This window comes from Prionailurus viverrinus, chromosome A2 (genome assembly GCF_022837055.1).
Source record: "Prionailurus viverrinus isolate Anna chromosome A2, UM_Priviv_1.0, whole genome shotgun sequence".
Taxonomy (NCBI): Eukaryota; Metazoa; Chordata; class Mammalia; order Carnivora; family Felidae; genus Prionailurus; species Prionailurus viverrinus.
The window spans coordinates 59,384,468-59,456,556 of NC_062562.1; the positions used below are offsets into that span (position 1 = coordinate 59,384,468).

The window sequence follows — 72,089 nt, forward strand, 5'->3', positions numbered from 1 at the left end:
TCTTAAAACTAACATCTTTTTTCACTAAGTTAGAAGTTTTTGAAAACCTATGCAGGGCTTATGTTAAAGTGGCATATATTTAACTCTGTCATACAACATGTGGAGAAACTATGTTTCAACTAACATCTCATTTCACAAAGTCATGTGTATGGAAACATATGCGACATCTACACACAAAGTTCCATATACTCAACTCTGGGAAACAACACAGTGGGGAAACCATCTTTCAACTAGAATCTGGTTTCACTAAGTTAGATCTCTTTGAAAACTATGTGGGGCCTATATGGAAAGTGTCATATACTCAACTCTGAAACAACAGTGTGGGGAAACCATCTTTCAACTAACATCTGGTTTCTCTAAGTAAGAAGTGTTTCAAAACCTATGCAGGGCTATGAGGAAAGTGTCATGTACTCAACTTTGTGAAACAACACTGTGGAGAAACCTTCTTTCAACTAACATCTCGTTTCATAAAGTTAGACGTGTTTGAATACCTGTGTGCAGCCTATGCAGAAAGTACCATATACTCAACTCTGTCAAACAGACTTTGGGGGAACCATCTTTCAAATAGTATCTTGTTTCAATAAGTTAGAGGTGTTTGAAAATGCATGTGGTGCCTACACCAAGGTGCCATATACACAACTCTGTGAAAGAACACTGTGGGGAAACTCTCTTTGAACTAACATCTCGTTTGACTAAGTTATGTGTTTGAAAACCTATGCAGGGCTTATGCACAAGGTGCCATATACTCATCTCTGTCAAACAGCACATTTGGTAAACCATCGTTCAACCAATATTTTCTTTCACTGAGAAGTGTTTGAAAACCTATGCAGCAAATATGTGGAAAGTGACATATACTCCACTCTGTGATACAACACTGTGGGGAACCATCTTTCCAACTAACATCTTATTTCGCTGTTAGAAGTGTTGAAATCCTAGACCTAGAAAGTATAACGAAAGCACCATTTATGCAACTTTGTGAAACATCATTGTAGAGATACCATCTCTCAACTAACATCTGGTTCAACTAAGTCGGAAGTGTTTGAAAACCCATGCAGGGCCTATGCGGAAAATGCCATATACTCACCTCTGTCAGACAGCACTTTGTGGAAACCATTTTCACCTAACACACCAAACTAACATCTTCTTTCACCTACACCACAAAATAACCAACATGTAGCTAACACACACTAAGATCTAGGCACCAAACACACACCAGACACATACCATTATAGACAAGAAAGAGCACATGATCCTTACACACTTCCTGTGTAACGCATTAGCTCCCAACATATAACACACTTATGAATCAAACCACAACATACCTAAAGTACCACACAGTCACACTTATGTAAAACTCTCATGTGGTCTTTCCTGCTTATAAATCACATAAAGACACACACCACATGTACACAACCCACAGTAATTTACATGTAAATACACAACACACATACATCACATACATAAAACACAAATAACATACATAAACACACCACCCACCTAACAAACACAACCCCTACACATTCCACACATACCAAATCCTGAACTGTACACACACACACACACACACACACACACGCACTACAGATACTACAAATTCAAAATCCACATATGCACAACCCACACGACATGTGTGCCACATATCACACCCACAACACATACACAATCATATAGTCAGCAAACACACCCCCCCTTCACCACACAAGAATTACACATAAATCATATAAATACCACACATTTTTATAGACATTTCACATATAGACCACAAATACAGCACACATATATTCTATGTACACATACAACACACATGCCACCAAAGTGATGTTTCACATATTCACCAGATACAAACTACACACACCACACAGAACACACACACCACACATCACACTCACATCACACACAGACCCACACACACCAAACTTACATAAACCAACAAGCATATATATGACAAACACACACACAGTACCAAAATCAGACATTTACACACACTCACAAACACCAAACACTACTCACACACCACGCATATCACAAACACACATCAAACATACACTAATCACACATATGTCAAACAAAAACACAACACAAATCTTACACACAGACATAGGACACACCACACCTACTGCACACACACCTCATACTCACAACACACATGTAAAACAGACTGACATACGCTATAGATATAGAGCACACATATGACATATATACACCTTGGATACACAATATGGAAATCACAATTTCATTGCACACACAGCACACACACTCCATATGCATCGCACTTAGGAAACATAATTTACAAACACATCACACGCACACAACAGACACATTACATATACACCATAAACACCACACTGAGAACAGTGTCACCAAACAATGACACATCGACCCAAACACACATACACACACACCACACATGCACCACACATATAACACCTACACCACACACACCACACATACCATTCAAATGTACCACACCAACGAACACACCACAGATTCATGGTATATGCTCCCCACACACCACATGTTCATCACAGATAAATCACACATCCAGCACATATTCACCAAGCACACTATATATATACATGTAACACACACAATGCCCCAATCAACATTCACCAGAAACATGCACATATACACACACACACAACAGAGAACTCGTATAATGCACATACACTGGTCAGCCTACACCCTGAATATATAACACATACACACGAAGCACCACATATTTATAAAACACACATATGATATAAACGATGCACAGACAACATATATACATATACTCCAGACATCCCACAAGCACCACTCACACACTACACAAATATCACACACACATCACACATAGAACAACCACCAAACTCACTTATTCCAAACACATGCATAGCACATGCACACGACACTTCTACATCACCCACACCATACCTACACCATCACACCACACATTGACCTCACACATGGTACACAAAGAACACACAGTGAAATCAAACTGACTTACACCACCATACATCATAGATACACCCAACACATATACCATCCAATACATGCCAAATAAATGCCACAGACAACATATACATATTTTCCCTGCACCCGTCACATTCACCACACATACAGCACCCAGAATTCACAAATACACACTGCGCACACCACAGATACAAAACCTAGACATCACACACAGCCTCACACCACACAAATACCATTCCCATACACACATATACCACACTCACACACATACACCAGACATTCACAGCTCATACACTATGTACAGCAGAGAAACACAACACATATACCTTATGCACACACCATACCCATAACATCCATGATATACCATGTACACACCATGCATATGACACACAAGCCAGACATACCCAGAAATGCTACACTTACAGCACACACATAGCCCACATACACTGCACAGATACCACATGCAAAACTCCACATGTACAACCCATGCATCCCACACACATACCAACACACACAGCATGCTATACCCCTCACACAGGACACATATGCCCCCTACACCCCTCAAATATATGACACGCACACTACACAATGCCACAAATACACCACAGAGACAGCACACAAACAAGGCATATGTTAAACAAATATACATTATATACACAGAAGAGACTCAAAACGCATACACCACATATACCACACATACCACCAATACCACAGATAAAGACACATACACCATTTTCATGCATATACTACACACACATGCAGAGACTGCTTGTCTACAACACACGTACTTCACACGTAACACACACACACTACACATATTATAAACATATATGTCACCATGACACAAATACCACAAAATAACCACATAAGTCACCCCCCACACACACAAAGACCATACATACAATCTCTACGGCAAAATCACACCACAGACACACAACGTATGTTCCCACATGCACACAACAGGAACACCACTCACATAACACAGATACCACACACAGGGAAAGAAAGCACCTAAGCCAAACATCAAACATGCAACACACATGCCAAACATTCACCACGCACATGCCACACATACTACACACACAGAATACATGACACAGATGAATGCATATGACACAGAATACATATGACACAGCAAACAACACACATACAACACAGACATATGCCATGTATACACAAGTATACCTCCCACACACCCCGTGTATACCACACCCATGCCAAATATACTTGACACACAACATAGCCACTCCCATTTTACACCACACATACCACACGCTTATATGTACCACATACAGAAAACATATTTCACTAACATACCTTGCACACACAACTCCACGCATCTACATCACAAAGACACCACAACTTAGACATGTGTGTTTAAACACACATACCATACATATGTCAATCACTGACACACAAATAACACACACATACACACACTGCACAAACCCACTTACGTTGCATTTACTCCACATATAAACCACGTTCACAACTCATATATATCAAACAGTTCCCATACATCACGCCGTAACTCACTAAGATCTATACATACAGCGCACTCATTGAATACCACAGATAATCCACACACAATATATATACAAACCCTACACCTACACTACAGACACACTGCACATATTCAACACACACACACACTCAAATACACCACACAAATACCACTCACAGGAACACATACTTCACATTCACACACACCCATCACACCACACCTTATTCAACACACACACACATACACACACCCAAATACACCACACAAATACCACTCACAGGAACACGTATTTCACACTCACACATACAAAATCACACCTTCACCACAAATACACCACACATATACCTCACACATGCTCAGCACATGCACACCATACACAATACATATTTCATATACACATACCAGACTTCATTTATTTTCCATACATACAACACACACAGAAAACACATGCACCATACACACAAAACACACCCCACTTACATCCCACAGATACACTATTCTTTCACAGCAATACACACACAACACATATACTCCACCGAAGCACCATATAGACACCACACACACAAAACGTACATCACAATTTCAAGACACACACTACCCATACCTCCCATGCACCACACCTACAACACTCATATTTCACAGATCCCACACACAAGACTCAGCATTTACACCACAAAACATATTCACAAAGTCACAGCACATACATTATACACATCACAAACACACACCACACAAACACCAAACATTAGGACACCTATAGCAATATACACACACAACATTCATATGCCACACACACTACACCTACAGCATTACCACACATATAACATGCGTGTACAACCACAATACACACAGGACATATGCCACACACCACATATATACCACACATACAAACAGTATATATGTCATATGATAACCACCCATATGGTACACACAAACTACACAGACACCACATTCACAGCACAGATACACTGCACACACAAATATCACACATATGACAAATACACAATAAAAAAACCTTACAGATACATAGACATATTCTATATCTATGCCACACATACCACATGCACCACTCACATAAACCACAAAGAAAAACCCTTTACACCGAGGCCAAACACACACTACAAATACACAACACATACATTACACATATACCACAAATATACCACACACACATAGCATACACTCAGCAACACACACCACACACATAAGTACCAATACCACAGACACACCACACATGCAAAGATTCACACACACACACCACAAACAACCACACATACACCACACATGTGACCCACAAACCAAATATGTCACAAACAGTTCACATACACCACACCACGTACACACCACAATACACCAAAATATACAAAATACACATGTCACTCAGACACCACACATATTGCACACATATCTCACATACATCACGCCTAAGACATGCATGTATTCCTTACATACACTATTCCCTCAACACACAAAAACACATAACTACAAACTCACCACACACACACCACACACAACACACAGACCTTTGCGCACACATTACTCAATCACTTCAAACAAGGATTGCATATACCACACTCAACGCACACAACAATCACCAACCGCACACATACCAAACACACACCACATATACATATAAACCAAATCACCCAACATAAAACACACAACAGATACCCATCACACACACTAAACAGGCACCACAAACACACCACACAATATCAAAGACAAACACACACCACACAAACAAGTGTAACACAGATTTACACCATGTATGCACAATGGATAAACCACACATAGCACACATATACACCATCCACGTGACAAATATACACCATGCACACTTAACCTATTCACCCCAATTTCACCACACTCACCAATGCACACCACAACACACTGCACATAAATCACACCTAATCCACGCATACAAAAGATATATCTCACACAGAAACGGCAGACACACACCACACAACTGTCACATGTAGGCCATACACACCAATGCCCACATATCAAAAAACTAAGCTACAGTAAAAGTTCACAGACACACCAAAAACATACCACACATGGAAACTCGGCACACACATCACGAACACACTATATATACACAACACATATAACCACTTGTTAACCATACATATGACATGCATACCACACACATCACACACATGTGACTTATAAGCCAAAACACATGCACACATATACCATAAACATTAAACATATGTATATCCCACATTACACACAAACCAAACATGGAACCAACTGCAAACATAGACCACATACAGAATTTATATAACCTGTATTTAATATTTGTAACACACATAAACCAAACCGACAACACATATATAGCACATATGGACATATGCCACACACACACCATAGTTAGAACACATCATATCACATTTATACCACACACACCATATACATCATTGCAATGCACACTCAACACAAACGCACACACACACATTGCACATATACACTATACTTAACCCACACGTATACAACATATCTACTTCACACGTGCACACCACATACAAACCACACATATGCCACACACACAAACTTCACACACCAAAACAACAGACACAGCACACAAATTACACAACACACCACACATATTCTACACATCAAAACACACTACCCCTACCATACACATATTACCTATACATCACACACACAACACACTTCATTCACCTATGCCACACTAACGCACATCAAACACATATCACACAAACACATACTTACCACTTATACCACATGTAAACACCACACATAAGAAACACAATATGCCCACATATGCTGCAAGCACAATCAGATACATGACACATACACCTCACACACCACACAGATAAGCAACACAGATGCCATATGCACAAACTCCGCACATGCTTCATACACATCCCATATATACCACAACTCACACCACCACACTTACTCCCACACATCACAGACATAACACACCTATCCTACACTGCATACATACCACACTGATACCACACAAACACACACCAAACAGACACCATGCACACCACAAGACACTTCAAAACCCACACCTACACCACTTCCACTCCATCCCACCACCCATATGCTGCATTCCACCACAAATATATATTACACACATCACAAAAAACACAAAGATCGCACATATACCACACACTGCACATAAACTACACACACACCACATGTACACAACACCCACACCACTCATATCCTGTACATAAAAGATGCATACACAGCATGTCATATCACTTATCCTCAACACACAAAGTATATGCACAAGAAACACAATACACATAAATACACACACATGATACATACACAACACCACACTGCCCATACACCACAAATACACCACATGCACACAGCACACACCACAGACACTCCCACATGCACCTGCACATTCACATGCGCACACACACACATTACATGCACTGCTCAAACCATACATGTCACACGGAAACACACATACACCACACCCACACCAGACATATACCTCACATATATAACACACACGTGCACACACACACACACACACCACATTCATGCCACACATACCTCACATTTCAAACTTCCATCACATATAAACCGTACATATAGTACACACTCTCATACACACAAGTACTGAACACACAGGCATACCATACATATTTTAGAAACACACCGATATATACCACAGGCATAACTACACAAAATAGCACACACTCACCCATCGTGACACAGATACACCACAAATATAGCACATATACAACACATGTCCCACATATATACCATTCATGAGATATGTAACTGACAAAAAACAAATACACACAAATGCACACAAGAAAATCTACAAAACAAATAACACCACACATATCCACACACAAAATACATAAGACATACACACCACATGTGCATACACAGCACAAACACCAAAAAACACCACACACAGCATATGTGCCACACAAATACCACATAAACACAACTCTACATGGAGAACAAACGCATCAGAGATATACCACCATCACAACTCACATGCCATACATATAGCTCACATGAACACACATAAACCTCCTACATAGCACTGAGACACCACACACACTCCACACACACCACACACACTACATATGCCACACACATCATAACCACTATAAACAGATACCACACACACCACACACATAACAATACACCAACACACCACACCTATACCAAACAAGAGATATCACAGACATACATCACACAATAACCACACATATGGGACACTCGCTCCACAAGTAAAACACACAATAACCTTACCAAATCCATACCACACACTGCTCATGTTGCACATATACCTCAACACACCACACACGTCACATACACACCACACCTATAATTCACCCACACATTCCACATACCCACAACACAAAAAGAGCTCTTACACCACGCATACACTGCACACACACCACATAGTCTGCCTCTGTAGAATGCACACCACAAATATACCAAATACACACTGCATCTACACCACAACATGCCACATATATACCACACATGCAGCACATATCACACCTTCACTACATGTACAGTACACATATGCCATAAACAAACACACACTTTACACACCTCAAGTACAGCACCCTTACACCATACAGAGATAACACAAACACACCACACATTCATCACACAATAACCAGGTACTTACAACATACACACACACACGTATACACACACCACAATAACCACATATTTATGTAGATCCACAGACATACACTACACATGCCGCATATACACAATGGACACAGACACACCACACAAACACTACAAACACACCAACACTATTACAGACACACACACTACATAGATATACCACGTTCTCAACACACATAAAGTACACAAACACACCACGCATATACCACACACACACTGTGTACGTACTACAGACACCCCATACAACACATGCACATTGCATGCATACCACACATAAGCACTCATTCCAATCAGATACACACACCACATTCTCAGACACACACCACACATAGACACACACCAAACATACAGCATGACCTCACGTATATCCTGCAAACAGCACCCACACCACACAGAAAGCACACACAGGGTACATACACCACATGCAACTACACATACCACACTTCCATGAGAAAAATGTACCACGCACATTTATCACATGCAAATCACACAAAACACATACAGCACTGCTGCACCACCCATATACCCCCAGACACCACCCATATACCCTTCACAGACCACACCTAGAAAGCACACACACACCAAGCACGTACATGGCACATGCACTACACACCCCCCACCCATAAAATAATCCACACAACACAATCCACACTCGACAAATACACTACACATTCACACACCACTTACATACACATCAGAAATACAACACCTACAACATACAAACCACAGATTATACATACCACACACACAACACAAACCAGAAACACCAGAAACAACCCCACAAAACACATTTCAAATACATACCATGGTGACAACCACCATTATCATGAATATGCCACATTCAGTGTACACACACTACAAAGAATGCACATAGACCAAATGTACACCACATTATAACACACACAAGAGATATATACTATACATTCCATACACAGACCACATGTTTACCACAGACACAACCTACACATATAGCAGACACAGACAATATGTATATTACACAAACACAAAGACTGCCACAAAACACAGCCCTCAGACACCACAGACACACTACACATATTCCACACACATAAATACACCACACAAACACCACTGACACACCACGCATATGTAAAACTCACACAGAGGATACATACCCCAAACACAACATTATTCATACACAACACATGTATCACACGTATGCACTACAAATACACACAGAATTATTATGATGCACACACCACATATCTGTCCCAAACACAATCTGAACTCACACACCAAGTAACACTGCACATACAGCACACACACACTGCACACACACACACCACACATCAACAACATGCCCATATGCAACACATGCAACACTCATACTGCATATATAACACACATACCTCACACGTAAGCCATACAAACACAAGCCAAGCATACAATGCACCCACACCACATACAAAACCTTTTTACCACACACACCACAAATACATTACAAATACAAGACACATATTCCAAGGACACACACAACACACACAAAAGACATGCAACCTTTATACCACTCATACCACACAGACCACAATTTCAACACATAGGTATGACACATCTACCACACATACACACATGTAACTCACATGAACCAACCTTACCAGATACCACACACACCACATATACCACATACACATACCACACATAAACCACACATGACATAAAAATCTCTCGCCACACACAACACACATATTCCACACAAACTCCCACATCTGTTTGCCACCACAAACAACATATAACCACATGGACACCACATGGACACCAGGCATATATTACCCCATGCACCACACACAGCACACAAAATGTACATACACCACACACATCACACTGATAACACTACATATAGAAGACACACAAAATACCACACATACAGTGTACCCATGTGTATACCACACACAAATCATAGACCAGCTATTAACCAAAAATACACTGCACACCAACAGTATGCACACACATCATATACACCACAAAGACCGTACATGTCTCACATACCATACACACTACATACATATATCACACACACGCCACACACATACCTAATACATGACACACATTTGATACTCAAACACTACACACACATGACAGGGAAACCACACATATATGTCACAAATACCACACATACCACACTAAATCCACACTCAAATCACACACACACACCAAGCCATACAGCTCATGAAAATAATGAACTCAGTACACAAACCACCCCCACACAAACACAAGCACTAATAACACAATAATACACATACATCACACATACACTCTACACCCACACACCAAATAAACACCACACCCATCACACAATACCAAGCAAACACACATACAAAATATACACCACACACAACATTCATTTCTCACACTCACACCACACATGCAGCACACACACCAAAGACACAGACCACACACCCAGCATGCCACAAATTTACCACCAACACACACAAAACATACTTGACAGACTCCTCACATATAACATTTCCACAAACACCACAAGTGAAAACAAAGGAATATGTAACACACATACCACATATATACCAAATACATACAACACATGCCACACACACACATAGAACATTCAACTCACAAAGTCCCGACATACACTGCACTCACAGCCTATTGCACAACACCACACCATATACACACCTAGGAAAGGTATACCACACACTAACCACAGATATACCCACACACCAAACATACACCACACACAGACATCAAACACTATATATACATCACATAACACAGATATAACACACATACAATACATGCAACCACACAACACATAAATTACACACAAACACCACACATGTATCACACATACCACAATACACAAATACACAACACGCAAACACATTTATGAAAAATACACCACATACGACCACACGTATGCTACACTCAAGAACTTATAACACATACATGCACACCCTGACATACCACACACCTTGCACATCGCATTAGCCACATTAATACTACATACACACCTACATCACACATACACCATGTACACATACATACATTACACACACCACATATACACCGCACAGTCACCATGCATATGCCACAAACTTATCCAAAAGAGATCACACATGCCCCCCACACCCACAGTTATAACCCTCCCACAGTATCTCACACTCAACACATATACAGCACACAATCCCCATATCATCTCCCGTATACCACAGAGACACATTCCACATACACACCACGCACTCCAAACCTACACCACATATACAGAAGACAGATGCCCCCTCCTCTACACATAAACTACACAGACATCGCACACAATGCACATATAGACACAAATGTGACTACACCACACCTACACCAAACACACGACAACAGATAGTACAAACACATACCTCTCATGGCACAAGAATACCACAAAAACACTTCCCCCATTCACCACATACACAGCACATACACATCACACAGATATCTTCCACACACTATTTACTACACATAATACACATACCACACACATACATATACACCCTACACACATATACCACACAAACACTCCATATATACACCACATCCATGCCAAATATGTAACACACAAAACACGTATACTACACAGACACCACATAAACAATAAACCTAATAAACACACCATGATAATCCATATGTACGTGACATACAGACACCATGCACACTACACACACCACACATATACACAAACTCCAGCCGTATGCCACACCACAAAACCACACATGTACCACATACAAAACACATATGTCATACGAAGACCACACACGAACATACATTATATGTGGAGCATAGACACATGATATATATAGTACAGTCGCAACACATATACCACACAGCACACAGAAAGACACATACCAACTACAAACCACCGACACAACATACACACACCACGCTCACCACAAAAATACCATACACAGACACAAACCACATATACAACATATGTGCCATCCATACAGAACAGAATTGCACTGAACCAAAACCACTCCAAATGTATACCACACACACCACAACCTGTACTCCTCAAAACACCCACTAGACATCACCCACGCCTTGTGGTTTACTGCCTGAAACAACACTGCTCAAGTGTCTTTCATGTAGCCTTTCACATACATCTCACAGTTTGTTGAAACATTATTAGTGTGTGTTAGAAGAGTTATCATGGCAACCGTGTAGCCTCATTCCTTGAACATAGCTAGTATCACTAGCAAATCATTCTAAATACCCCAGAAAGCAACATGAAGACTGACAGAACCAAGTCCACAGCTACAGGGAGAGAAGAATCCACATCAAAGAAGGTAGGAAGCACAGAGAGAGAGGGGGAGAAATATATCAAGCGTGCTGCAGAGGAGAGGGAGCCCTCATTGAGGAAAGAGGTGGAGGGAGAGGAGCACAAAGGGAAACACGCAAGGTGAATCTTTCCCCAAAGACACATGGAAATATGTTCAACATCACTCATCATCAGGGAAATACAAATCAATACTACAATGAGATATCACCACACATCTGTCAGAAGGGCTAAATTTCACAACACAAGGAACAACTGGTGTTGGCAAGGATGTGGAGAACGGGAAACCCTCTGACACTGTGGGTGGGAATGCAAACTGGTGCAGAAAATCTGGAAAACAGGACACAGTTTTATCAAATATTAAGAATAGGACAGCCCTGGGGCACCTGGGTGTCATGGTCAGTTAGGCCACTGACGCTTGATAGCCACTCAAGTCATGATCTCCCAGTCATGGCAATGAGCTCACTGGGCTCTGCACTGGCAGCATGGAGTGCACTTGGGATTCTCTTTCCATCTCTGCCCTTCCCCATCTCTCACTCTCTCACTTTTTCCCTCTCAAATAAATTAATTAAAAAATTGCTTACCCTTTAACACTTAGAGTTGCCCTATAAGGTATTTACCCAATGAGGTATTACCCAATTGCGCTATGAGGTATTTACCCAAAGGATACAAAAATAAGAATTCAATGTTTTTAGCAGTGTTCAGTGTTTTTAGCAGCACAATGAAAAATAGCCAATTATGAAAAGGGCTCAAACGTCCTTTGGCTGAAGAATGAATGGAGATGTGGTGTATATAAAGCAGCCATGAAAGAGAATGAAAATTTCCTTTGCAATGATTTGGACGGAGCTCGAAGATATTATGCTAAGTGAAATAAGTCAGTCAGAGAAAGCTTATACCGGACGATTTCACTCCTATGGTAAGAAACAAAACAAATAATCATGGTGGAAAAAAGAGAGTGGCAAAACAAGAACATACTCTTAACTATAGAAAACAAACTGAGAGTTACCTGAGGAAACATGGGTGGGGGGATTGGGTTATATAAGAGATGGGAATGAAAGAGTACACTTTATGTTGTGCACCGGGCATTGTGTGGAAGGGTGAAACAACCGAAATTTACACCTGAAACTATTATTCCACTTTAACTAACTGGAATTTAAATAAAAACTTTAAAAAACATTCTATATTAGCCATAGGGAAAGGCCCCGTGTTTAAGTGCCCAAAGAATGACTGTGCTTCAAGTGACATTCTTGTCCTTCATACATATAGAGTATAACACTTTCCTCACCACCTCTCTGTGTAGACACTTTTGCTTTACTGCCGAAAAGTACACTTGGCTGCAAGAGGGTCTTAGAAAGCTTCTTGAGGATATGTAGTCAGAAGTATTCTTAAACTCTTGTGTAGAAGCACCAGGAAATGCCCTAGTGTTATGTGCCTAAAAAGTACAGTGTGATGCACTGTCTGTCCCCTCCACTAACTGAGATCCCTCGTTTGTAGGTGAGTTTCCAAGCCATTTCTGACCCAATGCAGGGCTCCCAGAGCCTGATGTCCAAGAGGACAACAACCGCCCCCATGCCCCTGCTCCCCTGGGGCTGGGCAGACAACAGTATCATAGGATTGGGAGCCACGGGGACCCCTGCCGCTAATAGATGGAGCTACCCTCATTCAGAACAGTCTGTGAAAATACACCATGCTCCATGGCATGATCAGCACACAAAAAGGCTTTTGAATAGTGCCCCAAGTTTGCACATTGAAGCACAAGGAAGCACATTCTTCATATTGAAGAGCCACTGGTGACCCTCTCTACCAATATGATGCGATAACCCACCAGAATTCAAAGTTCTGCTCTACTTCCTAAGGGATAATGTGGGCCTCTAGCTCACAGGGCCACAAAGGGCATCCTTTGGAACACTCCTATAGCCAAAGACCCCAAAAGTTCTTTTGATTCCTATGCTGGCCAGATTGTGAATAAATTGTGCTTGCCAGGTTCTTCTAAACATGAAGAACACTGGCTCTCGTTTTGTATCCAGTTTCAGAAAATCGCTTTATCATCCATCAAGCTTCATCTTGGTGTCCATAAAAACTCCGTCTTTTAGAGTATTATATCGTGCTGCAGATGTCCAATGGGGACCAGCCCTTGAAACTGTGTGACAGGGGGAGCCAGAGTCTCTGACCTTGTGGTTCCAAGACTACACGGACATCCAGAGCCCTAGGGCATCAGAAGGGGTCCAGTCGAGAGCTGTGCATGGGGAGTCTCGGGCAGACATATAGGCCAGGAGCTGGCTCCCTTGCTAGGCCTCAGGAAAATGAAGATAAACATATCCATTCCCCATTGATCACATTCCCATTGGGAGTATCGAATGCCCTTTGGTCATGGCTGCAGCCATCTCCTCAGCTTCCCTGTGTTTCTGACTGCCTCTTGATTCATACTTAGGAGACATGGAGCTGACACTCACTCAGCAGACACCCAAGGACGGGCATCTGGTTCCCACTCCATGCCATGCTCAGTTATAGCCATCAGCATCGGATATCCCAAAGGAGAGTACTCCTCATACCAATGAGCTTGGTGGTTGTCTATTTGTAGCAAGGGTTGGGGAGAGTGGAGCCAGATCGCCTCTTTGGTCTGCCTGATTGAGGTGTCTTCCTTCTGAAAAGCAGACAGTTCACACAAGAGCAGGAGGTTCCAGAAGCTGGTCTGCACAGAAAGAGCCCTTTACAGGAATAGGGTACTGCCTCTCTCCACACTTTGGAACCAGAGCTGGGAACACCTCCCAGCTACAGCACTCTCAGAGTTCACTCCATGCAATTGCGTGAAAAGTGTCAAAAGCCATCCAAGTCCCAGGGCTATCTAGGTCCTTCTGAAGGAATAAGGCAGGCCTGGTGTTGACAGGGCTCCCAGATGGAGACTCTAGAGGGTGTTTTTGCCTTAGCCCTCTGGTGTTCTTCTTCTTACAGCCAGGTTGCCAGGAACAGGGCATGGGCCTTCCATCCCCATAGACTTCCTCGTCCACACTCTGAAGAGCTCTGACCCACCTTATTCACCTTGACACATCTTGGATCTCTTGTAGAAACATGGTTCTTCTTGCAATCCATTCAGAATAAGTGTCTTAAAAAGTTCTATCTTCTGTCTTCCACCTGGGAGTGTGGTGGAGTCCTTGGGACTGAGGGTGAAATTTTGCCACAAATCTATTTCTTCATTAATACACTGGGTTTCAGAAGTGTGTGGCCATACTGAGGCTGAGGGAATTTGAAGGCGTCCCAGCAGAGGATGTTTGGTGAGTAGGCTAGGCCAGAGATTTGGACAGGGAGCTGGCTTCTTTTTGGGCCAAGGGCAAATGAAGCAAGACATCTGTCCAAGTGAATCCCCATTCGCACTGGAAATGTCAAGTTATGGCCCACCTGGCACCAACTTCATCTCCCTTGCTGTGTGTCTGAGAGAGAAATGTTTTACTTTTCTCCTTTAGGAGCCATGGAGTCATCACTAACTCAGCTCGTACCCTTGCCTAGGCCGCAACTTCCCACTCTGTTCCTGTGCTCAGGGAGAGCTATCAGGCTCTGCTCCACCAAAGGAAAGAAGGCCTTGAGTCCCGGCGTACTTGGTGCTTGGACTGCTCTGTTATGGAGGGTAAAGGAGAGCCAGCTTGCCTCACTGACCTGGATGACTGAGGTGCCTTTATCATTAGAAGCACACAGTTTGAACTAAGTCCTTGTTGCAGATTCCTAAGCAAGAGCTCTCAGAACCCCATAGCTACAGCTCAAACACTGCTGCCTCCCTCAACTGATGGGAAATGTGGCATGGATAGACCAAGCCAGAAATCCCTGCCTCCTAAAGAGAGAAGGCGGGCTTCCTGCTGACAGACCTCCCAGGTGTAGTTCTTCAGAGGATGCCTTTGGCCTAATCCCACAGGCCTTTCTCATTCTGGATACAACCTGGTTGATAGGAGACTGCGAGTGGTACTTCATTCTCAACTTTCTCCAAATCCCATGTGTGGTGAAGAAGTCTGGCAGTGTGTGTCTTCATTGCCCCTCCTGAACTTTTTTAATGAAAGGTTTTTGGCATGGACACTATTCTGGTAGAGTGCTCCAGAGTAATATCCTCTTATTTCAGCTTGGGGGTTTAATGGTGTGTCTGTGATGGTGATAGGGATTTTGCATTGGGCCCTTCTCAATCCAGTTTCAGAATATGGCCCTGCCCATACCCAAGGTCTGTGAACGTGCCCAGAGAGAGTGCTTGTGAGTAGGCTAAGCTTGAAATTGGGAGTGGATAGCACTTCCTGTCGGCATCAAGGGGGAGAGAAGGTCAGGATCTCTTTCCTCAGTTTCTCCCGTGCCCATTTGAATGCACAGCTTTGACTCACCCTGGAGTCATTTTCTCTCATTGTTGCTTTTCTAACTTGTTCTCATTCACACATGGAGACTCTGTGTCTGTTCCCTACAGCAACCGAGATTCCCCGATTTGGAGGTGAGCATCCAAGACTTTCCTGACCTGATGCATGGGTCTCAGAGTCTGATTTCCCAGAGGACATCTACTCCCCCTGTCCCTGAACCTTTGGTGGTGAGCAGATTACAGTGTCGTGGGAATGGGTAGCTATCTGGACTCCCATCGCTTACAGAATGAGCTACTTTCAATCAAAAGAACAGTCTGGCAAGTGCAGCATGTTCCACGACCTGGACATCCAAGGACCTAGGGTATCAGAAGGGGTCCAGCCAAGAGCTGTGTGTCGGGAGGCTGGGCCAAATGTATTAGTGGGGAGATGTCCCCCTTGCTCATCCTAGAGGAAATGAAGATAAACATCTCCATTCCACACTGATTGCATTCCCACTGGATGGAATATTGAATGCCCTTTGATCCTTGCTGTAGCAATATCCTCTCCATTTCTGTATTTCTGACTGACCATTCACCTTTAGGAGTCTTGGAGCTGGCACTCATTCAGCAGGCACCCTTGAATGGGTGTGGGGTTCCCACTCAGTTCCATGCTCAGTTATAGCCATCAGCATCTGATAAATATCCCAAAGTAGAATGGGGATCCATACCCTGACCTTGATGCTTGGCTGTTTGTAGCAAGGGTGGGGGGAACAGTCAGCTCGCCTCTGCTCTGCCTGATTGATATGTCTTCCTTCTGAAAAGCAGACAGTTCACACAGGAGCTGGTGTCTCCAGAAGCTGGTCCACACAGCAAGAGCCTCTTACAGTAAGAGGGTACAAATGCCCCACTCCACACTTTGGAGCCACAGCTGGGGAATCCTCCAAGCTATAGCACTGTCACTGCTGACTCCATTCAATGTTGCAAAAAGCAACAAAAGCCAACCAAGGCCCAGGGTGCCCTAGGTCCTTCTGAAGGAAGGTGGGCCTGGTGCTGTCACAGCTCCCAGATGGAGACACTAGATGGTGCTTTTGCACAAGCTCTCTGGTGTTTCTTATAGCCAGGTTGCCAGGAGCTGGTGCAGGGCACTGTCTTCATAGAATTCCCCTTCCAAGGTCTGAAGAGCTCTGGCCCTTCTCATGCACCTTGAATCATTGTTGCTGTCTTGTAGAAACAAGGTTTTTCCCACAGTGTGTTCAGAATCAATGTCCCAAGAGTCCTATCTTCTTCCACCTGGGAGTCTGGGCCAGTTCTGGGCCATTCCTCTCCTGGGAGAGTTTTTTCCACAGGGCCCCTTCTTCATTAAATCACTGGGTTTCAGAAGTATGTGTCCATTCTGAGGCCCAGGGCATTCGAAGGGACTCAGCAATGGATGTTTGGTGTGTATGCTGGACAGAGACTTGGGCAGGGAATTGGCCTCCTTCTGGCTGAGGGAAAATGAAGAGAAAAACTCTCCAAAGGGATCCCCATTCCCACTTGAAATGGTGAGTTTGGCTCACCTGGAGCAAATTTCCTTCCCCTTGCTGTGTTGTTGAGAATGTATTCTTTTCTTTTAGGTGCCATGGAGCCATCACTGACCTGGCAGAAATGGGTGGGCTGCAATCTCCCGTTCTGCTCCTGTACTCAGGGAGAACTATGAGGCTCTGCTCTACCAAAGGAAAGAAGGACTTGAGTTCCTGGGTGCTTGGTGCTTGGCCTGCTCTGCTAAGGAGGGTGAAGGGGATCCAGCTTTCCTCACTGATCTGCATGACTGAGTCAGCATTAGAAGAGCCTTTGCCAGGAATGATGGAACCAAGTCTTTGTTGCAGATTCCTGAGCAACAGCCCTCAGAACCCCATAGCTACAGCTCAAACACTGCTGCCTCCTTCAACTGATGGGAAACATGGCATGGATAAACCAGAAACCCCTGGCTCCTAAAGAAAGAAGGCAGGCTTCTTGCTGACAGGGATCCCAGGTGTAATCCTCCACAGTTCTCCCTTAGCCTAAGCCCACAGGCCTTTCTTATTCTGAATACAACCTGATTGATAGGAGACTGTGTTGAATACTTCATTCTCTAGTGTCTCCAAATCATGTGTGATGATGAACTCTGGCAGCGTGTGACTCCATTGCCACCCCTGAGCCCTTTTGATGAAAGTTTGCATGGAAAATATTCTGAGACAGTATCTCAGAGTAATATCCTCTTCTTTCAGCATGGTGGTGTTTTAGTGTTGGTGATAGAAGTGTTGCATTAGGCTATTCTCAATATGGTTCCATAATGATGTGGCCCTCTCCAAACCCAGGGCATGTGCAGGTGCCAAGGGAGAATGCCTTGTGGGTAGGCTAAGGCGGAGTGGGGGTAGATCCTACCTTCTGTGGACAAGGGAAAGGCAAGGTCGTGGTCTCTTTCCTTGGTTTCCCCCATGCCAATTTGAATGAACACCTTTGACTCCCCTTATTGTCATTCCTCTCCTATTTCTGCTTTCCTAATTTGGTCTCAGTTCACACACAGAGACCTTGTGTCTGTCCCCTATACCAACCAAGGGGTCTGGAGTGGAGGTGAGTTTCCAAGCTGTCCTGAGACAATGTGGGGCTCACAGGGTCTGATACCCCAGAGGACACCAACCCCCGCTGTCCCTGAGCCCTTGGTGCTGGGCAGGCAACTGTATCTTGGGAATGGATAGTCTCATGTACCTGCCCCTAATGGATGGAGCTACCGTCATTCGGAAGAACAAAGAGATCCATGACTGGATCAGCACACAAAAAGTCTTTTGAATATACACTGAGCCAAACCCTCATTCTCACCTCTTGATCGTCACATGGAAACTTCTTCATATCTCAGAATCTCTGCTGCCCCTCTCAATGGATAGGACATGCAGAAGCACACCATAATACAAAGTTCCTGTCTCTTTCCTAAGGAAGAATGTGGACCTCTTCCTCAGAGGGCTCCAATAAGCATCCTTTGGAGCACCCCTCTAGCGAAAGGCCACAAAAGTCCCTGTGAATCCTGAGCAAACCAGCTTGTGAATATATTGTGCTATTCAGGTTCTTCTAAACAGGGAGAACTCTGGCCCTGATTTTATCCAGTTTCATGACATTGCTGTATCATCCATTACAGTTCATCTTGTGGGTACAAATTTAGTCTTTGAGAGTACTATTTCTAGCTTGCTGATGCCCAAAGGGGAAAGTCTTTATGAGTCTGGGGAAGGTGGAGACAAAGGAGCCTAGACTTTTTGGTTTCAGAACTGCATGTATATGCAGAGCCCTAGGACATAAACCTCCCCCCAACACAACTGAGAGCTGTTTTGGGGGAAGCTGGGCCAGATGTATTAGCTGGGAGCTGGCTTCCTTGCTGGGTTTAGTGGAAATGAAGATAAACATCTCCCATCCATATGGATTGCATTCCCTTAGGATGGAATTATTGAACACATTTGGTCCTGGCTGAAGCCATTCCCGTGTTTCTGTCTCTTCATTCACCCTTAGGAGCCATGGAGCTGGCACTCGGGCATCCAGTGATGGGTGTGGGTTTCAAACTTGGTCCCCTGATAAATAACAGCCAAGGACATCAGATATTCCAAAGGAGAATAGGCCTCCAATTCCTGATCTTGGTGCTTGGCTGTTGGAATTGAGGGGTGGGGGGTGGGGGGAGAGGAGCCAGCTCACCACATTGTTCTGCCTAAGGTGTTTTCCTTCTGAATAGCAGACAATTCACACTGGAGCAGTAAACTCCAGAAGCTGGTCAGCACAGAAAAGCCCTATACATGAAGGGGGCACCAATACCCCTTTGCACACCTTAGAGCCATAGCTGGGCTAGGGCACTGTCACTTCCTACCCCATTTCATGATGGGAAAAGCAAGAAAAGCAGACCAAGTCCCAGGGCTCTCGAGGTCCTTCTGAAGGAAGAAGGCAGGCTTGTAGCTGACAGGGCTCCCAGATGGAAACACTAGCGGGCGCCTTTTCCTAAGTGCTCTGGTGTGTCTTCTTCTACGGGCTAGATTGCCAGTAGCTTGTTTTGGGCACTCCATTCTCCATAGATTTCCCAACCCAAGGTCTGCAGAACTCCGGCCCTCCTTTTCCACTTTGACACACCTTTGTTCTCTTGAAACAATTTTCTTCCAATGATCTGTCACAATCAGCGTCTCAAAGAGTCTTATCCTCTGCCTTCCACCTGGAAGTCTGGTTCAGTCCTTGTGACTGGGTTAGAGGTTGTACTATGGGGCTCCTTCTTCATTAATTCACTGGGTTTCAGAAGTAAGCAGCCATTCAAAGGCCCGCGGCATTTGAAGGGACTAAGCAGCAGATGTTTGGATCACATAGTCTGTCCCTGAGCTCTTGGTACTGGACAGGCTACAGTATCATGGGAAAGGATAGACACATGGACTCGCCGCCCTAATGGATGGAACTACCCTCTTTCAAAACAGTCTGTGAATGTGCAACACACTCTAACACATGATCACTGCACAAAATGCCTTTTGAGTAAATAGTACACCAAGACCTCATTCCCACCCCTTCATCGTCACATGGAAGCACATTCTTCATATCTCAGAGCCACTGCTGTCACTCTCGACACGATTGGCAGAAGCACACCAGAAGTTAATGTTCCCTTCTACTATTTGAGGGAGAAAGTGGGCTTCTTCTTCACAGTGTTTCAGTGGGGATCCTTTGGAGCACTCCTATAGCCAAAGACCCCAAATTGTTCTTGTGATTCCTGAGCCAGCCAGCTTGTGAATATATCGTGCTAGTCATGTTCTTCTAAACATGATCCAATTCTCATCCTTTATGAAGAACTGTGGCCCTCGGTTTGTCCAATTTCTTGACATTGCTTTTTTATGCATCAACTTTCATCCCAGGGTCCATACATAATCAGTCCTTCAGAGTACCATCTCTGAGTTGCAGATGTCCAATGGGGAGCAGCCTTTGTGACTGTGGGATGTGTGGAGGCAAAGTAGCTCTGGCATTTTTGTTTCAGGACTACATGGACACCCAGAGATCTAGGGCATTGGGAAGGGTCCAGCCAAGAGGTGTGTGTGGAGGCTGGGCCTGATGTAGTAGTGACAAGCTGGCCTTTTTGCTGGGCCTAAGGGAAATGAAGATAAGCATCTCCATTCCACACTGATCACATTCCCATTGGATGGAAATTTTGAACACACTTCTGTCATGGCTGCTGTCATTCCTTCTCTCTTCCTGTGTTTCTGACTGCTTCTTCATTCACACTTAGGATCCACTGAGCTGGCACTCACTCAGTAGGCACACATGGAGGGGCATCGGTTTCCCACTGGGTCCCGTGCTCCGTAACAGCCATGAGGATCAGATATCCCAAAGGAAAATAGCCCTCTTTTTCCTGAGCTTGGTACATGGGTGATGTTGGCAAGAGGTTGGAGAGCCAGCTTGCCTCCATGTACTGCTTGATTGAGTTGCCTTCCCTCTGAAAAGCAGACAGTTCATGAAGGAGCAGTAAGCTTCAGAATTTGCTCACCCAGAAAGAGCCCTTTACCTTCAGATGGCACCAGTGTCCCTCTCCACACTATGGAACCAGAGCTGGGGTCATCTCCTAGCTACTGCACTGTCACTGCTTACTCCATTCCGTTGGGAAAAGCAAGAAAAGCAGACCAAGTCCCAGGGCTCTACAGGTGTTTCTGAAGGAGGAAGTCAGGCCTGTTGGTGAGAGGGCTGCCAGACGGAGGCTCTAGGACACTATTGCCTAAGCCCTCTGTTCTACTTTCCACAGTCAGCCAGTTTGCCAGGAACTGGTGCCAGCACCCCCTTCTCCATAGAAATCCCTTTTCAAGCACTGGATAGGTCTTTCTCTTCTTATCCAAAGTGACACATCTTTGCTCTCTTGTAGAAATAAAGTTCTTACCGCAATCCATTCAGAATCAGCATCTCAAGAGTCCTATCCTCTGCCTTCTGCCTTCCTTATCTGGGAGCCTGATCCAGTCCTTGTGACTGGGGAGAAGTTTTGCCACAGGGCTCCTTCTTTGTTACTTCACTGTGTCTCAGAAGTAAGCAGCCATTCATAGGCCCAGAGAGTTTGAAAGGACTCAGCAGCAGATGTTTGGTGTGTAGGGTGGGCCAGACATTTAAGCAGGGAGCTGGCCTCCTTCTGGGCCGAGGACAAAAGGAGCAAGACATTTCTTTCCAAGTAGATCCCCTATACCACTGGAATTATCGAGCTTTGTCCCATCTGGCACCCATTTCCATCCCTTGCTGTATTTCTGACAATGTAGCTTTTTTCCCATAGGAGCCATGAAGCCATCAATCACTCAGCTCACAGCCCTGGGTAGGCCGCAAACTCCCACTCTGCTTCTGTGCTCAGTTATGGCTATCAGCCTTGGCTCTACCAAAGGAAAGAAGGCCTTGGGTCCCTGGGTGCTTGGTGCTTGGCCTGCTGTGCTATGGAGGGTGAAGGGGAGCCAGCGTGCCTCACTGACCTGGATGATTGAGTTGCTTTCATTCTGAGAAGCAGACACATTGCTCATGGGCAGTACGAATGGGCAGAGGGTCAGCATTGGATGAGTCCTTGCCAGGAATGAGGGAACCACATCCTTGTTGCAGTTTCGTGAGCAAGAGCCTTCAGAACCTTACAGAGACAGCTCAATGACTGCTGCCTCCATCAGCTGACAGCAACAGTGGCAGGGATAGACCAAGCCAGAAATCCCTAACTCCTTAAGAAGGCAGGCTTCTTTCTGACATGGCTCTGGAGGATTACATCCTCCAGAGTTCTCCCTTGGCCTAATCTCACAGGCCTTATTCTGGATACAACCTGGGTGATAGAAGACTGCACTGGGTACTTCATTCTCAATTTTCTAAAAATCCTGTGTGATGAAGAACTCTGGCAGTGTGTGTCTCCATTGCCATGCCTTGACCATTTTGATGAGAGACTGTTTGCATGGAAACTATTCCGAGATAGGATGTCAGAGTAGTATCCTCTTCTTTCAGCTTGGGTGCTTGGTGGTGCCTTTTTCATGGTGATAAAGGTGGTGCTTTGGTCCCTTCTGAATTTGGTTTCAGAATGATGTGGCTCTCCTCAAACCCAGGGTTTGTGCATGCACACAGGGAGAATGCTTGCAGGTAGGCTAAGCCAGAGGGTGGGGTGGATCCCGCCTCTTCTGTGAGACATGGGGAAGCGAAGTTGGTGGTCTCCTTCCTCGGTGTCCCCCATGCAGTTTGAATACACAGATTTGACTCACCTTGTTGCCATTCCTCTCCCATTGCTGCTTTCCCAACATAATCTCAGTTCACACACCCTATATCTGTCCCCTACAACAACCAAGGGACCTGGAGTGGAGGTGAGTTTTCACGGCTTTCCTGAGCCAATGCAGTGCTTCCAGGGTCTGATATCCCAGAAAACAGCTAGCCCCCTGTCCCTGAGCCCTTGGTGCTGGGCCAACTACAGTAGCCACACGGATCCCCCACCATAATGGATGGAGCTTCTCCCATTCAGAAAAACAGTCTTTGCATGATCAGCATGCTCCACGACCTGATCAGCACACACAAAGCCTTTTGAATATACACTGCACCAATGCCTCGTTCCCACCTCTTGATCATCACATGGAAGCACCCTTCATAACTCAATCTCTGTTGCCCCTATTGATGGATACAATGGGCAGAAGTGCACCAGAAGCCAAAGATCCCCTCTGTTTCTTAAGGGAGAAGGTGGACCTTTTGTTAACAGGGCTCCAACGAGCATCCTTTGGAGCACTCCTGTAGCAAATGCCCACAAAATGTTCTTGTGAGTCCTGAGCAAGCCAGTTTCTGAATGACTGTGCCATTCAAGTTTTTCTATTTTTTTTAAAAATTTTTAATGTTTATTTATTTTTGAGACAGAGAGAGACAGAGCATGAATGGAGGAGGGTCAGAGAGAGGGTGACACAGAATCTGAAGTAGGCTCCAGTCTCCAATCTGTCAGCACAGAGCCCAAAGCGGGGCTTGAACTCACGGACCGTGAGATCATGACCTGAGCTGAAGTCGGATGCTTAACCAAGCCACCCAGGCCTTCCACCAGTCAGGTTCCTCTAAACATGAAGAACTCTGGCCTCCGTTGTTTCCAGTTTCATGAAATTGCTTTATCATCCATCAGGCTTCTTCTTGAGGTCCATACAAATTCAGCCTTCTGGCCTTGGCTGTTTTTCCTGTCTTTCCCTACAGGGGATAGAAGCAGCAGAGATTCAGGGGTAATGGGTCCATGCTCCAGGCTGTTGCTCAAGTGTTTGGAACCATTCCTGTGGTGCATTAGGTTTTGAAGGGCAGTCTGCACTGACTAGGTCCTGGAAAATACCTTGTATGTGTGGATAATGTGTTCTTCAGAATCTGAGGCCAGGCACTAAGTGCTCTCTGACAGCAGGACAATCTCTCCTGTGGGTTGTCAGAAAATAATAACTCTTGGTTAGCACAGAAGCAACGTGAGAACTCACCAACAATCACTGGGAGCTCACTGTGTGATTGACAGCCTCACTAGCCCACCCAGCCTGCAAACCAAGTCCTACTTAGCAAATAGCAATATGATGGGAATGGCCCTATGGACAGCTAAAGTTTTCTTTTAGATGAGAATGGAAGAAAGCTGAAAATGCAGTGTCTCCATTTGATCTTGCACCAGAAGTGAGGTCAGCTGCTCTCAACACCTTTGGCCCTAGCAACACACACATATTCTGTGCTGTGTACTTTCCACTGACCTACATCTAACGTCGATATAGGATATAGGAAGGCATGTTGCAGGGCTCCCATGGCCCAAACTATTCTGCTGTCAAGTACTCATCCAGAATCCCCAATTAAAATCAGAGGAAATTGCCCTGATTTTCCCCTGGAAGATTCTAGTTTTAAAAAGAGCAAAACGGGTTATGTAGATGACTCAGTCAATTAAGATTCGGACTCTTGGTTTCAGCTCATGTCGTGACATCACAGCTTGTGATTCGAGTTCCATGTCAGACTTTGTGCTGACAGCTTGAAGCCTGCAGCCTGTTACCGATTCTGTGTGTGTGTGTCAGCCCTTCCAATGTGTGTGCACTATCTCAAAATTAATAAATATTTAAGAAATTCGGGGCGCCTGGGTGGCGCAGTCGGTTAAGCATTTGACTTCAATCAGGTCACGATCTCACGGTCCGTGAGTTCGAGCCCCGCGTCAGGCTCTGGGCTGATGGCTCGGAGCCTGGAGCCTGTTTCCGATTCTGTGTCTCCCTCTCTCTCTGCCCCTCCCCCGTTCATGCTCTGTCTCTCTCTGTCCCAAAAATAAATAAAAACGTTGAGTAAATAAGAAATTAAAAGAAAAGAAAGACAATTCTGCATGAAAATTCAGCTCTAAAAAGCCTTAAAAAGAGAAATGCACCAGTACTTGCTTAAAAAACTGATAGCACCGTCGGGAACACTGTTTCTAGGAATCACTTCCCTGGAGTTTAGGGCATACAAAGGAGCCAAGGTCAGGAGCCTTACTCCTCTTTCTGAAAGAAAAGTGCAAATGTTTTGAAAACGGGCACCCAGGTGCAGGCTATGGATGTTTCCCTTTGCCTTTACCCACAAGGGTTTTAAACTATAAACCACAGCTTCTCCAGAGATTGTGTTATGCACACCCTTGTCTGCTTAATTCTGCTCTCCTTTGTAGTGAAGCACTTTGGCCCTCTGTCAATTTTTTCCCTCTTTTTTTTCAAACTAAGATCTTGCTGGTGGCAATTTGCAATCAATATCTCAGAACCATAGCCTCTACTTTAAACTGGGGACTCTTCTTGTGCCCTCGTGAATCTGGCATAGATTGACAACAGGACCTCTTGTAATTTCCCGTGAGAACTCTGTCCACAAAGAGAGACCTAAGGAAGGTGCCAAGTTGGGTATGGGTGGATGTTTGTTGGAGGTCCCAGAGGTTTGGGGAGGGACTGGCCTTATACATGCAGCAAAGAGAAATGAAGGTAGGTAAACATAAACAGCATTACCCCATTCCCTCTGTAATTTAGATCCTGGCCTTTTTTGTAGCATTTTCTACCAATTTGCTATTTTCTAGGTCTTGGTCACATTCAGGGACAATTGGACTTCCACTCACTTCATACAAGCAGAGCCCAAAGATTGGTGCTAAATTCCCACTCTTGGTCCTTTGCTATGTGGGAGCAAACAGTAACTTCGAATCAAATGAAGGATGGCCTTCTTGTCCCTGAGTGCTTAGTGCTTGGCCAGGTCTGTTAAGTGCAGTGAAGGATACACATGCCTATATTCTGAGTCAAACATGATTCCCATATGCTCACCATACTTCAGAACCTAGTTAGAACAGATAGGGCCCTTTCAAGAAGGGTTACATCGGGTCGAGGCTCCAAACACTTGATCACCGGCTAGTTGCAGAAAGCCCTTACCTCAAAATCAATGATACCTCTATTTCCTAATGGGAGAACAGGAAAAAAAAAATCACCAAATCCAGCTGTTCCTGTCTGCCTAAGCCTCACAAAGACTTTCAAACACTTCTAACTTAGTGAAATGGGACGTTCTTTGAAAGGTGGATTCCCCAAAGTGCTCTTTGACAGAGGGAAGTATAAGGGCCCTTTAGGCTTAAGCCCTGCATCCATTTCCAAACAATTGTAACTTCATGAAACGAGATGTTAGTTGAAAGATGCTCTCCCCAATCATGTTTCCCAAGTTGAGTATATGTCACTTTCTTTGTGGGCCCTGCATGCGTTTCCAACACTCCTATTTTAGTGAAATAAGCAGTTTGCTGAAAGATGATTTCCCTTCAGTGTATCACTGACTCGAGTGTATGGCACTTTCCCTGTAGGCCCCACTTGGCTTTAAAACAAGTCCAAATTTGTGAAACCAGATGTTAGGCGAAAGATGGTTTCCCAATAATTATGTTCCACAAGGTTGAGTATACAGCACTTATCTTCCTCCTAATCCCCGCATCGGTTGTCAAACTCTGCTATTTCAGTGACACAAGATGTTAGTTGAACGATGGTGTCTCCACAGCATTCTGTCCCAGAGCCGAGTGTACGTCACTTTCCACATCGTTCCCGCATTGGTTTGTAGACACTTCTAAGTGATATAAGAAACCAGGTGAAAAATGGTTTCTGCAGAGTGCAGTGTGACAGAGTTGAATATATTGCACTTTCGGCACAGGCCCCAAATAGTTTTCCAAACACTTCTAACGTAGTGAAACGAGATAAGACTTGAAGACTGCTTCGTCACAGAGTTTCACAGAGTTGAGTGTAGGGCACTTTAGGCCTAGGCCCTGCATTGTGTTTCAAACAATCTAACTTTGTGAACGAGACCTTAGTTCCAAGATAGTTTCCCTAAAGCGCTGATTGGCAGTGTTGAGTGGATAAAAATTTCCACATAGTGTCCGCCTAGGTATTCAAAACTTTCCGTCTCAGTGAAGGGAGATGTCACTGCAAAGATGGTTTCCCCATCGTGTTACGCCGAGGGGGATAAGTGTCACGTTCCGTGTATGCCCTGCAAAGGTCGTCAAACACTCCTCCCCTAGTGAAAACGGATGTCTTTTCAAAGGTGTTTCCACCACACTGTTTGTTGGACAGAGTAGATGGCCCTTTCAGCATATGCCCCGCATGGGTTTTCCATTTCCATTGTAGTGAAACCAGATGCAGGCTGAAAGATGGTTTCTCTAACATGACACCTCACAAAGTGGAGGGAACGGCTTTTCGTTATAACTCTATGTATGGGGTTTCAACCCTTCTCACTGAGTGTATCACGATGTTATTGGGAAGATATTTCGACACAGGGCCGTTTCACGCTTTTGAGTATATGGCACTCTCCTTGTAAGTCTCACCTGCGTTTTTTCAAACACTTCTAACTTAGTGAAGCGAGCTCTTTGCTGAAAGATGGTTTCCCCACAGTGTTGGACAGATGGCACTTAATGCATAATCCCCACTCAGGCTTTCAGAGACTTCTAACTTCGTGAAACAAGCCATTAGTTAAACTGACTACCTGTCATTTACTCACAGTGTTTCATAGAGTTGAGCGTATGGCCCTTTCCGTGTAAGCCTTGCATGGGTTGCCAAACCGCTTTTAAATTAGTAAAATGAGATGTTGGTGGAAAAATGGTTCCACCCCACTGGTGTTGCACAGCGTTGAGTACATGGCAGTTTCGGTGTGGTCCAACGTGGGGTTTCAAACTCTTCGAAATGAGGGAAATCACAAGGTAAGAGGGGAGGGCAGATGCAAGGGGAGATGGAGATCAGAGGTCAGAGTCAGGAACCATGTAACTGTTACTCGTACAGTGCCCAGCATTCACAAACAGCTAACACGTGGCCATTCTTAAGGGCGCATTGCCCTCCTTCATGGAGACCTGAGTGCTTGTCAGGCTTCTGTTGACCTGAGGTGGGATGGTTACCTTGTTCTCACTAGCCCGTGACGTTCCTTCATTTTGAGATCAAAGCTGGAGCATGAATATTGTTCTTCCTCAGATGGTCAAGGCAGAGGGTCTATTCAAGGACTCTGGGACCACAACGAATTCCACAGGCATGGCTGCCAGCCAGTACAGAGAAGCCAACATTCAGAGATCACGAGTGCCTCCACCCACTGAAAAGAAGATAAGGCAATAGCGCCAAGCCTTCCTGCGTTCTCAAGGTCAGAATGCAGTGATCTGGTGGCTGGTGCTTCCTTTCATTGCAACCCCACAGGTGTTTACTTCTCACTGTCAGGACACAAAGCTTGCCTAGGAAACGGAGCTCATGTCAGCAGTCCCAGCTTCATTCCATTTTCACCTGAGGTGAATACTTTTCCTTTAAGTAGTTTTCTTCTGTTTTTTTAAATTTAATAATTTTTATGTTTTTAACCAGTTGTCACTCTATCTTTGAGGGCAGGAGTCCGGAAACCTCTCCTATGATTTTGTCAAGTCTTTTACAAGTTTCCTGAAGGGTGCCTCATGGGCTTCCCTGCCAAATGTACATTGCCAACAGGAAGCAGGTGCCCTAGGGTGCTGGAAAGGGCCTAGCACAAGAGGTTAGCCTGTGTAGAAAGCAGCCTGCTTTACTTTTAAGGCAAAGTAAATATATCAGCAGTAAGGAGTCAGGGACAATGCAGCTGTCCCAGCAATTGACAGCAAGTTCCCACTCCCTTCCTGTGCCAACCTGGACAAATCTGTTTCTGATAGCACTGAGAAAACGTTGCCATCTTCTTATTGAGAAGATGGTGGTTGGCAGGCTATGGTTGGCATGACAAGGGTCACCCTGCTGACACTTTCCCCCTGCTTCCTGAACTGCCTGCAATCCTAGCAGCTGAAGTTTTCCTATGCATATAGCAACACCTGAGCTGGTCAGCCAAGAAAAAGATCAAAGTGTATAAGACCAGAGCCCCATTCCACACACTTAAGTGTTAGCAGAGAGACACCACCATCACCTAACTACCACTGCCTCTATCCATTGAAGTAAAGTTTTGGACAAAAGGTGAGGGCCCAAAGACTCGACCTATCTGAGGTAAGAATGTAGAGAGCTTGCAGACAGGGCTCTCAAGTTTTGCGTGATAAAGTGTTGGGGCGTGATGGTGGGGTTTGTCGGGTTCAGAGCTGACGGCCAGGACAGAATTCTTGAAGACTTCTTTGGTGCCAAAAGGTGAATCTTCCTGTGGGCAAGAGGAGCTGCCCGCACTGGGGTTGTGAAGAGTGATGGTTATATACCATAGGCTTGGGGAAGGTAAAGTCCACTGGCAAGATTCCAAGGAGACTTTCACATGCTACAGACTCACAGAACACCAGAGGCCTAGCTATTGTCAAGTTAAGGTGGTTTTTCCCTCTAGCAAAGCATTAACATTAAGACAGTAAGGAGTTCCTGGAGAAACATTGGATTCTAACAGTCTCAAATATTTGTCCATGAGCTGCAGGTTACAAGGAAATTCAAATTTAATTTCTTTGGATGTTTATTTTGAGATAGAGAGAAAAGGAGAAAATGGGAAGGGGCAGAGAGGGAGACAGAGAATCTGAAACCGGTTCCAGAACCTGAGCTGTCAGCACAGGGCCCGAAATGGGGCTGGAATTCAGGAACTGGGAGATAATGACTTGAGCCAAAGTTGGATGCTTAAACAACTGAGCCACCAAGGCGCTGCAGGGACTTCTATTTTATCTGCCATTACCTCTTGCCTTTGTTCCCCACATCACTATGGACAGGAGGGTGAGGTTTGGGTTTCAGGAAACTGAGTCGATAGGTTTCTGGAGATTAGGCTGTTGATAAGATTGTCCTTTTCTTGTAATTTACTAAGATACTGAGCGGGGTAGGAGCAGACAGAGGGAGACAGAAATCCAAAGGAGGCTTCACGCTGTGAGGGCAAAGCGGGGCTTCAATTCAAGACCTTGAGATTAAGACCTGAGCCTTTGGAATGACTTTTTAACCCACTGGAAACAATTTGGATTGCAAATCGTAGAAAGCACTGATTCTCTAACACTGCATGACCTTACTAAACAGGAGAAATGGACGGAGGTTACACTTCACGGTAACCTGGACACCAGGGCCTCTAGCCTCTAGCAGGGTGTGATTGGTCAGTAACCAGGCCAGTAAGCTCCCCCAACCCCGATATACTGGGTGATAAATCTGTAAAAAGGCCTCCTGATAGAACTCGGTTGCTGAAAGAACACAGGCCATTTCTGAAAAGGGGACGCTGACACTTTCTTTTCCTCTGCCTACTAGATGTGAGGGCCTCTCCCTCATTCCGTTTCTGGGTTAAGGTCTGTTATTGGAGCCAGCTTAGTCTACTTCAGGTCGGGGACTCTTAAGAAATATTCCCAAGAATATTAGTCCAGCCTAACATGGACTGCTTAATTCCACTCTGGTGGAAGAAAAGACAGCGTTTACTCTTCTGTCCCAACTGGCAAGGTTAGAACGGGGAAATTTTCCTTCTCTGCCTTCTCCTGGCATCTCACCTTCCGCTCACACTCCTCCAGTTTCTGCACCACATTTGCTATGGCACACATAACTGGTTCCTAGCCCATCCTCAGTGTCTCAGGCACCATGGGCTCGTCTTCCCACCCTAAATGTTAAAGAACAAAAAAGCACCCCCCTCCTTGGACCACCCACTTCCGTTTCCCCCACTGTCCTCCCAGGTAAAATCTGAGAATGGGGAACACATGGATTGTCTTCTAAGTGGGTGTAGGTGAAAGATTTCGGTGTTTAAACTAATTTGAGTTTGCTTGTTGAATTAAGCTTTCAAGTTACCAGGAATCCATATAGAAACTTTTATTCCTCCAATATTTACTACAGGTGAATAAGCTCACTGTATCTCGGTTGCAATTTGCTAACAAAACGATTACTTGAAATGATGAATTTCGACTCTCTCAAAGTCTTCATGGGTACTTGTTAGGCTAGCTCTCAAAGTCTGTGGCAACCTGAAATTTTAACGTTTTACTTTAAAGTTTGCACAGCAAATGAGATGAAATTCATGGGACATCTAGGTCTTTTCCAAAGGGAATGCAGGGCAAAGCTTTGTTTATTGAACATTAGTTTGTGCTTTTAACTTATTGCAGAGGAACTAAGGCCATTTGGTTCAATTGGAAAGCATGCTCTGTGCTTGATTCATGAATTTGCCTTCTAAAAGAATTCTGCTGTAAACAATTCTCACCTGGTTACTGGTTTTCACTGGAGACTAAGCTTTCTAGCAGTTTACCTTCTAAGTGTACTTATGACTGAGGGAAACAAGGCACGCAATTCTGTGTAGGAAAGTACGAGGTGTGTAAGAAAGATATAAGGAATGGATATATGCTTTTCGTTGAGGGTACAAGAAAGTAAATTTGTGCTACATCAGATTATTTGGAGAGAAATGGCTTGGGACAAAATCTGAAGGCAGAGGAAAGTTGCAGAAGGCTCATGAAGGCAAAACTTTGGAACGAAATGTTATGTGTGGCAAGGAAGGACTAATTTTGCCATGGATGGATTTTAAAACTACACTGGGAGAAGACTAAAATTCTGTTTTTCTCTCTCTTTTGGAAAGACAAAATTTTCTTGGATTGTTGATCTGCTCTTGATAAGAAAAAGGAAACAGAGTGGTTTTTTCTTCTTTCCTCTTTTGTCTCCCAGAAAACCAGAGCTTTAGTTTCCTTGATTATCAAGCCTTTGAATACTTCGTTTAAATTTCTCAATGGTAAAGGAGCTAGGTTTGGCTAACAAGTACATGATGCTAAATATTTGCCTCTGGAATCCCTAATTGCCATCTTGGTTCAATAAAGTTTAAGATTTGTAATGTTCTGTAATCTTATTTGGAATGCGCTCTCTCAGTTTCTAAGGTTTGAACATACTTCCCAAAGATTTCCATTGTAAATGAAGTCTGAGCCATTAGGCCTTTTTGTGTAGTATGCTAAGTTAGTTGGAGAAGCATTGCCAACTAATGGTAAACATTGGGTTCTATTGTTTGGGTAAATGCTGTCACTTCTCAAAGATACATGGAATTCCTAAAGTTTAATTTTTGCTGCTGTAAATTCCTTTCTCGATAATCTGATTATGAAGGTGTTATGTGCCACAGAATTAACCGAATTCCTTTGTCAATTGCATCATAATGAATAACTCTCATCAGGTCGTTAACAATGTCCATTTCTGAGATTTTATGATTTATAATTGTTCTTATTCTCTCACAAGACATATTTCCTCTTCTAGGAGACTCACAAGACAAGGACTTCTAGAACAAACACAGGCGTTTGAAATCTTACCGATTAAAACTAAAAGGGGTAAGAATTTTGAGAACTAAAAAAGCTGCAAACAGAGCAAAAATTAGGAACATGGGACCAAATGAATTGAGGAAGATTATCGTTTAGTGTCTCTCGGAAATACTGCTGGTTCTCTGATGTTTGCTCTTCCAGCTTATGGAAACGTTCTCTTCAGATATCTATGATATACAGAGATGTCATCAAATATTCACTTGTAAACTGAAGTGTTGAACGTCTCTCTTTACCTAAACCGTCTGAAATTCAAACACTCGCAGTATTCTTTCTTTCTTGGCCATTACAGTTAATTGCATAAGTGCAATAAGAATCTTCTTGTAACAGGACACCTTTGGAAATACTGCTAGTTTACTAAGCCTTCGCTGGAAGATCCTATTTGAGAGACTTGCATATACTCGGAAATGACCCTACAGCTTTAAGGAACTGAGTTGACTTTATGAAACGTGGAGCCAATAAAGCCCATTGGAAATGTTGGATGGATACCTTGCTTAAAGTTCCCAGCAGCCTCACCAGGTGAGTAAAGAATGGCACTCCCTGGAAGGTGCAGGAAACTCAGGATATCTTGGGGATCTCGTGAAGAGGAATTCACCCAATTCCACAGGTATTGCAGGCCTGTCTGACAGGAGGTACTCGGCCTGGCTTCTGGCCTCGAGAGGCTCCAAAAGTTCAGTCTGGAGATTCTTTATAAAGGCTTCCCAGCAAAGCAAACTTTAAAAGATCCTTATGATCAATGACTACCCGTGCTAAGCTTATGTAAATACATAAGCCAATTTTGGCAAGACTGGACTTGTTTTACAAATGAATTATTCTTGATTTGGTTATCTTTGGAAATGAGGGATTTAGAGCAAAGACTGCACATTTATGGATGTTAAGTCCGAGTTGCCTTCAAATGTTTGCTTAAACTAGACCACTTGAGGTAAACTTGAGAGACCCTGTCACAATAGCACAGGTTATCCTGTGGGGATAGTAATTCGACCCCGTGGGTATATTATTGAAACAACTAGGAAATGGGATGGAATTCCCCCAAAACTATAGGCAAGGACTTTTCTCGCTGTAGACCTATCAGTCGATAAAGACAATAGTGCTTTATTACTTACATGAAGCAGGGTTAATTCACAAATCTCTAACTATGCAGGCCATGTCTTTTCAAAACGCGATCTGTCAGTTACCAGAAAGCCACCCCATATAAATCCCAAAGACCTAGACTATTTCAAGCATGGAAAGTCCCAAGCAACAGGTGACTTAACTCCAAAATAAAATGGCCTCTACTGCGTCATGGCATGCATTCCCACTGCAGTAAGCTAAAGGAGCATTCTTCATGGGCTCCTGTATGGAAATAAAATATGTTCCCCTTTTACAGGAAGTCAGTGAGCAAACTCATGTGCTTTCTTATTCCTGGCTACCTGTGCAAGACCTCAAACCTCTCTTATGATGGTTGTACCTTTCTTTTTCACTTTCCTTTCCCAGTTTATGCGAACTGTTCCTTCTTACGATGGGCCATTCAAAGGAACACCACAGACATTTGAATTCCAAACTGGAAAGACTATTGTGATTCATGCTGTCAGTTCCCACTCCCATCTGAGGAAGCTTCAAGCCTGCCATCTAAAAACCTCACTGGCAGCACTGGTAGACACTGAGTTTGTAATTTGTTCTAACAAAATGCTGTGCATACATTCCAGATTACTGCAAAAATATTCCAGGATTTCTAACTGACATGAACACTAAAATTTGTGCTTTAAACAATCCCTCTCTTTCCTTTAATGATTGGCTAAACTCCTGGACTGGAGGATTTTTGTCAACTACCCAAGGACTTTTCTTGGGCTTTTCTCTTATTCTAATTATGTTTTGCTGCTTTCTCCCATGGTGAGAGTCTGCCTGGTGCCAAGAATCCATCACTATAATCACATTAAGCCAAAAGATAAGCTTTGCTACTCAAGGCTTAGATTCAACAGCCACCAGATTTTTCTCTCCTCTATATGTTCCCCAAAAGACCAATATTGACCAAATAAGTAGGGACAACTCTATGCCCCTAGTCAACAGAAAGAAGGTACAAAAGATGAAACCTACCATTTTGATCAACCTTAAAGACATAAAGGTCGACTTTGTTCAAGGGGGATATGATGAGGGAGCATGAGGCAGGCTGGGGGGTAAAGCCCAATCTAGCCCCGCACCCACCCCAGGTGGGATCTGTTATTCCTTGGACACTCTTGACTACCGCAGATCAAAGCAAAGCGGCTTAAGCCCTTGCCATGGTAATGTGGGAAACTAAGGCAAATGCAACATTAAATTCACTTAATGCCTATAGCCCATTGACAAGTCCCTGGAATGTGCAGAGTGACCTCTCTCTAGCTGCTCAGCTGCTTCGATGATGACACTTTGCTAGAGGCAAAAGAGAACCTTAGCTTAACATTATCCCAATATCGAGGACCGTGTAAATCAACTTTTATTGCAACTGACCCAAGATATATGCTGGCAGTCATACTCCAAGCTGATGCCCTCCCCAATATACATCTAATGGATCTCATGACTGAGGTTTTAGTAAATGGTAATAGTATGTCCCTTGCAACAGCTAGCCCCTCATGGTCCTGAAAACCTTGCTTCCAACATTCCTTAGCGACTTCATCCATCCCTGACCCCCTGCCAACCTGATGGTATATAATGATGAGTTCACCGTCAGGACCCCATTGCAGCTCTTGTTGCACCTAGGTCCTGTCCCCATGATTTAATAAAACCACCCTTTGTGCACCAAAGATGACTTCAAGAAATCTTTCTTGGTCATCAGCTCTGGACCACCCCCACCATCACCCCCAAACTTCATCAGGTCGACAGCAGAACTCCACCCACTGGCTGCTACGGATGCCTTCATTCTGAAGAGCAGTTACCGCATTTGCAGTATCCTTTAGGACCTTCTATGTGCAGGAATCAGCCCATTCAAGGTCTAGTGCACCAGAGCCACTTTCCAAATACATGAGGGTAAGCAACAAGCCACTATCTGCTATGAGTCATTACTGGCCTCAAAGGACAGGGGAAAAAAGCTAGTGCCAGAAATTTTCCATCTCTTTCTGAAGGAACATTGCAGGAGGTTTCCCTTGGTCTTAAGGCAACCAGCTTGCCATGAGATTATGCTAGTCACTTCATTTTTTTCAATTTTTGCTCTATCGCCTTGTCTTTTGTTAATAAAGAAATTTTATCTTCTCTGTATCCTTTTCCATCCTGTTTCCCTTTTGCAACAAAGTTCTCCCTGTTTATTCAGGATCAGTGTCTCAGAGCCACTTTTTTCTACTTTTAACGTGGGTGTCGGTCCATATTATTGTCACTCTGGTTTACATTGGGCAAATGTTCCCTCAAAAATTGCCTTTCAGTACTATGTTGACAAATGTAAACCCTGGGCATTTCTGAATGCCCAGGAGCTATCCTCTGTCTTGTGGGACAAGACGACCATGGAGCTAGATATTTCTTTCTCAGCTTGATCGCATTCTCCACTGAAATGAAAAACTTTGGCCCTGCGTGTAGCCATTCCAATTCCCTGGCTGTATTGATAAGGGGTGTCTTAGGTCCCAAGCAAGGGCCCTGCCCTGCCCTTCCTAATGAGCTCTGACTCTGGTCTGTGCTAACCAAGAACAATCAGTTTCTGATATCCCAAAGGAAAGATTGCCTTCCTGTCAGTTCTTGGCGTTTGGCTGGCTGATACAAGAAATGATGGTTAGCCAACTTGTTTCCCGCCCTGACCGTTAAAGATGCTTTCAGCCTGAAGAGCTGTTGCTTCACCCAGGTGCAGTATTCTTGAGGACAGGCTTAGCACAGAAAGAGAAAAATCAGAAACCACTGTACCACAGCCCAGGTCCAAACACTTGGGCATTAGCCTGGAGCACAAGCCTGCTACCTTTTGAAGAACTGCTGCCTCTACCCTCTGATACGATGGGAAAGGAAAAGAGTGAACACCAGAAGCTTTCGCTCTCTTTGTGACGAATACAAGCATCTTGCCTTAGGGTTCCCCCTGTAGACGATGGAGGTTTCCCTTTGCCCTAGCTCATATGTGTTTCTTATCTACGTGTTTGTTATTCCTAAGACCATCAGCTTGCCTGGGAATTGTACTAGTCATTTCACCCTCAGATTTATCCCCTTTTCATCTCTCAGAAGGAATATTGTCCTTCGATGTATCTATTGCCACCCTTTTACTCTTTCTTTAAGGTTTATTTGTGCCTCCTATGATGATGGAGGCCAGGCCGATGTTGGGGCTCCAGGCAATGGAGTCCAGAGGTTTCTGGAGATACAGTCCCTGCCTTTTTCTTGTAATTTACTAAAATACTTGTAAATGGATGGAGGTTCTGCCAGTTTAACACCTTGTTTTCTGTCCTTTCCTTTATCCTTGGGTAGCCCGGAGTGCTTGAGGAATGGCACATATATGGCTCCTGGAGTGCTATTTGCAAACTAAGACTTGGTTTGCAGGCTGGGTAGGGCACTGAGGCTGCCAATCACACAGTGAGCTCCTAGGAGCTGGTGGTGAGTTTTCACACTGCTATGCTAACCAAGAGTAATTCCTGTCTAACAACCCAAAGGAGAGATTGCCCTACTGTGAGAGAACATTTAGTGCTTGGCTTATGATGCTGAAGAGAACATGATCCATGCATACGAGGTATGTTCCAAGACGTAGTCAGTGCAGAAAGTGCCCATTCAAAACGAACCACAGGAACCAAGTTTCCAAATACTTGAGCAACAGCCAGGAGCATGGAGCCGCTACCCCTGAAACCCTGCTGCCTCTATCCCCTGATGAGAAGGGCAGGAAAAAGAACCAAGGCCAGAAGTCTTCCCTGTCCTTTAGAAGGAAATACGCAGACCTCTTGCGGACTGGGCTGTCAGGAGGTTACCTATTAAAGGTTTAGTTTGTGTCTGGCACAGGTGTTTCTTACTCCTTAGTACCTTGCAAGGAAATTGTGCTGACACTTCATTGGAATTGTCCCATTCTCATCTATGTTCATGCACTTTGGCTTTGCGCCGTTCCATTTCAATACCATTTTTGCCCCCTTTTGTCAACATAGTTCCTCCCTCGCTGCAGTTCAGAGCCAGTGTTTCTGAAAGTTAGTCTTCCCTTTAAGTTGGGGGATTTGGCCATATCCTTGTGTCTCGGGCATAGGTTGGGACACAGGACCCCTCGTTATTCACCTTTCAGAACTATGTGGACAATGGGAGGTACAGGGCACTTGAGGGTGCCCCGCAGAGTGTCCATGTGTAGGCAATGCCAGGGTTTGGGAGGGAACTGGGTTCACTGATGGTTGAGGAGAAACAATGTGAGACATTTCATTCCCAGCTTTATCCTTATCTCCTCTGTCATGTAGAGCTTTTTCCTTTGCCTTCCATACAGCGCTTCCAATCCATTTTCTGTTTTTGTGATGACGTCCTGGGTTACATCCAGGAGGAATAGGTCTGTCAGCCACCCAGCCAACATCCATGATTTCTGATCAACTACCACTCTGGGTCTGTGCTATGGTGAAAGCACTTTTTCCCAGAGAATAAAGATTCTCCTGTGCATGAGTGCTTCTTGCTTAACTGACCCTGGCAATCTCTGTGTGGGTAGCCAGCTTTCCTCCCTCCCCTGGCTGATTGAAATATCCTCTTTCTCTAAGGCAGATGGATCAGGCATGCACAGTGGACCGCAAGAATATTCAGCCCTAAAAAGCCCTGTCAGCAAATGCTGCCTTGTGATTTGGTCACAAAATCTAGAGCACAACAGGAGCCCGGGCCTGCAACCACTGAATCACTGAATCAGGGCAATTTCTATGCCCTGAGAGGTAGTTCATACAACGGATCCCAGGTCAGAAGCATTCCTTCTCTTACTGAAAACAAAGTGCAGGCCTCGTGCCATTTGGGCACCCAGGTGTAGGCAGGCAATGAATGGTTCCCTTTGCCCCAGCCCACAAGTGTTTCCTACTAGACCACAGTTTTCTTCTCGGGAGATTGTGCTAAGCACTTTCTTCTCGGCTTCATCCCATTGCCTTCTTCTTGTAAGGATATGCTTTGGCCCTCTGTGTATTTATTTGCATATTTTTCCTTTTTTTTTTTTTTTGAAGCAGGATCTCGCTAGAGTCCAGAGTCTATGTATCAGAGCAATATCCTCCACTTTAAACTATGGGCTCTGGCTGAGTCCCGGGAACTCTGAATAGACTGGCAGTGGTACCTCTTGTAATTTCCTAGAACTCTGGGCACAATGAAAGGCCTGGGGCATATCAAGCTGTGCATGAATTGCGTGTAGGTGGTCCCAGAGGTTTAGGGAGGGACTGGCCTTACAGATAGATGCAGCTAGGGAAAAGGTAGAAAGAGACGCCCAGAAGCATTATCCCATTCTCATCTGTCATGTAGAGCCTTGACTTCCCTTAGAGCAATTCCCACCAATTTTCTATTTTCGAAATATTGTGTCATACTCAGTGTCGATTGGGCTTTCGCTCACGTCACACAGGCAGAGCCCAAAGATTGGTGCTCAACTTCTGCTCTGGTCCTGTGCTCTGTGAGAGCAAAGAGTACCTTTATATCAGAGGAAGGATGACCCTCTTGTCCCTGAGTGTCTGTTACTTGGCCAGGTGTGGTAAGTGCAGTGAAGTGCAGATGAGCCTTCATTGTGAGTCACAGATGGCTGCCATATGCGCTCTAGGCCTCAGGACCTGGTCAGCACAAAAAGGGCCCTTTCAAGAACTACTGCATCAGTTTGACACTAAACACACTTGATCAACAGCTGGGAGCAGGAAACCCTTGCCTCTGAATCAATGCTGCATCCATTTCCTGATGGGAAGGAAGGGAAAACCTCCCAAACCACTTTTCCCTCTGTTTCGGAAGGAAGAATCCACAGCTCTGGCATAATTTCACTCTTAGGTGTAGCCTTGGAGGTTTCCTTTGAAACCAGCCCCCAAGTGTTTTTTACAGCCCAGATAGCCAGCCTGCCAAGAGAGAGCAGTAGGCAGTTAATTCTAACTTTATCCCATTCTGTTCTTTAAGGAAGAACTTAGTCTTCCAGGTGTCTATTTGCATTTCATTGCTCTTTGTTCAAAAAATTTTTGCTACCTGGGAGCCATTAGGAGGAACAGCATCAGAAGAAAGTCCTCTGTTTAAAATAGAAAATTCTAGGATCCATAAGTCGTGTCAGGTACACAGCCGGGCCGCAAACATTGGCGTGGAGTGCCCAGTGTGTTCCTGAGCCAATGGACAGCTCTCAGTGTAGTGTCAGGTATCCCAGAGGACAGCAGGCCCCTCTGTCTCTGGGGACTTGGTGCTTAGCTGGAGTAATTGTGGAGATGGGTTGCCCGCTGGCCTCCCTTCCCTGGCTGAGAGAGGTGCCTTCATCCTGCAGAGGAGATGATTCATGCATGCACACCAGGCTCCAGGTCCTGGTCAGGGCACAAAGAGACTTTGAAAAGAATACTGCACCAGGCTTGGTTCTAACCATTTGACCGTGAGCCACAGCTAAAACCCTGCCCCCCATCTACTAGTGGGTAAGGGCAAAGAACACATGCCAAGCTTTTAGCTTTGGAAAGGTAGGAAGAATGCAGACCCCTTGCTGACACGGCTCCCAAGTGTAGCCTGTGGGGTGCTCCCTTCACCAAAGCCCACAGATGTTGATTCTTCCTGAGACAGCCAACTTGCTAGAACATGGCACTTGTCATTTTTTCTCCACATCATCCCATTGTCATCACTATTGAAGAACTCTGGCCCTCTGTGGATCCATTTCAACGATTTTGCTCTATTTCTAAACTAGACCCTCTCTGGGATCCATTACATGTAGTCTCTTGGCAGAATATCCTTGGCATTCCACTGGGGATCCTAGTCGGGTGCTTGTGACTGTGCAAGTTGTTTGGCTACAGGGCCCCTGGTAGGTTAGTGTCAAAACCACGCAGGCATTCAGAGGTCTAGGGTGCTGGAAGGGTCCAGAAGGGAAGGTTGGCACTTCGACTGAGCCAGGGGGCTGGGAAGTGAGCTGGCCTCCTTTCTTGGCTGAGGGAAAGAAGTTGCATAGCATATTTCCAGGTTGATCCCGTTTCCTTTGGAGATATTGACCTTTGGCTCTTTGTAAGGCCATTCCCTTTCCTTGGCTCTATGTCTATGTCCCTAGACTTAGGAGCCATGGGGCTGTCACTCAGCTGGTGCCCAGGGATAGATTTTCACACAAGCCTGTGCATATGGCAGATGGGCACCAAGCAAGGCAGCCGAACCACTTCTAATGGCAGCACTTGTGCTTACCCAGACATGGATTTACCTTTTGAGCTGGGGCAGAAGGGTGATCAGGATCACAGTCATCAGTGCTGCGTGCAGGGCACGGCCACAAGGAAGTTTGTGGGTCAGGGACTAAGGCATGAACAGCCCTGTCCATGAGGCAGTGCCATAGCTGCCTAAGCAGCCCGGCAAAGCTACCGTGTTCTCATGGGTGGCAAACATGGCATTGTTCTGTGCAGCTCTGTCCTCCTTCAGCATGCTCAACAGTAGCAATGGCGACATTTCTGGCTGGCAGGACGAGGTTTAAAAGAGCCCCAAGGATAGTGGCAGAAGGCAAGGACTGGCTGATAGGGTGGAACCCAGGAGGGCAGCCTCCTTACTAGTTCACTTCTCCCATCCCTCTTTTGCAGGATTAATGTGCCCTCACAGGAAAGGGATATGCCCTCACAGGAAAGGGATATGATGCTTTGAACAAAGCCAGCAATAACCTATCATGAGGATGAACTGAGTCAAGATGCTGGCCAGTGTGCAATATGCCTGGAAGAAATGCAGAGGGAGATACTAGAGCAGGGTTGCCTTGCCTGTTCACATATCTTTGTGGCTGCATTGGTTTAAAATAAATAGAACTTGCCCTGAGCGTCATTCAGACAGTGTAAAAACTTCCTATTTTACAGTTATTCTTGTCTTTTCAAAGCACTTGAAAGTCTGCGAGGCTCTGAGGTTGTGTCCCTGTGGCCAAACACAAACACAAAAAGACAGGCCTCTTTCCTTGGCCATAAATCCGAGTACTGAGAGACTCATGTAGAGGGAAACCATCATACAGGGAAGACTATCCTGCAGAGGAGCCAGGGGCCTTCTGGACAAACACATGCCACGATCCCAGGGAATGGACCAGAATTCCCAGTAGAGGGTCCAGCGTATGACTCTAAGCCACTCACCTGGAATGGAGCCCAGGGAGGGCTCAGAGTGAAACTAGAGCAAAGGGGTGAAAAATGGATAGAGGGAGGGCCAGAGTTGTGCATCAAGGATAAGAATGACTAGTAGCATCTTTGTGAGCTGACTGATGACTCAGGAATCTCTGAGAAACACCTGTGGGCTTTGGCAACCGGTGCCATGTTTAAGTTCCAGCTGAGAGTCCTGTCTGCAAGAAGCCTGCCCAGATTTTCCTTAAGCATCATAGGGAAAGACGTAGCTCTGGGTGTGTGTCCTACCCTTGCCATCAGTCCATAAGGGCAGCAGTGATACCGCTGTAGCAGGGATGTGCTCCTGGCTGATGGGCAAGCATTTGGAAGTGGGACTTGGTGCAGGATTCCATCCAAAGGTACTTTCTGGGCTGACCAGATCCGGGAGCTTCCTGCCCACATGAAAACCTGCTGTTCTTCCAAACGAAGGGGTCTCCATTAGTGAGGGGAGGGAGGCCAATTGGCTACCCATGCTCGTGCATACTCTAGCCAGCTAAGCAACACCATGTGCACCGCGATGGGAGGGGCAGGTTTCCTCTGGGATATGAGACCCAGAGAACCTTCGATTTCCTCAGGAACTGACTGGGAAACTGGTACCATTCATACAGTCACCGCCGTGTAAGTGACAGCCCTATGCTCCTGGAACGGGAATGGAGACCTAGCTAGAAAAGCAACAGTGGCATGGGAATAAGAGAATTTCCCAAGTTGGCATCTCCAAAGAGAATGGCACCCATCTAGGAAAGAGAGATCTTTCTGAATGAAATCTCAAACCAGACAGGAAGCTGGCTCCTTTCCTCAAACCTCTGGCCGGTGTACACACAAGCATTCTCCTGTGGGCACCTGCAGATACCCTCGGCCTGGTGTTGCCCACAAATTCTAAAACCCAATTCCCATGGCCTCTGTGGCCAAACTTCCTGCCCACTCACTAGCATTGTACCAGACTCCTCACTTTAGAAGAAAGGATAGGAATCTGAGATACTGGCTCTGACAAGATTTCAGGGAGAACTTTGTTGCAAATAAAGAGCAGTTATTTACTCTTGCTACAATACCCTGCTAAGAAACCAGAGCTATGAAACAGGTCAGCTGATCTCTGGGACATCAGACTCTCAGAGGCCTCTTTAGACTCTGGAAATGACTGGAAACTTGGGATTTGGTTGTGGACATGGCAGCCCCATGGTCTTGGTGGCTGTGACCAAGGGGATAAGAGCACCAACAGAATAGTAATTTGAGACCACGTTCTGCATTCCACTGGGCATGGGGCAATTCAAGAGGGAGGAATCTCTATCATCCCTTCATCTTCTCCCACACAGCAGGTAGGATCCTCCCCTAACCACTGGTTTCAACTACCCTCAAGCATTCTTCCTGGATATGTTTACACATCCTAAGTGTGGTGTTGGCCAGAAATTCTAAAACGATCTTGAAGAGGACCCAGGGTAAAACTTACATCACCATCTAAAGGACAAAGCCAAACAGGCAAGCTGAAAGAAAATAATTTTACTTTAAATCACTGGCTCTGCATAAAATCTACACAGAAACTCTTTGGATAAAAAAAAAGCTAAGTGGTGGAAATTGAGACCTAGACTCTTGGAGTTCTTCATCACTCTTGAGATTTGGAGAATGTTGAGAATGAGGTACCCAACACAGTCTCCTAGAAAGCTGCTTATATATGGAAAGAGAAGTGCCCGTGGACTTGTGCAAAGGGAGCCCTCTGAATTGGCACACCTGAAAGCCCTGTCAGCAACAAACACGCATTCTTTAGGAGCCAGAGACATCTGGCTACATCTGTCCCTCCAACTTTTGGTAGCAGTTCATGGAGCCAACGGTATTTGAGGTGTCACTATTGGGTCCTACTGGCTCTTGCTCAGGAGTCTGGTACAAAGTCTTTGTTCCCTATTCGTGGACAAGGATCCTCCTCTACTGACCACGGACTGGTCCATACTGCCCACATGCCAATTGTGTGCTTCCCTGAATGAAGGCACTCAATCATCCAGCTCAGGGAAGAAAGATGGCTCCCTTTCATCTCCCATACCACACAGCAAGCCAAGCAACAAGCCCTCAGGGACTAAAGGCCATCTTTCCTTTGCTAGATCAGAGCCTGAGAGCTCTCCCTGAACACAGAAGTTTGATGCCTACCCAGGGGGTGCCAGCTGAGTGATGGCTCCATGGCTCCTAAGGGGGAAAAAAGAAAGAAAGCAAAGGGAAGGAAATGGGCCCAAGGAGGAGGGGGGCACAAAATTCGACATTTCCAGTGGTAATTGGGACCTACTTTGAAAGACTGTTTCTTCCTTCACTGGCCCTTGGCCAAAAGGAGGCCCAAGTCTCTGGCCCAGGCTTCACACAAACATCGCTCTTTTGGGCAACAAGAAATCCTTGGGCCTATCGAGAGCTACATACTTCTGAAACCCAATGAAGTAATGAAGGACCCTGTGGGAAAATCTCACCCACACTCACAAAGACTGTGTCAGAATCCTTGGTGGAAAGCAGAGGATAGGACTGTGAGACACTGATTCTGTAGGGATTGTGGGAAGAACCCTGTTTCTAAAAATGAGCCAAGGTGTGTTATTATGGTAAGGGAGGGCCAGAGCTCTCCAGAGATAGGAAGAGGATTTATATGGAGCAAGAAATGCCCAGCACCTGCTTCTGGCAAACTGTCTATGGGAACAAGAAGAAACACCTGAGCCTTTAGGAAAACGAGGCCTCCAGAGTCTGCCTCGGGGAACACTGTGAACAAAAGGCCTGCCTTCTTCTTCAGGAAGACTTAGAAAGCCCTGGGACTTGTCTGCTTTTCTTAGTTTCCCAGTACTGAACGGAGTGAGCAGTGACAGTGCTGTAGCTATGAGGTGCCCCCAACTGTTGTTGCAAAGTATGGAAAGGGGCATTGGAGCCATCTTCCAATAAAGGGCTTTTTCCGGGGTGACCAACTTCTGGCGCATCTTGCACGTGTGAACAGTTTGCTGCTACTCAGAAGGAAGGCCCATCCATCAGGCAGAGCAATGAGGCAAACTGGCTCCCCTCCCCCCAACCCCTGCCACAAAGAGCCAACCACCAAGCACAGGGATTGGAGGGTTATTCTCTCTCAGCCCATGCTCATGGCTGTCCCTGAGCCAGTGACTGAGTGGGCATCCAAAGCCCATCCCTTGGTGCCCAGTACATGAGTGCCAGCCCCAGGGCTCCTAACGTTGAGCAAAGACTGAGTCAAAACGACAGGAAGCAAAAGGGACTGGCTGAAGCCAGGACCAAAGGGAATATGTCGATATGTCCACCCAGTGGAAATGTGATCAATGAGAAAAGGACAGGTTAAACTTCCTTTCTCCTAGGTCCAGCAGGAGGCCAGGTCCCTGTTCATACGGCTGGCCCAGCCTCCACCCAAAGAGTTCTCAGCTGGCCCCTTCAAATGGCCTAGGACTCCCTGAAACCAAAGTGTCAAGGTCCCTTTGGCTCAACCTGTCCCATAGACACAAGGAGTGGTCCACAGTGGGCATTTGCAAGCCTGAGCTATTATTCTGACAGAATTGTATGGACCCCAAGATAAACACTGATGGAGAATAAAGCACTGTCATGAAACTTAATACTCCTCGGATCAGAGATCTTCATTCAGGATGAGAATTGCATGAGGCTAAGTCTCTGACCAGCACAATAAATAGGAGCAAGCAGGCATGGTCAGGAGTCAATCTTTTGTGGGCTTTGGCTACAGGTCGACTCCAAAGGACGCCCCTTGGAGCCCTGTGAGCAAGAGACCCTTGTTCTCCCATAACAAATAGAGAGAATTTGGTGTGTTTTTGCCCATCCTGTCAGTAGATAAGGACAGCAGTGACCCCGAGGTATGAAGGTGTTTCCATGTGATGATGAAGAGGTAGAAACAAGGCCTTAGTGGACTATGTTTTCAAAAGACGTTTTGTGTGCTGATCAGGTCATGCAGCAAAGTGCGCGCGCAGACTGCCTGTTCTTCCAAGTGAAGGTATCTCCATCTATGAGGAGTGGGAGTCAATGTGGCTACCCATTCCCACGATGACTGTAGCCTGGTAACTACCGAGGGCTCAGGGACGAGTGCTAGCTCTCTTCTCAGCTATCAGAATCTTAGAGGTCTGCATTGGCACAGTACCTGCTTGGAAACTCATTTCCAATCTATGGACATTGGTTTTGTACAGGACAACCCCAAGGTGTTGGTGTGTGAATTGAGACCCAGTTAGAGAAGCAGCAATGGGTTAGTTATGACTCCCAGGCCAAAGCTCGGAACTCAAATGGGTACAGGTCAAATCGAGGAAGGACGTTATCTTCCGTACCCTCTTCCCACACACGAAGCAGGGACGTCACCTAATCCGTGGCTGAGCCTCCTCACAAAGAGAAGCCAAAGCTTCCCTCTATTTCCTAAGAGATAATGTGGGTCTCTTGCTCACAGGGCTCTAAGGGGCATCCTTTGAGGTACTCCTTTAGCCAACCCAAGGGTTCTTCTGATACCTTAGTGAGCCAGCGTGCTAATATATTGTGCTGATCACACTGTTCTAAACATTACCCCATCTCCTTTAATGAAGAACTCTGGCCCTCGGTGTACCAAGTTTCATGACATTGCTTTCTTCTCCACCACGGTTCCTCTTGGGATCCCCACAAATTCAGTTGCCCAGAGTCAGAGCACTGGTTCCCAATTGTGCAGTGTGGACTAGCCCTTGTGTCTGTGGGACAGGTTGAGTAAAAAGGGGCCCTGGCATTTTGGTTTCAGGATTCCGTGGACATCCAGAGCCTTAGGCCATTCGAAGGGGTCCAGTTGAGAACTGTTTCTGTGGAGGCTGAGCCACATGTAATTGATGCCCATAGAAAATTAAGTTTAACATGCCCTTGCAAATGGATCACATTCCCATTGGATGGAAATGGTGAACGTACATTGGTCTACTGGAGCCATTCCCTTTCCTTCCTGTCATTCTGACTCAGTCTGTGTTCACCCTTCTGAGCCATGGAGCTGGCACTGACACAGAGGGTACCAAAGGATGAGGTTTTGTTACCCACTCAGTCCCTCGCTCAGTGACAGCCATGGGCAAGGCATATCTGAAAGGAGAATAGCCCTCCAATTCCTGGGCTTGGTGATTGGCTGTTTGTAGCAAGGGGTGGGGGAGGCTAGCCAGCTTGCCTCATTGTTCTGCCTGATGGAGGGGCCTTCCTTCTGAAAAGCAGACAGTTCACACAGGAGCAGGAGTCTCCAGAAGCTGGTCAGCACAAGAAGAGCCCTTTACAGGAAGAGGGCTCCAAATGCCCCTTTCCACACATTGGTGGAAGACCTGGGAGCCTTTGACTACAGCACTGCCACTGCTTACTCCATTCAATGATTGGAAATGTGAGAAAAGCAAAGTCCAGGACTCTCTAGGTCCTTCTGAAGGAAGAACGCAGGCCTGTTGCTCCCATGGTCCGAGATGCGGACGCTAGATGGCGATGTTGCCTAAGGCTTCTAGTGTTTCTTCTTTTTCCCATAGCCAGGTTGCCAGGAGCTGGTGCTGGACCCTTCTCCACATAATTCCCCTTTCAGTCTCTGAAGACTTCTGACCCTCCTTACCCACCGTAATACATCTTTGATCTCTTGTAGAAACAAGGTTCTTCCCACAATCTGTTCAGAGTCAGTGTCTCATGGTCGTATCCTCTGCCTTCCACCCGGAGTCTGACTCAGTCCTTGAGACTGTGAGAGAGATTTTGGCCACAGGGCTCCATCTTCAGTAATTCATTAGATTCCAGAAGTATGTGGTTCTCGATAGGCCCAGGAATTTTTAGTTGCCCAGTAACGGATGTTTGTGAGAAGACTCTGCCAGAGATTTGGGCAGGGAGCTGGCCTCCTTTTTGCCAAGGGCCAATGAAGGAAGATACCTTCTTTCCAAGAGGGTCTCAATTACCACCAAAAATGTCAGACTTGGGGCACCACTTGGGTCCATTTCCTTCCCCTATCTTTATTTCTGACTTTATTTCCCCTTTAAAAGCCACAGAGCCATCAGTCACTCAGCTGGCACCCCTGGGTAGGCATCAAATTCCCACTCTGCTTCTGTGCTCCGGGAGAGCTCTCAGGCTCTGATCTGACAAAGGAAAGATGGCCTTCAGACCCTGAGGGCTGGTTGCTTGGCTTGCTGGGGTATGGGAAGTGAGGGGGAGCCATCTTCTTCCCTGAGCTGGGTGATTGATTTGCCTTCATTCCAGGAAGCACACAGTTTGTACATGGGCAGTATGGACCAGGCCATGGTCAGTACAGGAAGAGTCTTTTCCAGCAATAGGGAACCAAGTCCTTGTTCCAGACTCCTGAGCAAGAGCCAGTAGAACCCAATAGCGACACCTCCAGTACTGCTGCCTCCATCAACTGCTACAAAAAGTTGGGGGGACAGACATAGCCAGAAATCTCTGGCTCCAATAGAATGAATGGAGGTTTCTTACTGACAGGGCTTTCAGTGTGCCCTTTCAGAGGGTGCCCTTTTCCTAAGCCCATGGGCATTTCTATTTCCAGACCCAAGCAGCTTGATAGGAGACTGTGCTGGGTACTTCATTCTCAATATTCTCCAAATCTCAAGTGTGATAAAGAACTCAGAATCTGTGTCTCCATTTCCACCACTTAGCCTTTTTCATCCAAAGGGTTTCTGCATGGACTTTATGCAGAGCCAGTGTCTTAGAGTAATATCCTTTTCTTTCAGCTTGGGACTTTGGCGGTGTCCTTTGGATGGTGATATAGGTCTTCCTTTGTGGCCGCCCCCACACCTAATGTGTGTAGAGATACCCAGGGAGAGTGCTTGAGGGTAGTCGAAGCCAGTGGTTAGGGGAGGATCCTGCCTCCTGTGTGGGAGAAGAAGGGATGATAGACATGTGCCCCTCTTTGATTTGACCCATGCCCATTGGGTTGCAGAACTTGGACTCCTATCCCGTTGCTGCTTTTCTCACCTGGTCACAGTCACCCACCAAGACCAAGGGGCTGCCCTGTCCACAACCAAATTCCAAGGATTGGAGGTGAGTTTCCAGTATTTCCTGAGTCAATAGAGGGCTCTCAGAGTCTGATGTCCCAGAGGTCAGCTGACACTCTGCCCCATAGCTCTTGTTGCTGAGCAGGGTATTATAGCAAGAGTAAGGAATTGCTCTTCCTTGGCAACAAGGTTCTCCCTGGAATCTTGTCAGAGTCAGTGTCTCAGAGTTATGTCTCTTCTTATTCAGTGAGGAGTCTGGTACAAGCCTGGTGAGTGTGTGAAGGGTTTGGCCACAGGGGCCGTGGGCATTGGGTTTCGGACTTTGTGGACATCACCAGGCCTAGGGTATCTAGCACTGCAGGTGTCCAGTGGAGAACGCTTGTGTGTAGGCAAGCCCGAGGTTTGAGGAAGGGAGCCGGCCTCCTGTCTGGATCGAGATTGAATTCAGAAAGAGATCTCTTTCCTAGATGGGTACCACTCCCTTTGGAGATGCAGAACTTTGGCACTGCTGGCTCACACTCATCCCCATGCCATCGCTGCTTTTCTAGCTGGGTCTCTGTTCACATTCCAGGAACATGGGGCTGTCACTTACACAGCCGTGGCTGTATGAATGTTGCCAGTTTCTCAGTCAGTTGCTGAGGAAATTGAAGACTCTGGGTCTAATATCCCAAAGAAAACCTGGCCCTCCTATCCCAGAGCCCATGGTGCTGATTAACTGGCTAGGGAATGCACGAGCAAGGGTAGCCTGTTGGCCTCCCTCCCGTCACAAATGGCGACCTCTTCCTTTGGAAAGACAGCAGGTTTTCGTGTGGGTGGGATGCTCCAGGATCTGGTCAGTACAGAAAGTATCTTTGGATGGAATACCGCACCAAGTCCCACTTCCAAATACTTGCTCATCTGCCAGGAGCACAACGCTGCTACAGCTGTATCACTGCTGCCCCTCTGGACTGATGGCAAGGGCAGGACACCCACCCAGAGCCAGGTCTTTCCCTCTGATGCTGAAGGAAGAATCTGGGCAGGCTTCTTGCGGTCGGGGCTTTCGGGTGGAACTTACAGATGGCACCATTTGCCAAAGCCTACGGATGTTTCTCATTCCCGAGGTGTCAGTCAGCGAGCTGGGGAAGTTGGTGCTAGTCACGTCACTCTCCACTTGATCTCATTCTTATCCCTGATGCAGAACTCTGGCCCTTCCTCAATCCATTTTCACCCCTTTGCTCTGTTTTCACTCTGAGCCCTCCCTGGGCTCCCTTCCATGTAGGTGTCTTAGAGTCATACCCTGGGCCCCCAACTGGGGATTCGGGTCCATTCCCTGTGACTGTGGCACATGTTTGACCAAAGGGCCCTTGGCCCTTCAACAGGATAGTCCTTCCTGTATGATGGTTTGTCTCTGCGTAAGACTCTCAGGACTCAGAGTTCTGGCCAAGTAGGCCTGTAGTTTTGTGTTTGTTTTTGTTTTGCCACAGGGACAGGCCCTCAGACCCTCTCAGGCTTTCAAGCATCTTGAAAAGACAAGAATAAGTGTAAAATGGGAAGTTGTTGCAATATGTGAAGGACACTCAGGGCAAGATCGAGTTATTGCAAACCAGTGATATGTGAACAGGCTAGGCAACCCTGGTCTAGTATCTCCCTCTGCATTTCTTCCAGGCATATTGCACACTGGCCAACATCTTGACTCAGTTTATCCTCATTATGGGTTATTCCTGGCTTGTTCAACACATCACATCATGCATAGCCCTTTCATGTGAGGGTACACGTGTGGGAGCACATTAGTCCTCCAACGTGGAATGGGAGAAGTGGACTGGTACGGAGGCAAAGACCAGGTGCTGCCCTCGTGGGTTCCACCCTATCTGCCAGTCCCTGCCTGCTGCCATTGTTTTGGGGGCTCTTGTCAACCTCGTCCTGCCAGCCAGAACTGTCACCCTTGCTGCTGTTGAGTATGCTGAAGGAGGACAGGGCTGCACAAGACAATACCATGGTTGCCACACCATGACCACAGGGTGGCTTTGCAGGGCCACTGAAGCAGCTATGGCACTGCCTAATACACAGGGCTGTTCTTGCCTTGGCACCTGACCTAGAAACCTCCTTGTGGTCGTGCCCTGCGCCCAGCACTGCCTGTGATCCTGCTGGCCCCTCTGCCCCAGCTGGAAGGAAGGTAAATCCATGTCTAAGTGCAAGTGCTGACATTAGCAGTGGGTGGGCTGCTTTGCTTGGTGCCCACCTTCCATATGCACAGGCTTCTGTGAAAACCTATCCCTGGGCACCGGCTAAGTGACTTCTAAGTCTCAATGGGGACAATGTTAGACCTAGGGCCAAGGCAAGGGAGTGGCCATAAGGAGGGCCAAAGATCAATATTGCCAGTGGCAACAGGATCGATCTGGTAAGGGGCTATGCAACTTCACGTCCCCTCAACTAAGAAAGGAGGCCTGCTCCTTTCCCAGCCCTCTGGCCCAGTTGAATTGCAAACATTCCCTTCTGGGCCCTTCCAGTGCCCTAGGCCTCTGAATGCCCTGCATGGTTTTGACACCCACCTGCCAGGGGCCCTGTGACCAAACCTGCAGAGTCACAAGCACTGGACTGGGATCCCCAACAGAATGCCGAGGATATTCTGCTGAGAGACGACATGCAATGGGCCCCAGAGAGGACCTGGTTTGGAAACAGAGCAAAAGGGTGAAAATGCATCCATGGAGGGCCAGAGTTCTTCATTAGGGATGAGAATGGGATGATGTGGAGAATGAAGTGACTAGTGCCATTTTCTAGCAAGCTGGCTGTCTCAGGAAGAAACAACACCAGTGGCCTTTGGTGAAGGGAGGCCCCCTACAGGCTACACCCGGGAGGCTTGTCAGCAAGGGGGCTGCAGTCTTCCCTCAGAAAGAGACAGAAAGCCCTGCCTTTGGGTGTGTTTCTTGCCCTTTCCCACTAGTAGACAGGGGCGGCAGGGACTCAGCTGTGCCTGATGATCAAGTGGTTAGACCCCAGCCTGGTGCAGTATTCCTTTCAAAGTCCCTTTTTGCCCTGACCAGGACCTGAAGCACGGTGCACATGCACGAATCATCTACTCTGCAGGATGAAGGCACCTGTGTCAGCCAGGGAAGGGAGGCCAGCTGGCTACCCATCCCTGCAATGACCCCAGCTGACTAAGCACCAAGCCCCCAGAAACAGAGAGGCCTGCTTTCCTCTGGGATTCCAGACACTGAGAGCTGTCCATTGGCTCAGGAACTGACTGGGCATGCCACACCAATGTGTGCACCCGGGCTGTGCACCCGACACAGCCCGATAGATCCTGGAATCTTCCTGTTGAAACACAGACATTCTTCTGAGGCTCTTGCTCCTCATGGCTCCCAGGTAGCCCCAATTTGAACAGAGAGCAATCATATGCAAATGGGCACTTGGAGGACTAAAGTTCTTCCTTACAGAACAGAATGGGCTAAAGTTAGAATTAAGTGCCTACTCTGGTCTCCTGGCAGGCTAGCTGTCCGGGGTGTAAGAGGCACTTGAGGGCTGGTGTCAAAGGAAACCTCCATGGGCTACACCTGAGAGTGATATTCTGCAGTAGCTGTGTACTCTTCCCTCAGAAACAGAGGGAAAAGGGGTTTGGGTGGTTTCTCCTGTCCTTCCCATCAGGGAATAGAGGCAGCATTGATTCAGAGCCAGGGCTTCCCGTTGCCAGCAGGTGATCAAGTGTTTGCAACCTGGACCTGATGCAGTAGATCTTGAAAGGGCCCTCCCTTTCTGTGCTGACCAGGTCCCGAGGCCTAATGTGCATATGGGAGTCATCGGTGACACAGAATGAAGGCATCTCTGCACTTCACTGCACTCACCAGAGCTGGCCATGTACCAAGCACTCAGGGACAAGAAGGTCATCCTTCCTCTGATATAAAGGTACTGTTTGCTCTTACGGAGCACAGGAAGTTTAGCACCAATCTTTGGGCTCTGCTTGTGTGAAGTTGAGTGGAAGCCCAGTTGTCCCTGAATGTGACCCAAGAATTAGAAAACAGCAAATTGGTGGGGATGGCTACAAGGGAGGCCAAGGCTCTACATTACACATGGGACTTAGGTTATGCTGCTGTGCACATCTATCTTCTTTCTCCCAGCTGCATGTGTAAGGCCAGTCCCTCCCTAAACCTCTGGGACCACCTCCACGCATCCAGCCATACACAGCTTGGCACCTTCCTATGCCCTAGGCCTCATTGTGCACAGAGTTCTAACGGGATATTAGAAGGTGTCCTGTTGCCAGTTTATTCAGAGTCCCCAGGACTCAGCCGGAGCCCCCAGTTTAAAGTGGAGGATATTGCTCTGAGACACGGACTCTGAATGGACTCCAGCGAGACCCTAGTTTGAAAAAAAAAAAAAGAGCAAAATGATGGAAATAAATACACAGAGAGCAAAATTGCTTCATTATAAATGAAAGCAGGATGAAGCTGAGAAGGGAGTGCCTAGCACAATCTCCCAAGAAGCTCAGTGTTGTCTGTAGTAAGAAACACCTGTGGGCTGGGGCAAAGGGAGCCATCCATTGCCTACACCTGGGTGCCCGGTTGGCACGAAGCCTACACTTTTCATTCAGAAAGAGAAGGAAGGCTTCTTATCTGGGCTCCTTTGTATGCCCTACCCCTGAGGGCAAGGAAAGAGCAGTGCTTCAGTGGTAGCCTGTCCGAGATCCCATTGAGGCTCTAGGTTTTGTAACCAAGTCACTCTCCAGTATTCCCTGTGAGGGCTTTTTTTTTTTTTTAATTGAATCATCTTGCAGTCCACTGTGCATGCCTGACCCATCTGCCTTAGAGAATGAAGATATTTCAGTCAGCCAGGGGAGGGAGGCAAGCTCCATCACAGAGATTACCAGGGCCAGTCAAGCAACAAGGGCTCATGGACAAGAGGGTCATTGTTCCCTGGGATAAAGTAACTGCCTCACAAGCACAGGCCCAGAGTGGTAGTTCATCAGAAACCCTGGATGTTGGCTGTGTGGCTGACAGACCAACTCCTCCTGTTTGTGACCCATGACCTAGTTATGAAAACAGAAAATGGATGGGGATGGCTATAAGGAAGGCCAAGCTTCCTGAGGAGGTTAGGATAAAGCTGGAAATGAAATGTTTAACATAGTTTCTCCTTCAACCAGAAATAAGGCCAGCTCCCTCCCAAACCCTGGCATTTCCTACACATAGACACTCTGCTGGGCACCTTCAAGGGCCCTATGCCTCCCATTGTCCACACACTTCTGAAAGGCACACAATGAGGGGTCCTGTGTCCCAACTATGCCAGAGACATCAGGACTTTGCCAGATTCCCCAACTTAAAGGAAAGGATATTTCTCTGAGACACTGGCTCTGAATTGCACCCAGGGAGAAACGACTTTGCAAACAGTAAAAAGTATTCATTGAAATGGAAATATGGAAGGCAAAAGTGCTTCATTATTGGTGAGAATGATCACAGAGTAGAATGAAGTGTCTAGAAGGACAATTTCTTAGCAAGGTCCTAAGGAGTAAGAAACTCCTGTGGCCAGAGACAAACTAAATCTCTAAAGGGAAACCTCCTGAAAGCCCAGTCTGCAAGAGGTCTCCATATTTCCTTCGGAAAGGGAGGGAAAGCTTCTGGCTTTAGCTGTTTTTCCTGTCCTTCCCTACAGGGGATAGAAGCAGCAGAGATTTGGGGGTAGTAGGTCCATGCCCCAGGCTTTTGTCAAGTGTTTGGAACCATTCCTGTGGCCCATTAGGTTTTCAATTGCCACTGTATGCACTGACTAGGTCTTGGAACATACCTCATATGCATGGAATATGTGCTGTTTAGAATCTGAGACCAGGCACTAAGTGCTCTCTGACAGCATGGCAATCTCTCCTGTGTGTTGTCAGAAGAGTAAAAGGGGGTACCTAGGTGACTCAGTCGCTTAAACCTCTGGGTCTTGGTTTTGGCTCATGTCATGATCTCACAGTTTGTGAATTCGATTCCCATGTTGGGCTTTGTGCTGACAAATCAGAGTCTGGAGCCTACTTCAGATTCTGTGTGTGTCTCTCAGTCCTTCCCCCTACTTGCACACACTCTCTCTCTCAAAATAAAATATTTAAAGAATATGAAAGAGAAAAGGCTGGGGCTCTTGGGTGGTTCAGTTGGTTAAGCATCAGATTATCACTAACGTCATGATCTCATGGTTTGCAATCTCGACCCCCACATCAGGTTCTCTTTGTCAGCATGGAGTCTGCTTGGGATCATCTGTCACTCTTTCTCTACCCCTCCTTGCCTGCAGACACACTATCTCTCTTTCTCTCTCAAAAATAAAAATGAACACAAAATAAAGAGGAAAGGGGACAGTGTTCCTATGAGAGATGAGAATGGGATAAGTCTGAGGGTGAAATGACTGGTACAATCTCCTGGCAACCTGACCGTCTCAGCAATAAGAAACACATGTGTGCTAGGGCAAAGGGAAACCCCCACTGTTTAAAGTGGGAGCCCACATGGCAAGATGCCTATATTCTTACTTGAAAGAGAGAAAGAAAGCCTTGGGATTTCATTTTTCCCTTCCCATCCTATCAGTGGATAGAGGCAGCAGTGATTCAAGGGTAGTTGGTTTGTGCTCAAGTGTTTAGAACTGGGCTGCGGGGCAGGAGTTCTTGAATGGTCTCTTTCTGTGCTAAGCAGGTCCTCAAGAATACTGCCCAGGGGTGAACCAACTGCTCTTCAGAGTGAAAGCATCTTTAACAGCCATAAAAGGAGACAGGTTGGTTAACCATCATTTCTTTTATTAACCAGCCAAACTCCAAGTACTCCCAGGAAGGCAATCTTTCCTTTGGGATATCAAAAACTGATTGCTCTTGTTTAGCACAGACCAGAGTCAGAGCTCATTAGGAATGGCTGGGCACTCACTATGTGGGGGACAGCCCCATTGCCCTTGTCAGGGACTCAAGACATACTTATCAATACAGCCAGGGAATTGGAATAGGCCAAAAGTTTTCATTTCAGCTGAGAATGGGATAAAGCTGAGAATGAACTATTTAGCTCCATGTTTCTCTTGTCCCAGAAGTGAAGAGAGCTCCCTCCTGACACCTCTGACCCTGACTACACACCAGCATTCCTGCTGGGCACCTTGAAATGCCCTGGGCTTATCTTTGTCCACAGAGTACTGAGAGGCCATTTTTGAGGGACCCTGTGGCCCAGCATATCCCAGAGTCACAAGAACTTGGCCAGACTCCCTAGTTCAAAGTAGAGGAAATGGCTCTGAGACACTTTGCCTCAAGGGACAACAGGGAGAACTGAGCCTGAAAAAGCAACAGGGTGGAGGAGAATACACAGAAGTCCAAAGTTCTTTATCAACAGAAGAGAGTGGGTTATAGCAAAAACTGAAGTGACTAGCACAATCTCCTGGCAAGGTGGTTGTCTCAGGAGTAAGAATACTGTGTAGGCTAAGACAAAGGGAAACCTCCTGCATTGTTCCTTCAGAAGGAGAGGGAAAGTTTCTGGCATCGATTTTTTTTTTCCCCTGACCTCTGAGGCAGTCATGCTACACAGTTACCAGTTTCTGGCTTGTGGCTGACCCTCAAGTATTTGGAAAAGTGGCTCTGTTGCACTGGTCCTCAAATGGGCTATTTCTGCACATTCTTCAGGTCGGTCCTGAAGAATACTGCAAATGGGTGAAGTGTCTGTGCTTCAGATGAAGGCATCTGTAGCAGCCAATGGTTGGAGTTCTGCTGTCTAACTATTACCATGACAACTCCAGGCTTTCAAGCACCAAGTCATCAGTGACTGTGGTCAGTGCATCCTTTTGTGTATCAGAAACTGAATGCTTTCAGTTAGAATGGGAGCAGCGTGAAAACTTTCCACCAATCCCTGGTTTGTCACGGAGTTATTGACAGACTCACTGTGCCTAGGGGGGGACCAAGATATAATTTGACAAAGCACAGAGGATGGGGCACCTGGGTGGCTCAGTCGGTTAAATGGCTGACTCTTGATTTCAGCTCAGGTCATGATTTCATGGTTGTGAAGTCTAGCCCCACATAGGCTTTGTGCTCACAGTGTGGAGCCTGCTTTGGATCCTCTGTGTCCCTCTTTTTGCCCCTACCCCACTCATGCTCTCTCTCGCTGTGTTTCTCTTTCGTCAAAAATGAGAAATGTTTAAAAACAAGTTTCAAAAAAAGAAAGAAAATCAGTGACGGAATGGGAATGGACATATGGAGGGCCAAAGTTCTTCCTTTCCTATGAGAAAGGGATCAAGCAGAGAATAGAATGACTAGTATAATCTATTTGAAGCTGCCTGTCTTCAGAATAGGAAGCACATCTGCACTGGGGAAAGGTAAAAACACTACTGGTTTTACCTGGAAGCTAGCCCAGAGGAAACCTTCATCTGGAATTCAAGTGAGAATGGAGTACAACTAAATATGTAATGTATGGCTCAGTGTTTCCTTGTTGCAGAAGGAGGACTGGTTTTCTCCTAACTCTTCTCAACCTGCCTACAGGCAAACATTCCATGCTGGGCCCCTCAAATGCACTAGGTTTCCTGATGTATATATGGTTATAAAACACATGTGGTGCGAGGCCCCATAGCCCAAAGTATCCCAGAGTCCAGAGAACTTGACCCAAGCCCTCAGTTAAAATGAGCCAGAATTGGTTTTAAAATCTGACCCCAAACGCCTACCAAAGGAAACCTAGTTTGAAAAAAAGACCAAAAATGGACATGGATACACAGAGGCCCAAAGTTCTTTCTTACAGAGGAGAATTGGATAAAGCAAAGAATAAAGTGACTAACATAATCTCAACATCGCAAGAATTGTTCATCCACAAGGTTGGTAAGCCAGGGATTCTTCTGGCCATTGCCCTTTCTCCTGCCCTTTCCATCAAGTATAGATGCGATATTCCTTCAGTGATTCAAGGTCAGTCTCCCTTCGGACCTTCAAGTGCCTGGACCCAGGCTCTGGTGGAGGAGTCTTTGCCTGGGCTCTTTCTGCACTGACCCATGTCTGGGAGCAAACTGCCCATCTGAGAGCCTTCTGCTTTTCAGAATGAAGGCAGCTCAAGGAGCCCGGTGAGGCACACAATCAGGGCAAACATTCCCATGCCACCTGCAGCCTGTCAAGCACCACACTTTCAGTCCAAGGAGAGCAATATTCTCTTTGTGATGTCAGAAACTGATTGTTCTTGGTTAGCGCAGGCAGTGACGGGGAGCTCTCAATTAATCCTTGGGTGCTTTTTTATGTGAATGACTACTCCATCTCTCCTGAGTGTGACCCAAATCCTCCTTAGAATATCCTCAAGGGGGGGGGGTGGCACCTGGGTGGCTCTGTCGGTTAAGCGTCCGACTTCGGCTCAGGTAATGATCTTGCGGTCTGTAAGTTCAAGCCCCGCGTCGGGCTCTGTGCTGACAGCTCAGAGCTTAGAGCCTGCTTCAGAGTCTGTGTCTCCTTCTGTCTCTGCCCTTCCCCTACTCATGCTCTGTCTCTGTCTCTGTCCCTCTCTCTCTCTGTCAAAAATAAACGTTAAAAAAATCCTCAAGGGGATGGGAAATTATGGGGGTCCAGAGTTCTTTATTTTCAGAGAGATATAGGATATAACAGAGAATGCGGTACCTAGCTTCTTTTCCCTTTTCTGCAGAACTGAGGCTGGCTCCATCCCCCTCCTCTGTCCCTGTCTACATGCAAATATTCTGTCCTCTGCTGCTTCCAATGCCCTATGTCTTTGTGGCCAGTGGTAAGGCTGAAAGGCAAGCCCTGTGGGTGGGCCCATGTTGCCCAACTTTTCTCCAAGTTGGGAGGACGTGGCCCGACACCCCATCTGACAAGAGACAACATGGCTTTTACATTCTGGCCCTGAATTCCCACAGTGAATGCCTAGGTAGAAAAAGTGCCAGGGGATGGGAAAGGAGACATCGATGGCCCAAGTTCTTCACTGCAGATGAGGACAGCATAATGCTGAGAGTGAAATGAGTAGCTAAGCTCCTTCTGGCCCCACAAGGGAGTCCATCTCCCTCCCAGCTCCTCTGGACTTGGCCTATAGGCAGAAATTCTGTTCCGGGAACCCTGCAGTATCTTAGGCCTCCCTTTGTCAATAGAGTTAGGAAAAGCAGGTCTCAAGGGGCCCCATTGCTCAAGCTATCCCTGAGGAAGTAGAGCTCAACACGACTGTCCAGTTAAAAGCAGAAGAGATCTCTCTTGGACACTGGCTGGGAATGTCTCACAGGGAAAACCTAGTTTGAAAAAGGGAAAAATGATAGAAATGGATAGAGTGCCAAATTTCTCCTTATCAAATGAGAATGGAATAAATCTGAGAATGAAGTGACCGTTACACTCTTTTGGCAAGCTGGCTGTCTTGGGAATGAGAAACACCTCTTGGCTGGGGCAAAGGAATTCTCCATTGGCTACCCTGGCAACTGAAAGAGCGGACCTACGCCGGCCGACTCCATCTTGTTCTGTGTCCTCCATATTGAGTGACTATGTCCCTGACATGGCCCCCTTTCCGGGAAAATCGCAGAAACCTCAGACCATGCCTCCTCCCCTTGAGTAACCTCCCGCTCACCCGTTCAAACTTCCCGATCAAAACACGCCCGGCAACCTGCGTAACGGGACTCTGACCCTTTCCCAGGCAATCGGCTGAGGCCACGACCCTTCACCAGCCAATCGGCTAAGGCCACAACCATTACCTCACCAACTGCCCCTAGACCCCTATAAAACCTTTGTGCTTTTGAAACTCGCTGGCTCTCTCCGGCATCTCACCACTGCATGGATGCAGGTAGGGGATTGAGCTCGAGCTAGCTCGAATAAAGGCTCTTTGCTTTTGCATCGGCCTCGGCTCCCTGGTGGTCTTTGGGGATCACGAATTCTGGGCATAACAGCAACCACTTTTGCAAGAATTCTTCCTCTGGGATGTCAGAAAGGGATGAGAAGCCTCTGGCACTGAGTGAATTTCTTACTCTGACCTACAGTGGAGAGTGACCAGTGGTTTTGGTGTAATGGGTTTTGACACTTAAGTTTTTGGAATCAGGCTCTGTGGAAGTATTCCTTCAACAAACAATGCCCTGGCCACTTCTGGAAGCTAAATGCCCATCTGGGAACCATTTGCTTTTCCATATGAAGACATCTCAAGCAGTCAGAGGAGAGAGGCAACCTGGGTAACCACCAATACCAAGCCCAACAAGGTCAGTCATAGGTAGTTAATCATTTGGGGATATCAGAAACGGATTGCTCTAGGCTAGCATAGGAATGCAGTGGGAGCTGGCCACCAATCCCTGGGCATTCGCTGTGTGAGTGAAAGCCCTACCACATTTCAATGTGACTCAAGACCTCCTTAGAAAAACAGCTAGGGGATCAGAGTGGATCCATGATGGGTCAAAGGTCTTCATTTCCGCAGAGAATAGGATAAAACTGAGAGGAAACTGACGTTCCCTGTTGCTCTTCTGCCCACAGTTGATGATGCTTCTTCCCAATTCTCTGGCTTTACCTATACACCAACATTTTGTCTGGCACCTTCAAGTGCCCTATGTCTTTTTCTTGTGAAAACATTTCTAAAAGGCAAGTCCCAAGGGGCTTTTTGCCCAACCTATGCCAGAGTCAGGATGACTTGGCCAGTCTCCCCAATTAAAATGAGGGGACATTGCTCTTAGGTCTGGCCTTGAATTCCCCATAGTGGGGACTTACTTCAAAAAAGCAAGGGGATGGGAGTGCGTACCCAGAAAGCCAAAGATCTTCATTTCACATGAGAATAGGATAATTCTGGGAAGAAAGAGAATAGCACAGTCTCCTACCAAGCTCGTTGTTTTCTGAAGCAACAAACACATGTGGGCTGGGTAAATGGGAATCATCCATCTGCTTCATGATGGAGCAGAAAGAAAGCTGAGGGTCAAACACAAGCTAGCATTACCTGACCACCCCCACATAGGATATGTGTGACCTCAGCCACTCCTGGCTGCCCAAGGGCAAAGAAAATGACAGAAAACAAATGGAGACTCCATCGATGGACAAGTATCTTAGTAAATCACAAGAAAAAGGCAGAGGCATTGTGAGACCCAAGGCATTTAACAAAAATCCCCTACCCCTGGACAAGCAGAGCAAGACTAACTCCATTTTGTGCTACACCCACCATCTCATGTATAACCCCCACATGACCTACTTATTGCTTAAGACAATCCCCCACCCTAGTCAAGCCGCTGAGCACACTCTTACTGGAAACCGGCTCATACAAGAATGCGGAACCCCTAACCGCCAAAGAATGTAAACCCCGCCTTTTGCCCGCCAAACTTGCGCGCCAATTCTGACCAGAGTGATAGGCTAGTTCAAACAGTTACTATAGAGTAAATTGTAATTCATTTGACCACCTGCGTGTGGACTGACATGACTGTACAACTTTCTGTGTGTGTTACAATCTCATTGGCCACTGGCCCCTATAAAACTGCTACGCCTCTTAACCTGGGGGTCCAAGTCCCTGCTCCACTGTGTCGGGTATACTTGGGCCCAAGCTCGAGCTTGCAAATAAACCCTCGTGCGTTTGCATCGGTATCGGCTCCTTGGTGGTCTCTTGGATTCGAAATCAGGGGCATTACAGCATAATCTCCAGAAACCTATAGACTCAGTTTCCTAGAGCCCCAACATCACCCTGCCCTCCATAGTGATGTGAGTAACAAAGGCAAGAAGGAAATGGCATATAAAACTGAATTTCCTGGGGTGCTTGGGTGGCTGAGTCTCTTAAGCCTCAGACTTTAACTCAGGTCAGGATCTCAGTTTCTGTGAGGTCCACAGGGGCTCTACTGACAGCTCAGAGTCTGGAGCCTGCTTCAGATTCTGTGTCTCCCTCTCTCTCTGCCCCTCTCAGGGGCGCAAATTCTCTCTTCTCTCTCTCCATCTTTCTCTCTCAAAAGATATATAAACATTAAAAAAAATAAACTCTTCATTTCCTTGTTGCCTTCAGCCTATTCACAAATACTTGAGGCTGGTAGAGTCAAATGTTTCTCCAGGGATTCCCTTCTGTCTTAACGTCAATGTTCTGCTACAGGGAAAAACCGTTTTAGCTTGACAATAGCTAGGCCTCCAGCAATCTGTGAGTCATTAGCATATGAAAGTCTTGTAAACTTGACATTTGACTTTACCTTGCCCAAGCCCTTGGTATATAAATAAGCTTTCTTCACATTAATAATGACAAAAATAACTAAATCAGAAGAAACACACTGAGGGCCAAAGTTGTTCACTCAGGTTAAAATGGAATGAAGCTGTGACTGCTGACATGAGCACCATTTCCTAGGCAAGCTTGCTATCCTGAGAATAAGAAGGAAACACCTGGGGGGCTGGGATGAAAGGAAGCACCAGTCACAAGAACATTGCATCGTGACCTAGATAGGGCAGAAAGGCTTCTGGATCTTGCCTTACTCTTGCATTCAGTAGGTGGGGGCACTTGTGAATTTTGGCTTCTTTGTGCTGGCTGGCAGCCATGTCTGTGGAATTAGGTGGTGGTCCGAGAGTCCTTGAATGGACTCTCTTCCCTGACCACCTGGGGAAGAACAATGCTCATGCTCCAACTTTGGTCTTCTCAGAATGTAGTGTAACAGGTCAACTTATAAGATATCAGAAAGCGTATTGTATATACATTTGGCTTAAACTCACCCTTCATGAATAATTGAGATAAAAGGCTTGTGTAGTTCCCGATTAGGGTTATCAGAAATTACTAACCACCCTATCTCGCTTCTGGGGACCTCGTCTGCCTAAAAGATAACTTAGAATGCAAACACTCCCCCACCCCCTCTACCAAGATCTGGCCTAGGCAAGACCAACACGTAAAAAGTCACGTTCTCGCTGCCCTACAGCATCTCAGGTGTCTAACAATGATTGGTCATTGTAAACCCTCTTAGGACGAAGAACTTTAAATTGATAGGTTCCCGCCAAAGCTGACATCTGTGTGTCACAGTATAATTGGCTACCATGAAATGCTGTAAATTGTAATTGGTTAGCCAAATAATGGCGTATTCTGACTTGCTAAAATCCATATAAGCTCACTGCTACCTTTGTTCGGGACCAATATCTACACTTTTCTCAAGATCAGGAGATCTTGCCTCACTTCTATTCAGCGTCTGGTGGTTTTTTTCGACAGCACCCTGTTTCAGCAGGAACCTCACAGGGATAAGTGGAATCAGGGTAACCAACACCCCTCAGGCCAACAGAAGCCTGCCAAGCACACAGGTCTCAGTAAAGGAGGGCAATATGTCCTTAGTAAGTGATCCTCATGTGTTAGCTGGTTGTGAATGCTGGGCACTCTCTGAGACAAAGCCACATATTTCCTGACTCTGACCTCTGATCCCCATCTCCCCTTGCACACAAGTGAGGATGGCTCCCTCCCAATAACACTTACCCCTTTCCAAGACTTCTGTGCCTTCTGTTGCCAAGATAGGTCTCACAGGTGAGCCAGTGGAGAACCCATTGCTCCTGTTATCCTGGATTTAGGGAAACTTAGCAGGACTCCATAATTAAAATTGGAGAGAAATACTTCCAGGCTCGGACTCTCAGTCCCTCACAGGAAAACATGGATAGAAAAAGATCAAGGGAATTGGAAGGGATGAATTTTGGTCCAAATTCTTTGTCTCAGATGATCGTGGAATAAAGCTGTGAATGAAGTGACTGGCACAATTCCCAGCGAAGCTTGATGTCCTAGACTGTGCAAAACCTGTGTGCTATAGAGAAGCGGAACATATTTTACCTACCCCTGGGAGTCCTAAAGTAGCATAAAAACGCTACATTTGAACTCAAACAGTGTAGGAGGGCTAGGGCACTTGCCAGCTTTCCAGCTTTTCCTGCCAGCAGGTAAAGCAGTATGATTTGGAAGGCAGGGTCTCAATATGTATGGGCTGATGCCCAAGTCTGTGGGACTGGGTTCTGAGGTTTAGGGTTTTGAGTAGTTTCTTTCATGTTGACCTGCTGTGTAAATGAAGTGGGCAACTGGGAACCCTTAGAGGCTCAGAGAGCAGGATATTCAGGCAGTCTATGGCAGGGGCACAGAGCACAGTAATAGTTACTGCACAAAACTAAGACCTCAATGCCCCAAGTTTTTAGGAGGGAAACATTTTCTCCTTGATACCAGAAATTAGTTGTTCTGGGTATAGAAAACAATCTTCATGTACGCTCGCTGGAAGTTATTCAGCTCAATCTGTGTGACTTTTTTCCTTCTGACTGTGGCCCTGAAGGCCACATCTCCGTCAGCTTTTATCACAGAAGTGAGGCCAACTGTCTCCGAATATCTCCTGCCTATACCCATAAGAAATCCTCCTGTGCTTAACACATTCAAGTCCCAAATACCTCCTGTTCCCAAGGTAGATCTGGCAGACATCCCAGGGGCACCTGTTCCTAAAGCTATTCCAAACTTACAGGAACTTGGCACGACTCCACCATGAAAACTGCTGCCAGACTTTGGCACTGAATGTCTCACAGTGAACACACGGTTAGGATAAGTGTAAGAGAATTGAAAAGGATAGAGTGAGGGCTAAAGTTCTTCATCTCAGATGAGAACATTATGAAGCTGTAGATTATTGTTACGAGCACAATTCCCTGGGCAAGTTTGGTGTCCAAGGAGTAAAAAAAGACCTGTGGCCTGAAGAGAAGTGAAACATCCACTAGCTATACCAGGGAGCTATACCAGTAGAGGCAAAAGTCATGCACCCCAACTTCAATAAGGGCTGGAATGCGTCAAGCCATCACCAGCTTTCAAGCACTGCCTCTCTGTGGAAAGATACAGTTGTGACTCACAAGGTAGGATCTTGCTCCTGGCAAGTCTGTGGATTCGGTCTATGGTATTTCAGTCTTTGAGTATTTTTGTGCCCTAAGCTGCGTGGGAAATGGACCTGACATGCATGAACCTTGAGTGTCTCAGGAGGTAGGGAGTGTTGCATCCACACGACTCCTGAAACATAATGCTATGGGCACCAGTGACAGTCACAAAAAGTTTATTACAATGAGAGGCAAGGCCGACACTCTTGATAAGAGCGCGGCCCCGAACAGCCAGGGTGCAGAGTTTTTATAGCCGATCACATTGTTTTATCACCTGGGAACAGAACAGTTTCCAGATGAGTTAGAAACAGTTGCCTAATGAGTTGTTTATTTTAGACTTTCTGCCTCTAAGTTGCAACCAGTGGATCTCCTTGACCCTCTCTCTGATGCTCTTTTCTTTGAGTTTTTGTTTCCTTAATTGGTGAAGCCTAATTTACAAGAGTATGAGGTGTAATTTACACAAGTAAAGCAAGGCTGTTATCTCTTAACCTTCAGTGTCAACACAAAGCTGTTATTTTTCAAGCTAAGCCTTAGCTCTACACTACAATTTAACCCTTACAGGAGCTCAGGCTTTCCTGGAGGGGGACAGAGAGGACAATGGTCCCATGCTAACAGAATCCTGAACACAGAGTTCTTACTGGCAGGAGGTCAAGATTTCCTCTTCGAAATCAAAAATTAACTGCTATGTGATGACACACAGTGTGAGTGCAGGCTCCCTGGGAATTACTGGGCGCTGAGTGACAGCCCTGTAGCTCCTGAATTTGGCGCTAGGCCCTTGCTCCAGAAAGAAGATCCTGTCCTTCCCAACATCATCTGCCCATCTGCCCATGTGCACATGCAAACCTCCTCTGCTGGACAGTTTCAAAGTCCCTGTGCCTCCTTTTGCCAAGGCTCAAATTGCAGAAGAGTTCCATGGACTCCTGTTGCTCAACCTATTTCAGGTTACTGGGGAACTAGTTACAACTCCATGATTAAAATCAGAAAATGCTCCCTGATTATGTCTGTGAATGTTCCCTAATGAAATCCTCATTAAAAGAAAGAGGAAGGGAATCTGAAGGGATGCACCGGGTGCCAAATATCTTCATCTCAGAGGAAAATGATATCAAGCTTCACATGAGGGCACCAGCACGTTTCCTGAAGCAAGGTTGGTGTCATCACCAACATAAGTGGGCCAAATCTAAGGGGAATATCTTTGAGCTACAATTGGGAGCCCTGTGTACAAAGGGATGATCATTCTTTTCCATTCCTTTCTTTCAGTGATAGAACAGTGTTGGCTTGGGGGCTCTTTTCTGGCTCCTGGCTCTGTGGAAATGGGCTCTGTTCTTTTAGTTAAGTTTACTTTTTTCTATCCTTACCTCTCCAAGGTATTGACTTTGCACGGACAAACCGTTAGTGTCTCAGAATGAAGGAAGCTCAGGCATTCCAGAAGGTGGGTAAAGAGCAGGGAGTGGCCATCTGGACCAACACAATACTGCCAAGCACTGAGCTCTCAAGAACAGAACAACCTTTCTTCCCCAACATCAAAAACTAATCGCTGTGTGGCAGCCCACCACCCGAGTGAGAGCTTACCTAGTGTTTCTTGTCACTGTCTGAGGACAATTTGCTCCTGACTCTGACCCCTGATCTCAGTCTCTTCTTGCCCCTGAAGTGAGGTGGGCTCTTGCCAGCACCACCTGCATTGAAGTGCATTTGGGCTTTATATTCTCTTCTCTATTTCATGTCTAACTGGATTGCTTGGCAGCGTGATACCTTTCTTTGGATTGCATTAAACACACAGGAACACATCGCTCTGTTTTATGTCTTTGGCTACATACACAGTGGGAAGCCTTCCAGATGTTGAGCTTTGAGTAATTCTGTGTGATCGCCAAACATGTAAGTGATATCTGACACAAGCATAGAAATATCTAAGTTCACATGAAAGGCAGTCTGTCACTTGTGCCAGCTGAATTTTGTTAAATTCTACTCACTGCCACCTGGGAATGGTGAGTTTGAATAATTTGAAACACTTCTGATTAGAAAATGTCATAAAGAAACATTGAAGCTTCATGATGTCACAGTCTGTTCTCATTTTTTTCTTTAATGTATTCTAAATATTTGAGTGACAGTTGATTTTATGATATTACTGATGAACGAACTATAAGCATAAAGACAAAATGGAAAAAAAAAGTACTTGGAATCATGAGTCAGTCATGGTATATCATTAGGCTTTTGTTTTCCTTTTTCTTCTTTTTAGTGCTCTTTGGAATATGTTCCACAATGAAGCCTCCAGCTTTGCTTCTCTTTTTCAGGATTACTTTGGCTATTCGGGGTCTCTTGTTATTCCACCCAAATTTTAGGATTGTTTGTTGTACCTGTGTAAAAGATGCTGGTAGGATTTTGATAGGGATTGCATTAACTGTGTAGATTGCTTTGGGTACTATAGACATTTTAACAATATTTGTACTTCCAAACCATGAGCATGGAATGTTTTCTCACTTCTTTGTATCATCTTCCTTTTCCTTCATAACTTTTCAGAGTACATATTTTATACCTTTTTGGTCAGGATGATTTCTAAGTATCTTACAAAATATCTTTGGTGCAATTGTCAATGGGATCAATTCTTTGATTTCTTTGGGTGGGTGGGGTATTAGATACATGGATGATGGGTACTGAGGTGGGCACTTGTTATGAGGAGCACAGGGTGTTGTCTGGCAGTGAGGAATAACTGAATTCCAATCCGGAAACCAATATTGCACTGTATGTTAGCTAACGAGAATTAAAATTTGGCATGAAACTGGGAAAAAAATGAACACATGATTTAATCTTGCTATTTTTACACCCCCATTTTGACTCTGCTATCCTGACTCAGACATATTATCTTGGAGAATTTAGCTCCCACAGGCAATTTTGTTTTGGTGCTGTGCTTAATAACCATTGGAATAAGACATATACAAATATGGGGTGTCTCGGGTTAAAGTGTTTCCAGGGAAAAATAATAAAACACTTCAATTCCTTGATCAATTTAAAAAGGTACAGCTCAACATACCAGTTCTAGATGAATGTGCTTCCATGTGACAATGAAGAGGTGGGAAGGAGGCCTTGGTACACTACTTATTCAAAAGGCATTTTGTGTGCCGATCAGGTCTTGGAGTGTGCTGCACATGAACAGCCTGTCTATTCTTGTGAATGAGGCAGCTCCATCCATTAGGGTGGGGGGGGGGTCCATGTGTCTATCCACTCCCACAATACTGTAGCCTGCCCAGAACCAAGAGATCAGGGAAAGGGGTGCTAGCTGTCCTCTGGGATATCAGACTATGCTGCTGAGTCCCTTCAAATGCCCTGGGACTCTGAATGGCTGCTTACCTCTGAAACCCAGTGAATTAATGAAGAAGGAGCCCTGTGGCAAAACCTCACCCCCAGTCACAATGACTGAACCTGCCTCCTAGGCTGAAGGCAGAGGATAGGACTCTTGAGACACTGACTGAACGGATTTGCAGGAAGAACCTTGTTTCTACAGGAGAGCAAAGATGTGGCAAGGTGGATAAGGAGGACCGGAGTTCTCCTGACCTTGACTGGGAATTCTATGGAGAAGGGAGTGCCCAGCACCAGCTCCTGGCAATCTGGCCCAGAGAAGAAGAAACACCAGAGGGCTTAGGAAAAGGTGCCCTCTAGTGTCTCCATCTGGGACCCTGTCAGCTACAGGCCTGCCTTTCTCCTTCAGAAGGACATAGGGACTTGGTCTGTCTTTCTTCCTTTTCCCATCATGAAATGGAGTGAACAGTGACAGTGCTGTAGCTGGAGCTTCCCCCATCTGTGGCCCCAAAGTGTGGAGAGGCACATTGGTGCCTTCTTGTGGTAAAGGGCTCTTTCTGTGCTGGCAAGCTTCTGGAGCCTACTTCTCTTGTGTGAACTTTATGCTTTTTAGAAGGAAAACACCTCAATCAGGCAGACCAAGGAGGCGATCTGGCTCCACTGCCCCACCCCTTCTAACAAACAGCCAAGCCCCAAGGTCAGGAATAAGAGGGTTATTCTCTTTGGGATATTCGATGCTCATGGCTGTTACTAAGCACAGGACCCAGTGGGAACCAGACATCCATCCTGGGTGACAGATGACTGAGTGCCAGCTCTATGGCTCCTAAGGGTGAATGAAGAGACAATCAGAAATAGATGAATGGCTAGAGTCAGGACCAAAAGGCCTTCAATATTTCCATCCCATGGGATTTGATCAATGCTTATCTTCATCTCCCCTAGGCCCAGCAAGGAGACCAGCTTGCCGCTAATACATCTGGCTACACCTCCACACACTCATCTCTCATCTGGACTCCTTCCAATGCCCTAGGGCTCTGGATGTCCATAAAATCCTGAAATGAAATGCCACAGCCCCGTTTGGTCCACCTATCCCATAGGCACAAGGGCTGCTCCCCATTGGACATCTGCAACTCAGAGATAGGACTCTGAAAAACTGATTTGTATGGACCCCAAGATGAACCTTGATGGATAATAAAGCAATGTCATGAAACTGGATACACCGAGGGCCACAGTTTTTCATGAAGGATGAGAATGGATCTTGTTTAGAAGAACCTGATGAGCATAATGTATTCACGAGCTGGTTTGCTCAGGAATCATAAGAACCTTTTGGGGGATTTGGCTACAAGAGTGCTCAAAAGGATGTCCATTGGAGCCCTGTGAACAAGAGGCCTACATTCTCCCTCAAGAAATAGGGGGGAACACTGGCTTCTGGTGTGCCCCATCGTATCCATCGAGAGGGGTGGCAGTGGCTCTGAGATATGAGAAATTTGCTCCGTGTGAGCATCAAGAGGTGGGAATGAGACCTTAGTATACTGTTTATTCAAAAAGCATTTTGTGCACTGATCAGGTGTTGGAATGTGCTGCACATTCACAGACTGTTCTTCTGAATGAGGGTAGCTCCATCCACTAAGGGTGGGGTCCATGTGGCTACTCATCTCACTATACTGTAGCCTGCCCAGCACCAAGGGCTCAGGGGCGGGGGGGGGGGGCGGCTATCTTTCATCTTGGATGTCAGACTCTGTGAACCCATCTTTGGCTCAGGGAAGGCTTGGAACTCACCTCCACACTGGGGAACTTGTGTGGTGTACAGGACAGACACAGGGTCTCCTTGCGTGAACTGAAACAAAGTTAGGAAAGCAGCCATGGGAGAGGAATGACAACAAAGTGAGTCAAAGCTGTGTATTCAAATGGGCATGGGGGAAACCTAGGAAGGAGACCCGGACCCAGACCTTCCCCTTCCTTGTCCACACAGGAGGTGGGATCTACCTCCAACCTCTGGGTTAGCCTATCCACAAGCATTCTCCTTGGATACCTGCACATACCCGGGTTTTGGAGAGGGCATCATTCTGAAACCAAATTGGGAAGGGCCAAATACAACATCTCTAAGCAGTATCATAAAAACACCACCAACCCCCCAGGCTGAAAGCAGATATGACTTTGAGACACTATCGCAGAATATTTTCCATGCAAACAGCCTTATATTAAAAGGGCTAAGGGTTGGTAATGGAGATGCATATTGCCAGAGTTCTTCATCACACATGAGACGGGAGAAAGTTGAGAATGAAGTACCCAGCACAGTCTCCTATCAACCAGGTTGTATATAGAATAAGACCGGTGGGATTAGGCCAAAGAAGACCTCTGAGGGACTACACCATAGAGCCCTGTCAGCAACTACCTGCATTCGTTTCTCGGGAGCCAGGGGTTTCTGGATTGGTCTATCCCAGCCACTTTTCCCATCAGCTGAGGGAGGCAGTGGTGTTTGAGCTGTAGCTATGGGGTTCTGAGGGCTCTTGCTCAGAAATCTGCAACAAGCTTTGTTTCCCTCATTCCTGGCAAGCGCTCTTCCAATGCTCACCCCCTCCTTGTTCATATTGCCTATGTGCAAACTGTGTGCTTCTCAGAATAAAGGCAACTCAGTCATGCAGGTCAGTGAGGCAAGC

The 72,089-nt window shown here is 45.9% G+C and overlaps 1 long non-coding RNA gene across 1 annotated transcript; it reads left to right on the plus strand.

Moving 5' to 3' along the window:
- Nucleotides 1-16,553: 16,553 nt before the first annotated feature.
- On the plus strand, nucleotides 16,554-20,538 carry LOC125160247 (uncharacterized). Its single transcript, XR_007150182.1, has 3 exons — nucleotides 16,554-17,052; nucleotides 17,824-17,940; nucleotides 19,305-20,538. It is a non-coding gene; the product is annotated as an uncharacterized LOC125160247 (long non-coding RNA).
- The last annotated feature ends 51,551 nt before the right edge of the window (nucleotides 20,539-72,089 follow it).